This window comes from Glycine soja, chromosome 4, assembly GCF_004193775.1.
Source record: "Glycine soja cultivar W05 chromosome 4, ASM419377v2, whole genome shotgun sequence".
Classification (NCBI taxonomy): Eukaryota; Viridiplantae; Streptophyta; class Magnoliopsida; order Fabales; family Fabaceae; genus Glycine; species Glycine soja.
This window is the reverse complement of record NC_041005.1, coordinates 6837210-6909298: the sequence shown is the minus strand read 5'-3', so window position 1 is coordinate 6909298 and position 72089 is coordinate 6837210. Positions and strand designations below refer to the sequence as shown.

Below are 72089 nucleotides of genomic sequence, written 5' to 3'. Positions count from 1 at the left end.
AAAAAAAATATAATAATTGAAAGCTTAAAATTAATTTTGAATAACGTAATTGTTCCATATTTCTTTTTTTAGAAAGTTCTATACTGCTTTGATTTTAACTTGTTTTTCTCTAATTAAAAGTAATTTTATTTTCCCAACCAATCATTCTAAATTTGAGTTAAATCAAAATTGACTATACTCGCCATGATTTCACCATAATATATTGTATTTGTTGTGATTATGTTTGGTCAAATTAACAGATATGCTAGAGAAAAAAGTAAATTATTTATGTTATTTTATAATTTATATATATATATATATATATATATATTAAAATGAAAAAATAAATAAAATTATACCAAAAATTAAATAGAAAAAAATATAAAAATATATTATACAAACAAATTAAAAAATTATACATTAATTATTATAAACTCTTTAACATAAAGATCGACTCCTCATTAATTTTTACAAACCAAAATGTTTTTCTAATCTATAGTTTGTTTACAAACAAAATTTTGATTTCGTTGATAAGTAATAAATTCATATTTGATAACAGCATGATAAAATCTCCAAATTCATCTTACCTAAATTTTCTTTAATTGAAAAATAAAATAGTACTATTTATTCATGAGATGTCTGAAAGTACAAACTAACAATTCAGATAGTCCAAAATAATATGTGTGGTATTAGATGCTCCTGTAACGCGTGATTATAGACAACTGACACCCGTACAAATTGAATTTTAACTCAATTTTAAATTTTATTACTTTTAGTGTAAAAAATTTACACTATCAACTAATTTAAAATCACCTTAAATACTTCCTTCGATCTGGTTTATAAGATCAAATTATTAGTCTTAAAAAAGTGATTAATTCAGATGATAACTATAAATATATCTTATATTTTTAATCATTTTCTTCAAAAATAACCATTTTCATTAATATTGTTTTCTCTTTTTCTTATAAATTCTAATTGTTTATAATTAAAACTAGGAGTACTTTAGTTTGAATTTTATTAAAATAATTAATCCAATGGATTAAGTCTTATAAAAAATGAAACACCCCTTAAATCTTGATCTTAAAAGTAAGACAAGAAAAATATAAAATTTAAAGTTACTACTAAGAAAATCAATAATTAATCATATTATAATAATCTAAATTATAATAATATAAAATATTTTTTACGCTTTCAGTAATTAAATTCTTAAATTTTTAGATTTCAAATCTTTAAACCTAAAGTCTCCAATACTTAATACTAGTACCACGTTTCGTTAATAGACAATTTTTCAGATGACAATTCTTTGAGAACTCTTTAAGAATATTTTACACTAGTTTTCGTCCTTGAATATTAAAAAAAAAAAAATCTTTGATGAGTATCACAATTCTTTGATAGCTAGTATTAAATATTTTATATATTTTTTTAATAATAAGAATATTTTTCATTATATAAATTATATTATCATTAAAATTGATCATAAATAAATAGTTTTGACATCTAAATTATTGGTTTATAGGGTGCTTGGGTTTGCAGCTTGATGCCCAACCCAAAGTGACCAACATTTAGGTGGTTATTTTGATATGATTTAAAAATAAGTTATATTAGTGTATATATTATTTAATTATATAATATTATGTGACTTATTTTATCAAATCAGATTATTAAGTTTAATTTTTTTATTTTATACAATTAAAATCTAAAGATCTTTTTACAAATATAATATTTTTATTTTTTTATTTAATATTTATTGAAAGGACACTTTAATCCTTAATTAATTTTTAATCTTTCTAATTCTAAACCTAACTTTTCATGTATTCTATCAATCTTTGTCACCATCATCATCATCTATGTGTGCACTGACTTCATAAGGCCATGCCAACAAGTAGAATAGGATTCTTCGATCTATTCTTCATAATCTTAATCCCAAACCTTCCTTCCTTCTGTTTTCTCACTACCTCCCACCGTAAAGACCACTGCTCTTTTGCTTGTTTGCCTTGCGAAGTCACTACTTAGATAGGTGATTATGTTGGGAAAGATTGATAAAACGCACCAAAGACTAGGTTTAGAATTAGAAAGATTAGAAATTAATTAGAGATTAAAGTGTATTTTTTTAAAAAATTAAATTAAAAATAAAAATATCAAATTTGTAAAACAGTTCTTAGGTTTTAATTGTAAAAAATAAAAAAATAAAAATTAAATTATAATTTATGTAATTGAGTTTCTATAGTTTGTAAACCATTATAAATTACTATTTTTCTCGTGATTTCAAGCCCCACCACAAACCAATTTTAAAGATTCAATTACAAAATTTTTACAATACGAATGATCCAATTATAATTTTTATTTAGAGACTTAATTATTGACTACAATCATGAATATATTAGTATAATTTATCTACAATTTTATTAAAAAAAATAAAATAAAAATCAAGGAAAGTCTAATCTACCCCTAACAAGTGGTGTTAAAAAAAACTATTTTTTTCTTTTTTTAGGTTTTTAAACATTCTTCGGAAATTTTTAGTTTAATGTTGATATATTAGCTCTAAAACTAATAAATCTAGGTATAGTGTTAAGTGTTTAATGTTCTTTTTAGAAGTTGTTACAAACGAGGAACAATCGCATTGCATTAACTTTTAGGAAATGAACCTATACATGCTATTATTTTCTATTGAGAATCATAAAAGAAGTTAGACAAAAAGATTAAACAAAAAGGCGGAAGAAGAAGAAATAAGACAAAGTAAATATATGGCCATGATAATTAATGCAAATACATACATTTTAAAATCTAACATGTAAGAATAAATTATCCGTTAAATGAAATCTGTGTTGACATTTTATGGACTTGAGGCCGAATAACTTTTAAGGGTTTCTTTAATTTTAATAAAGGATTAAAAAAATTATATGTATTGTAATTTTATTAAAAATTATACATTTATTACATTAAGTGAAACATGATTTTAACAATCCTTAGAAAATGTATCACATTTATTCAATTCAATCTCCCTAAAAAAAACAAAAAAATAAGAACACAAAATTTTAAATATATCATATTTTAATAATTTATTTAAAGTAAAAATTACAATAATCACCTCTAAGATTTCATAAATTTACAAAATTTCTCCTATTATTTGTAACATTTACGGTAACCTCCTTATAAGAGGGTTTAGAGTAATATTACAGTAATAATTTTTTTTAGGAAATATGTCAAACCATTTTAAACAGTTAGTATAGTTACTATTTTCCTTCATTTACAAATATTTTATTAAAGTGTTTTAAAATTAATAATTTAATACTTGACACATATCTGTGTTTAAAAAATATATTTAAAATAAAACTTTTGGAACATTAGAGTTAAATAAATACTGGACATACATAAAACTTCAGTTCATAAAATTAGAACCCTCCTAAACTTAAATTTTATCCTAATTGATACTTATAAACTTTATTTTATTTGCAAGTAGCACCATAAATTTTAACTTATTCTAATTCTAATTAATCCTTAAATTTTACTATTTTTCTTTAATTAGACATCTTGCACTTAATTTCTTTTTTTTTTCCTGAAGAACTTAATTTCATTCTAATTCATCTGTAGAATTCACTTTTTTTACAATTTTTTTATATCAAATTAGTGTTAAATTATTTATATTAAATGTCAATCATTTATTTATTTTTTATCTTATTCTTTTGTTACAATTCACTCTATCATGTACTAAAGAAGGTCCTTATTTGATTTTTTTAATTATAAATTTTACTGTGATTTAATGTTTGCAAATGTTATTGATAAAAGTAAAACTAATAAATAATTGGGATATAAAATAAATAAATTATTGAATTTTCTTTTTTGTTAGTAATTTTACCCGAATTCAATATAATAGACTATTTACAAAAGAATAAATTCTAAAAATAATTAAAATTTTATGTACAAAAGAGATAAAATTTAAGGATGAACTGAAAAAATAAATAATTAAGGTATTAATTTACAAAGAGAATATAGTTTAAGGATCAATTAGAACTAAACTAAAATTTAAGGTATCTATTTCTATAAGAGATAAAGTTTAAAGTGGTAAAATACTCTCCCATAAAATTATAATATATTCAATAATGTCAATATAAAAATCGTTTTTACACATTTTCTTATGTATTCCCTCACACGTACATGTAAACTTTTTTGTTTCATTCTCTTTTTATCTAAGGATATAGACATTGTGTTTTTGTAATCAAGAATCCCTTTCTATCCTTATGGTGAAACTCTGAATCCTTTCATGCACTATGACAAAGTTTATAACATTAAACCATGCATTATGCCGCATGATTAGATTAAAAACTAAAAAAAAAGGAAGATAATACCAAACCAAATGACTACAGGCCAGGCGGTTTAAATAGAGGAACAGGATTGAAAATGCCCTCTACGTCTATGGGTAATTCAAGGACACGGCTAAGGGCTGCTGGAGTTGATGTCTTGCCCTTCCAAGTGTTAAACCATGGACCTCCTCCAACTTCTAGTGCTGCCATGTTACTTGAAACGTCCAATATGATCTGTGCCATTTACCAAATATTATTCATCAGAATGTTCCATTAAACACTAAATCTGAAAAACAATTAATTTATACGTGTGAATAAGAGTGACACCTTCCCCTTGCTGCCATCATATCTTCGTTCCCACATTTGTAATTTTAGATTTCCAAAGCATGTATCTTTACATGCAGGGGCAAAGCCAGCTTCTGCTGTTGGAGCACGCAATGTTGTACCTGGATCCTCTGTTGTTGCTTCTAATTCAACCTGCCAAAATAATAGGATATTTAGTGTGTGTTTGGTTTAAGCCATTTTTGTGTTCCAATCCACGTTAAATGCAATTTCACTGAGAGGAAGTTTTGGCGTTCAACGGGCTGAACGCCTATACAAACACAGCCTTAGTCTGTCATTAGCCAAATAAGGCCCATCTGACTACTTTGTTTCTCTTGGATTGAGAAGCTCAATTCAAGTTTCTCAAAGCAATCCCCACTGCCTAATTTATCGTATAATCATTAACATGTTCAGCTCATTCAACCTGGATCTCATTAAACAGAAATGAGATGCAAAACTTTAATAACAACTACAACTAGTGTGGCCTGTGTAGTGTGTAACAATTCCCTTAACCACTGGAAAAAGTAAAGTGCAATTAGAAAGTTATAATTACCACATATTTGCCATTGTCTGCTGACATAAACCAATAACCCCAAGTAGTAACTTCCCAGTTAACAACACCATTCCATGGCACAAATTCATAAAAATTTCCACCATAATGAATTCCAATCTGCAGAAGTTTGCAACATGGGAAATATTTTAAAATTAAGAAAAAATAATTATAAAATAATAAAATAGAAAACTAAAAAGATTAATTGTACATAGTGACCAAAAGAAGATAGTAAATAGAACAAATATAAAAAGGAATAAACCTCAGATTAGTCACTAAGATTGTAAGTAGTGGTCACTTTAGTCCCTTACCTTTTTAAATCCTTATTTACCTGACTTTGCAAAAACTCATTCACTTTAGTCCTTAATATCAATGAAAAATGAAGTAGAAAAGGATTAAGGTGAATAATATTTTGCTTAGTTAGAGACTAAATAAGGATTTAGAAAAGTCGGGACTAAAGTGATCAATGTTTACAATCTCAAGTTCTCAACAACTAATCTTGAGGTTTAGTTAAAAAAAAAAACACAAAAGAAGAACATAAACGCACTTTACCATGAATTGAAATGCAAAAAAAAATATAAAAAAAATCACTATCTACCATTATACTAGTAATTAGAAAATTTTGAAATAAATATTGAAATAATTAAATCACTTCACTAGAAATATCATGACTCATAGACTGCAGGCAGAGGACAAAAGAACTTAGTGTTTTCATCCTCACACAAGAGTTTGTTATAAAGAATATTTAACATGAGCGCAGAATTTTATTTTGACAAAAAGGACAACAATCAAATATTAAATAAAGTCAGTGAAATAAAATTATGAAATGAGTCAAATTGATAGCCAAATGCTGTATAAGTTACCAATGCAGCATTTTCAAAGGTCTCGGTTATTCCAGGAATTTGCCTCAATCCGCCAGCTGCTGTAAGAGCAATTTCTCCACTAGCACCTTCAAAAACATTACATTGAACCTGTACAAGACATCAACTATTTGAGATCATAAAAATATACAAACATTAATCCAAATATTGGTGAGAATAATTGCATAAAAGCATATTAACCTACAATACCAGCTGTAAAATTTCAAGTACACTAATGGAAACCAAGATCCAAGTGGGTTGGTTAGGAAGGATCCATTGATGGACTGGAGGCAGTTATTATTTGGAGTGAATGCGACAGAAAATAACTTATCCTGTATTAGTAACTAAGTATTAGTTCTATCTATATTAGAAACTGCATGATGACAGTTATTCATCGAAAATAACTGATGGCAATTTTGTATTAGGATTATATTTGAGAAAACAGATTGTGTAATTAGGCAAGTCTGATGTTATTTGCAGTTTTTGGACAGAGAATACTCCTTTAGGAGACTTCTATATCTAGGACAACAATTGTATTGCTGTATTGTGTGTGATTTCTATGTTCAGAATTATATTTTATCAGTCTTATCAATTGGTGTTCTATCATTCATATATGATCATGAATCACGATAAAGCTACTACTTTTTGAAAATTATATTTTGTCAAGTAATACTTCATGATGCACAAGTAACAAAAGGACTCCATCTACTACAGTTTTCAGGCCCTTGATGATTAAGGACTACTGTTCTTGCATCTAGTGCTTGTTAAGTAAATAGACAATTGATTATTCTAAAAAAGAAAAAATAAATAAAATGAAGAAACAAATCATTCTAACCATAATTTTCGAAAGACAATAAGGTTTGTAATCGCTTACATACAACCAGCTATAGCTGAAGTTTTGTAGCAAGCCATGGAATTGATGTACTTATGAACACTAAAGATATACTTTGATGATGAAAAAAAATTACCCAAAACCATTTTCTTGGGAATCCTCCACCCCAGTTCTTTTCTGAATAAGATGGAGCATTATCAAACTCAATCCTCTCGCCATCCCACTCTATCCAACCTGATATCCAATATTTATATGAGGAAAATGAATGAGGATATAAAAATCATATCACAAACAAGAGTGATTATTTTTTGGAGAGCAAATGCACTTCACATACTGATTATCAAACAGGATCCTAAAAGCCAGTCTTAAAACAAAACAATAACCTTTTAAATGTGAATAGCATCACTCTCTCTGTCTTCTTTTCCCGACTCACATTGTGGCTCTAGAAACAACCAAATGCTTTCAGCATTACAATCTTCTTCATGTTTCACATTTTTTAAATGACTCAATGTCGGTCCCTTTGCAAATCACATTAGCAGTTTACTGACACGATAGATTCGCATCAAAAGCTCAAACGAAATTATCATGTTTCAGTTCAGACATAACATAACAAGCAGGACACTAGACCACAAAATAAATAAAAGATCGAATAGCCAATAGCTGAACAAGTAGAAAATACCTGTTGACAGTCCACCAGCCATGCATATTTGCCAATGTGGTTCAAAAACAGGAAAAGCTGCAAGCCACCCAGCAGTAGACTTCTGCGTAGAACCAACATCACCCCAACCATATACAGGACGTGTACTATACTCCCAACGAGCTGTCTTTACCGTCTCTACATAATTTGACCTATATTTAAAATTTGTGTCAAGTACAAATACAATCAAAGAATGCAATACTTAAAAAGCAATCTAACCCCCACCTTCCATCATCGCGAATAAAACCTTGATGCCAAAGGGGGGTGACTTGAAAACCTTCCAGCACTCTATCATTAAATTCCTAAGCAAAACGACCAAATACAAAGCATAATAAGTGGAATAGAGAACAAGACCTGTTGCTTGAAGCCAACTATGACAGAATATAAACCATTTACTAGGGTAGCTTAAAATTGTTGAAAATTAAAGAAAGAAAAATCACCATTGCAGTTTGCAAGACAGTGAAGGACTACCAACAAGAAAAACAAAGGTCCAAGAAAGAAACAAAACTGATGCCAATGAAAAATAATCACCCAAAGTCTTAGAATTTTGAGTTTAGGCCTAATCAACCTCGATAGGCGGTGATGAGGCGAGAGTTGTCTTTCATACCTTCACTTACATACACTATTATGGTTATATCACTAGTCAATCAACACACCCCACCGATAACTGGACACATCTCTTAACAGGAAGTTTAGAGGATTGGACATCTATGGGTGGTTCAATAACAATGACCCGATAGGCCCATCTGCAATCCCTAGGATAGACTTTAATACCATTTTAGATTTGAGTTTACATCTAGCTCAACACCCACAAAAGCTAATTCACAAGGTGAAGGTTGTCCCCTACTTTTATAAAATATTATAACCACATCAATAGTCAATGAGGGATCAATCTCCAACACAAAGCTCAGCAAACATAAAATAGAAACAGTTAACTTATCGGTTGAACAGATTAGGAAGAAAACTTAACACGGAATAGTCATGTCATGTGTCTAGAAAAATATTCAATTTAAGATGGAATATAAACCTGAGGAGGGACTTCCTTTTTTGGAGGCTTAGAATTTTGGTTGGACACGAAAGTGTTCCCCAAAATCAGTTCATGCCTACCTAAGCATTGTTGAAATCCACAGAATACCTACCATGAGTCATTCTAAAAAATAATAAAGAAAGTTGAAAGAGCATAGCAGAGTGGAAAGGAAATGCGTACTTCCCCAGAAGAATTGTGATTGGGGAGAGTATTGGCAAATATATTTGTCATCGGCACCGAGAATTTGGGCCCCGACACCGGTAAACCTGGGCCCGTATTGGGCCAGTTCGAGCGGCGTCAGTGGCTTACGAAAGGAGGGACTCTCGACGGAATACATGAAGCAAAAGCTCTGCCTCCGTTCGGGAATGGAGACTTTGAAGTACCAACCCTCGAAGAATTTGCGAGTAGTCCCATCGAAATGGTACCTATTCGTTGATCCAATTAAATTAATAAAAATAGGAATGTTGGAATTGAGCAATTGAAGAATGAGAATAAAAGTACCCGCTATGAGGGGTTCGTAGGTCTCGATTGGGAGGAGTGGGGGAGTAAGTAGGTTTGACAGAAGACAGAGTTTGTTCCTTTTCCTCATTTTGAATGGGAACGGTATCTGAGACAGAATTGCGAGCTAGGTGGAGCGTTGAAGTTGATGATGAGGGAAAGTGAAGATTGAGAGAAGGAAGACGAGGAGTAGGAGGAAGAAGAGGGAGTGTTGGAGAGAAAAGACGAGCCTCCCAGAGCTTGGCTTCCATGGCAATGGCAATGGCAATGTAGGAAGCAGAAACCGGTGCGACTTACTAGTAGTAGTATTATCTGGCTCAACTTACTCGTGGCGCTCAACACATCACTGTGTCTGTATAGCATGCACATGCTTTACTTAGACTTATTCATTTTTATATTATTTAAATTTAAAAATAAATAATTAAATTTATCTCTTAAAAAATATGAAATGTCGATGATAAAAAAAAAGATGAAAATTTTGAAGTTAAACTCTAAATGTACAAAAAAATGTGACTCAGTCAATCAAAACAGGTTCAGGTGGCTAACCATAGCTACAAAATTCTTACTATCCCTACCCCTCGTGATAGTAATAACAGCTAAGAGACTTAACCCTTCCTTCCAAAGCCACTACTAAATCATTGTGAGAACAAATCAACTTGTCAAACAAGTCCTCTGGAAAATGATCCATTATGATCTCCAAATTTGGCATAACATATCAACGTCAAATTCTCATCTTAACTATTTTTCTTTTGCAAATATCTTATATACTCTATCTTATCGTTATTATACACTTGGCTTGCAAAATTTTACATAATTATAATAATTGATTAAAGTTTTGAATAACTTCACGGAATATCATACCTACAATTATGGCTATATTAGTAGAATTTATTTACAATTTTAATAAATGAAATAAAAATTTAAAATAGGAATCAAGGAAAGCTAATTAGTCTGCCTAATAGGTGGTGTTAAAAAAAATGTTTTAAAAAATAATTATTTCCTTTATTTTGGTTATTAAACATTCTCTGAAAGTTTTGACTTTAATATTATAATGTTTGAAACAAAACTAATAAATCTAGGTGTAGTTATAGGTGTATAATGTTCTTTTTAGAAGTTCCTACAACTAAGCAACAATCATTTTGCATTAAATTTTATGAAATTAACTTATATATGCCATTGTTTTCAATTGAGAATCATAAAAGAAGTCAGACAAAAAGCCAAAGAAGAAAAAGACAAAGTTAACAATGGCTCATAACTTCTTTTACTTAATATTAATGTTCCTTTTATTTGTTGCATCCTCCTATGCAATCTAAGGTGCAGAACTAGATGCAATTTGCAAGCAAACTAAAAATCCTACATTTTGTTTTAATGTTCTCAATTTAAGGGTGGAGCAGCGGCAAACCTTGCTGATTTTGTCTAATATGTTCTTGATGTAGCACATGTTAATAATCACCACAACCAAACTAATCAAGAGATTGTTTCTAAAAAATCCTAATGACATTGAGGCAAGAAATCATTACACATTATATTTGAACCGAATTCATTAGGGTGCTCTTGATGCAATTAAGTCCACTAAAGAGATACTAAAATCGAAAGAATTTTATGTCTTAAATATGATTGCATGTGAAATTTAGACACACATTAATTTATATATTGACGGAGAGTCCGTATCTGATACTCCTTATAATGATGCTTTCAACATATGCTAATACTATCTCTCAGGTTGTTGATATTATTGTCATTATATTTAATAATTTGTATAAATAATTATAAGAAAAATATAAAAACTTATTTAAAGATATAAAAATAACTTACAATTTTTTATTTATTTATTTTGATAATCTTAATAAAGTTATCATATCTTAACAAAGTAACTCAAAATTAGTTAAGATGGAAATCATTATAGTTATCATATTCAATTGTGTGGTTATTCAAAACTTTAATAATTATTTATAATTTTTCAAACTAAGTGTATTTTAGAGCATTTTAATAAGTATAATTTAAGTTATTTATTTTGAGTTTTTTATTTCTTATTAACTTGTCTTCATAATGTCACATCAGTAAAGTAATTCATGCATATTTTAATCTGATGATATAATACCGTTAAATAGTCCACCCGTAATTGTTTTGATTTACGTTTTTGACGATGTTCTTCGTCTACCACAAGCAACAACAACTTGATTGTTTTCCAAAGAAATTGACAGGGCATGCACTGCAAATGGTTAAAAACTTTTAACCAATGCATTAAATTTGGTTGAACTTCCAACCATTGCAATAAATTATCAACCAGTAAATTTTGTCAGGACTCCAGCAATTAGCAGAACCAGTCACAAGGGAAGTTATCACCCCAAATAGGATGGCATATATCAAATCGGGGAAGAACTGAGCAAAGAAGCATTTCATTTCAGCTAGAGGGTGTAAATGGAAACCATATATCGAGGACCTGAAACTTGGCAAGCCGAAGGTTTTACTGTTTTTCATTATTTCATGGTTTAATTAGTTCGTGTAGTTTTTTCTTAGTTTCTGAATATATATGAATACGAAATATGGTTTAATTCTTCACGAACATGTAGGACAGTACGTACCTGACGTTCGCATATGGGCATGATTATATGATATCTCTTAATTTACGAATATGATCACGAGTTCCAAGAAATTAAGAAACAATATTGGTGCCAATGAAAAAGAAAGAATCACCTAAAGCACGGCAAACATAAAGCAGAAACAGAGAACGGTGAAGCACGTACATATAAAATTTAACACGGAATTGTCATGTCTAGAAAAGAATATATAAAAAAATATGCATGATCCTTCCAAAACCAAAAGATTGTATTTGTCATATAAGATAAGACTCATAAAGGTGACCCACGTGACCCTTAAGTGTTAGATTAAAATATGGCGTCAGATTCATTTATATTAATTGTTTATGATGCATATTTATAGATCTCCTAAGGGTTTATCCCCTGATATTTTCCAACATATAAGATTGAAAGATGGAGTAAAAACCTGAGGAGGAACCTCCTTGTTTGGAGGTTTAGAATTTTGGTTGGGCTCGAACGTGTTCCCCAACATTAGTTCATGCCTGCCTAAAGAATTGTTGAAATCGACGATGAGTAATTTAAAAAAATTAAAAAATAATAAAGAAAGTTGAAGAGCATAGCAGAGTGGAAAGGAAATGCTTACTTCCCCAGAAAAAATGTGATTGGGGAGAGTGTTGGCAAACGTATTTGTCATCAGCACCGAGAATTTGGGCCCCGACACCAGTAAACCTGGGCCCGTATTGGGCCAGTTCGAGCTGCGTCAATGGTTTACGAAACAGGGGACTCTCGACGGTATACATAAAGCAAAAGCTCTGCTTCCGTTCGGGAATGGAGACTTTGAAGTACCAACCCTCGAAGAATTTGCGAGTAGTCCCATCAAAATGGTACCTATTCGTTGATCCAATTAAATTAATGAACGATAGGAAAATTGAATTTGATTAGTTGAAAGATGAAAGTTAAATACCCGCTGTGAGGGGTTCGAAGGCCTCGATTGGGAGGAGTGGAGGAGTAAGTAGGTTTGACAGAAGGTAGGGTTTGTTCCTTTTCCTTATGAATGGGAACGGTTTCTGAGACTGAATTGTGAGCTACGAGGCGAGTAGTTGTTGATGGAAAAGCAAGTTTGAGTGAAGAAAAACGAGGAGGAAGAAGGAGAGGGTTCCAGTTCCAGAGCTTGGCTTCCATGGCAATGCCAATGTGGAAGCAGAGAAGACGTACAACTTTAGTTATTTCCCTCAAACTCAAAAAGACATGCGTAACTGTTTTGGCTAACTCCCAACAACTGCCACGTTGTCTAACATGCACATTAATGCTCTCTAGAAATAACAGCTTGATAAAATCATTATCTGCCAAAAAAATGCTATATTACTTTAGATACAAATTTCACTACTATATCTTTTCTCATCCCAACCCCCCTTATTATATGCGTCTATATAATCTATAAACTCTAATCGCAATCCAACAATCCAGATTGATTATTTTGAACTTATTTAGGAAATATCATAGGTAACTGGTGATTAAATAGTACATAGTCCTATCAAGGTTTTCAGGATTGTCAAGATCAAGATAGCAGGGTAACAATGTATGATAAGAGGGAGCACTATAGTGCATACAAAAATTGAGAGGAAACAAAATGTTTTATCAGAGCACTAGCAGTGAACGAGCATTACTTCTCCAATCAAAGGTTAACGATGGTAGGCTTGTAGTCAATCACAACTATTTTCTCCATGCAGGGAAGGAGCAAATTTGCATATTCAACATGGGCAGGATGAGCTACATACTCTGCAAGGCCCTCTGTACTCTCAAATGTTGATTCAAACACAGTGACGGACCCACATTGGTATGGGGTGTGCACTTACATCCCCTCATTTTTTAAAATTCACTAAATTTGTAAATAAAATCTTATATTTTTATATTTTATTTTATTTATATTTATATAATTGAACCGATTTTATTTTTTATAATTTGCACACACTGATTTAGGGTCTTGGATCCGCCACTGTTCAAACACATGAGTGAAGCCTTGATGCATGTTTTCAGCACTTACATCTTTGCCCTACAATATATAATTCATATATAGGCATTAGATATATTGCTTTGAAATGTTTCAATCAAGCCAGTAGCCACTAGAATGGGTTCAAGTGCAAATGTGTTGAAAGTAAGATGCTATGCAATAGTTGAATGACATTTCACAATCACCTATATAAGTTCCATCTTTTCTAACATGACAGCAGATAAATCTAACAACAATCCAATACTCTATTCCGTTAGGCCTGACCTGAGACATTAACATTGTAAATTTCCCAAACACTCTTAGTCTTGGCCATGAGAAACTTAAGACTCCAAATAAGGGATCTTTCAGAACCTAAGGCTAGTTGCCATGTACAACAATTAATAGGACAATTTCCAGGTTCGAGATTAGGGAAGCTAATACCATCCTCACAAAATCATAAAATAGTCACTTATGTTTTAAAAACTCTCTTAAAATGACAAAAATAAGCTATTTTGTCTCATAAAATAGTCACATATTGTGTCTCACTAATATCATACTCGCTTGTATAAATAACAAATAACAAAAGAACTTAATAATGCAGAAAAGGCAAAGAAAAAATGGAGGTTGTTCTGAAACCCTGCAATTTCAGCTATGGATTTTCTTGATAATCTAAGAAAAAATGGACCACTATACGTAACATTTATGAAGACTACAAACACAATATCCATTGGATCAAAATGTAGACATAAATAAATTGGAAACCAACCCAATTAATGTTTCACTCACACTGCTCATCAGTAATTAGTACTTATTCATCAGCTAACCTGGGCAACCCATTTCAATGAACATATTAAAAAATTCAATTTTGTGGTCAACGGGTTTAGCTTTTTCCTGATCAAAGTGGGTTGTTGAGTTGCATTGCAAGTGTGAGAAAGAAAAGAAAGAGATAAAATAAGGTACCAATGGAATGACCTCATAGGTGGAATGAGATTGACTAGATTGGCATAGGGGCAATGTCGTCCTTGAACTTTCCAAGGACTACGTGTTTCACTACTCCTTTTGCTTCCTCAATATCTTCATTCACAACAACCTCATCTCCTTTCTCACCGTGTATTATAGGCATCTCAACAAAATGAAAAATAGAAAATTTATTCAAAATATCAAAGTTTTTTTTGGCTTTTTCCACCAAACCATTTAAAAAACTTTTTTGGTGTGATCTATTTCTAAATTATAAATCTAAATTCCCATCTTGTATGAGACTTTTTTTCTAGTTATTAATTTCTACTATATTTAAAAAAGTCAATAACCAAAAATAACATTATATCACAATATATTTTATCATAAATCTAAAATATAATTTATATATTAAAATTATTTATTATAAATTTTAATATAATATGATAGTTTATATATTCAAAAAAAATATTTATTATAAATGTTAATTATTTAAAACAAACATTTATTTGTATATTACACAACTAAAATACTACCCAATTCTTATAAAAGTGAATAGTATATATAAAATTTTGTGATTAAACAATGAGATCAGTTTTATTTTCATTGTTAATGTATCTATTTTTATTTATAAAAGTTAACACAATTATGTTAATGTATGTATCATTTATTTATAAATTTTACATCAATAATGATTTCAAAAAACTATAATCTAAATATTGGAAAGAGTATTTGGTACAAAAAATTAATTAAAAAATGTTGGAGTATAACAACAAAAAAAACTCATTAAAAATTTAGTGATAACATGCATTCTAAAACTCATTTAAAATTTACACTCATTCTAAACATACTATTTATTAACCAATGAGTTATATATCGGTTGATTGATTGAGCATGAGTGGATTATTATAAATTATCTATTATTTTTTTTCAATTCCTAAAGATAATGATGATACGTTCTTACGTCGGACATATGCAAACGATATCTGACAAGCTAATGATATCTCACATGCTGTTAACATTATTATCATCATATCTAATATTTTTTATAAATAATTATGAAAAAAGTGTAAGAACTTATTTAAAGATATAAAATAACTTATAATTTATTTTTATTAATTTTGATAATCTCAATGAAGTTATCATATCTTACGAAGTAACTTAAAATTAGTTAAGATGAGAATAATTGCAGATATCATATTCAATTGTGAAGTTATTCAAAATTTTAATAATTATTATAATCATGTATAATTTTGCAAGTTAAGTGTATCTTAGAGCATTTTCAATAGATACAATTTAAGCTATTTATTTTAAATTCTTTATTTCCAATTCATTGATCTCCACATTAATGCCACATCATAGTAAACAATTGTTTTGATTTGTGTTTTTGACGATGTTCTTCAATCTCGATCCCACAACTTCTATTTGTAAAAGAAAGAAGTAACAATAACTTATTTGTTTTTTCAAAGAAATTGACACCAGACCGCACTATAAATGGTTAAAAAATTTCAATGAATGCATTAAATTTGGTTGAACTTCCAACTGATGCAATAAATTATCGATCAACCAGTAAATTTTGGCTGGACTCCGGCAATTAACGGCACCAGTCACAAGGGAAGTTAACACCCAAATGTTTAGTTCGTGTAGTTTTTTCTAGTTTCTGAATATATATGAACATGACATGGTTTAATTAATTCTTCACGAACATGTATGACAGTGCGTACCTGATGTTCGCAAATGGGCATTATAAGATAGTATCTCTTGATTTACGAATATGGTCATGCATTAGTTCCAAGTAAGAAACAATATCGATGCCAATTAAAAAGAAAGAATCACCCAAAGCTCGAGCAGAAACAGAGAACGGTCGAGCACTTACATATAAAATTTAACACGGAATTTTCATGTCTAGAATAATATAAATGAATATGCATGATCCTCCCAAAACCAACACGTTAAAACTAGTCTATAAGATTGAAAGATTCTATTTGCACGTTAACAACTAGTGTATAAGATTAAAAAATATTTTTTTTATAAATGTTAATTATTTAAAATAAACATTTATTCTGTATATTACACAACTAAAATACTACTCAATTCTTATAAAAGTGAATATTATGTATGAAATTTTGTGACTAAACCATACGATCAATTTTATTTTCATTTGTTACTATATCTACTTTTTATTTATAAAAGTTAACACACTTATCGTATATTGTTAATGTATTTATTCATAAATTTTACATCAATAATGATTTCAAAAAATTATAATCAAAATGGAAAGAGTATTTGACAAAAAAAATATAATTAAAAAATGTTGGAGTATAACAAAAAAAACTCATTTAAAATTTGATGATAACATTACTTAATTTGTGTATTCTAAAACTCATTTAAAATTTATACTAATTCTAAATATAACATTCATTAATATAGGTTTTAGCTCAATTAGTTGCGTAAAGTGGATAAGTTGTTATAAATTATTTAATATTTATTTTTTATTTTTGGGTTAGAAAATATCACATATTCCCTCTATTCCAAGATAATAATCGTTTTACCCTTAAAAAAAATAATTAAATGAAAGAGATAATTTTTACAACATTAACTCTTATATCATCACTAATTCATTTGTAAATTTTATTATCTATTATTAATGTTATAAAAAATATAAGTAAAAAAATAATTAATGTTATATTAAAAAACTAAAATGATAATTATTTTAGAAAAAAAATTCTCTTACATGATAATTATAATAAAACAGAAGGAATATAATATCTATCATCAAAATAAGATTGACAGTCAAAATTAGTTTCCTCCTATTCTCACTCTCTTAGGCATACACAAGAACTCATGTTTCCTATTGGGGATTTGCATTTTTTTAAAATGATTATTATAAAAGTTAACAAAATTCATCGTATATAAACTTGTGATTGTGATTGGATACTTTATTCTTTAGATACAAATTTCACTTCTCTAAACCCCGATCCCCCCTTATATGCCTCTGTATTATCTATAAACGTGCAGTGATGTACCCCAATTTCCTAATTGCAAGCCAACAATCCAGATTGATCGTTTTGAACTTATTTAGGTAAAACTATAAGTAACTGACTCTTGATTTTTAAACATTGGAGTGATTCAATAGTACATAGTCCTATATCAATAAGGTTTTTAGAATTGTCAAAATCAAGACAAGAGAGAATAACCCTCAATATATGACGGGGGAGGAGCATCGTAGTGTATACAGAAATTGCTTAGACAGAAAACAAAGTTTATTTTTATAAGAACACTAGCAGTGAACGAGGCTTTACTTCTCCAATCAAAGCTTAACAACGGTAGGCTTATAGTCAATCACAATGACTTTCTCCAAGCAGGAAAGGAACAAATTTGCATATTCAACATGGGCAGGATGAGCTACATACTCTGCAACGCCTTCTGGACTCTCAAAGGTTGATTCAAAGACATGAGTGAAGCCTTGATGCAGGTTTTCAGCACTTACATCCTTGCCCCTACAATACATTTTTCATATATGGGCATTAGATATTTGCTTTGAAATCTTTTTTAATCAAGCCACTAGAAGGGGTTCATGTGCAAATGCTTGGAGAGTAAGATGCAATGCAATAGTTGAATAACATTTCTCAATCACCTATACATGTTCCATCTTTCTTAACATGATAGTATGTAATTTTAACAACAATCCAAATCTTCTATTCCTTTAGGCCTTATCTGAGCCATTAAAATTGTAAATTTTTGCCAAACACTCTTTATGGTGTCTTTGGATTAGATATTACCTCAATTTTTCCATAATCAATTCCAATTCTATGTTGAAAGCCAAAGCAAGCAACAAATAGTTGCTTCCACTTTTTCAATTTTCCACCATGATTTTGGGGCCAGAATCAATTTTGTTAGCTATCCAAACACACTATTAGTCTTGGCAATGGCAAACTTAAGCCTCCAAATAAGGGATCTTTTAAATCCAGGAGGCATGCCAGATCTAACTCTAACACCTAAGACTAGTCACCATATCCAACAATAGATAGGACAATTTCCAGGTTGGAGATCATGGAAGCTAATACCATCATCACAAATTCACAAAATAATCACTTATTTTTTAAAAAACTCTCTTAAGAAGACAAAAATAAAATAAGATGAACCAAACGTGTATGATCTAACTAATATCATACTCAGCTTGTATAAATAACAAAAAGACCCTATAATGCAGAAAAGGCAAAGATCTTGTCTTGAAATGAAAACCCTGCAATTTCACCCCTATGGACTTTTTTAATAATCTCAGCAAAAATCAACCAGAAACATTTCTGAACACCACAAGCATATCCAGTGGATCAAAATGTAGCCATAAAAGAAAAAATTGAAACCTAATCCAATTAATATTCCACATCCACTCACTCTGCTCACCAGCACTTAGTACTCATTCATCAGCTAACCTGGGCAAACCCATTTTAATGAACTTGTTAAAAATTCAATTTTTTTTGTCATTGGGTTTAGTTTTTGCAGCCCCTGTTTTTAATTTGTGAAGAAGTTGATATTGTTTGCCCAGATCTATTGCAAGTGTGAGAAAGAAAAGAAAGACATGAAGAAGATACCAATGGAATGACTTCATGGGTGGGATGAGATTGACCAGATTGGCATAGTCCTTGATGAGCTCTTCAATCCGCTCTGGAGTGACGTCGTCCTTGAACTTAGCTAGGAGCACGTGCTTCACTACTCCCTTTGCTTCCTCCATCTCTTCTTCCACAACCACCTTATGTCTCTTCTCATCGTGTATTGTATTATAGACCTCTGAGAACAAAATTAAAAATACAAAATTTATTGAAAATATCAATCAAACTTTGTTCCGAGGTCCAATATTATTACTAGTGCACCCAACATTTTTTAAAAATACCAGAAATGCCCCTTCTTCTATCTTCTTTAAAAAGTTGGGTGCACAGTGATTGTGATTTTTGGTGTGGAGCTTTTTTTTCTTGTGTTTTTCTCTTTCGTGCGATATTTTCTTGCGATAGTTGAGCTTCGGTAAAGGTGAAGGAGCTGGTGTTCATTGTTGTGGTGATTTGTTTGACGTCGACGACAAATGAGGTACGCATTTCTGCATCTCTGCTGGGTGTTCGTGAGTGGGCTGATCCATAGAGCATACGGATCAAGTTGATCCGTAAGACTGATACAGATCAAGTTGATCCGTTAAGCCTTACGAATCAACTTGATCCGTAAGGTTTATACAGATTTTGAATTTCGTCCTGTCGGAAGAGAAAAACCACCACGATAATGCCGCCAATAATGCTCACAAAGAACGGAAGAAGAAGAGGCAGTTCAAGAAAGAAGGAGATTCAACTCGCAAAAGAAGAAGAAAAGCTTAGTGCACAACTTTTTTTAAAAATAAGCAGGAATATTTTTGACTTTTCCCATTAAGTGTTGGGTGCACCAGCAATAATGCTAGGTGCACCTAGCATCAGCCTCAAACTTTTTGGATTTTAGATTAACAATGCCCTTACTATATTGGTTAAAAAAATAAAATAAAAAATATTCATTATATAAATCATAAGAAAGTATAAAAAATTATAAATTTTAGTTTTTAATAAAAATATTTCTATTCTAAGTTTTTTAATCAATGTTAATGTTTGTAAAACACTGATTAGCATGTGTTTGTAGGTTAAATTACTCAACAAATACCTGTGGTGATATCAAGATTTTAATTAAATCCATTATAAACTAACACCGTTATAACTCCGTTAACTCACTTGACATGGCAAAAAGGAAATTTTAATCATAGTGACGGTGACACCAGAAATGGAGACTCGGAGGCATGCAAAATCGAATAGGGAGCACTTTGTTCTTTTTTTTTTCTCTTAGAATCCTAGAAACATGACATAGCCCTGCTGTAAAATAAGCATGTCTTAATTTACATTAATTAATGACGATGATAGTACGGCTAAAATATGAAGCAAATGATAATTTATAATCATGGCACCTTATTCATAATGTTCAGAGTCCTATTCACATGTATGCGCCTTAATCGACGATAGTGAAGGAAATTCTTGTGCTGACATTTTGGCCAAAATGAGACAACTTTCTTTTGCATGAACACCCTCCTGATAAACTAGTATATGGGCACCCTTTCCCCTAGATTAGATTGCAGTTTGTTTCTTTTTCTTTCTTTCGTTGTTTCTTTTCATTACTCTACCAAAAAAAAACGAGAATTTATACGAAAACAACTTCAGAAATACCCCTTTATTGAATTATTCCCTCACTATCTCTCTAAAATATCAATGAAGTTTACATAACATGGAACATGCAAAATTAGTTTTCCTTGTATTCTCTCACATGATATACTTTTACACATACACACAAACTCTCGGTTTTCAATCTGAATAAATCAATATAATTTTACTTCACTTGATTTCTTTAGTCTTAGAGATTCTTATTAAGAATCAGTTTGTTTAAATTTATTTGTTGAAATAAACATTTATTTTAATAAAACAAATAATTTTATATTTTTTTAGTATATTTGTCTAAATTATTTTTGTTTAAAAAATAAATTTTTACTTATTTTAAGCAACAAATTTTATCTACTTTTTGAAAAAATACTTTTATAAAAAGATTTTATTTTAAAATTATTTTTTTAAGTTTAAATAAACTCACTCTAAAACGAAAAAATTATTAAAAGAAGTCTCATTATAACCCCAAAAAAGTCATATTTTGCTCTTGCCCTCAACTATAGAGAGAACAAGGAAATTTAACTAAGTTAGTTAAATAGGATCATGAATGTAATTTTTTTGATATTAGACTTCAATTCCTACTAATCAAAACATGTTATAGACAAAAGAGAAAAAATGGACACATAAATATACCATTTATTTGATAGTTACATACAAGTGTTTCTAATATTTTAGTAGCAAAAAATTATAACATACTTTATATGTTATATTCTTATAATGTTAAAGAGATATGGATTTAGGCCTTTTCAGGAAAGAGATATTTTATTTAAAATAATTTTATATCTTTTTGTTTTTATATTTAAAGATAAAAAAACTATCTCATATCTTTTTATCTTAAAAAGCTTCCTAATACAAGATACAATTAATTCTCAAACAATCACATAACTAATTATAATAACTAATCACATGATGAGGTGTAACAATGTAATCTTATTCTTATTTTATGAACAAGTTTCACGTTATCAAATAATACTCTTTGTTTATATTAATTATATTATTGTGCTAACAAATAATATAATAATATTTTATTAAAATATTTATTTGACTAAATTAAATCTCTAATTTAATTATTAAATAAATTATTTTCTTTTGCAACGATTGAAACACTCCTTTGTAGGTTCAATAATAGATCGATAGTAAATTAATCATAATTGATTAATTTACTAATCAAGGTAGACATTTAATAATATTCTTTAACGTTCAAATAACATAAAATAATATTTTTTGCCTTTAAGAATGTAATATTTTCTTCTATTACAGTTCAAGGTTAACTCTAGAATATAATATTATTATCAAATTCTAACAAGTGCACATTGTATTTAATCAATGAATGACTTAAAAAACTCTTTGCTTTTTTCATTCAATTGTCTTATCTAAAATTGATGAATTCCTTCTTAATTAATAATTAATTCTACAAGTATTTAATCATATACAATATTCACTCAACTAGTATCCTAAGGTATTAGGTATTTGAAATTAAAATATGATAAATAATCTCAAGTGAAAGCAAACTATTATATCTCTCCTTGAGAACTTCATATTATCAATTAAGATGATATTAATCATTAAGAATTCTCACTTTGAGTCAATTCAATGATGACATTCACATGTACATCATCTATGTATTTTAATAAATGAAATTTATTAATATTTATTTAATATAGACCATTAAATATATATTAATTTATCCAGATTATTGATGTTCTATTCATAGTAATCATAAGATCAAAAACAATTTAGATTAAAATTATAAAAAACTTATTTCTCATTATCATAATCTCTATCATAATAACAAATTTCTAATTTTAATCAAGTACTTGTCAAATTAATAATTTAATAAAACAATAAATATAATAATAAAATAAAGAATAATTTTTTACTAAAATTAATAACAATGTATTAGATCTTTGACATACATATTTATCCCAACACTATTTCCATTAATGGCTCCCGAATGATTTACTATGGGTTAGGGACCGTGTTTGGCCTGCTTTCTCTGGTGAAAAAAAATAATAGTGTATATTGTTCTACACAAATTACTTTGAATTATATACTGTAAATTTAATAGGCCATTGTACTGATATATGCACTCGGTGGAGTTATATACAATGATTACCATTTACCACATCCGAGGAAGATATAAAAAAAGAAAACGTCATTCAGTTGCACAAAATCACAAGTTCCAAATGCAGTGAAAATTGTTAAATATTTTGGCATTCAAAATTCCTCTCATAATTTTACAGAAGAGAGATTGCTTAATTGTAACAACAGATAAGGGTAGTACCAGGGGCCAAATGACACATTCCTGCCCCTGCCCTGCCACAAACTCTACAAAATCCAAAACGTGCCACATATTGGAGTGGCACAACTCAGAAACTGTATAACTATTATAATGTACAAATTGTTAAGAGGGGAGAAAATGAACCATTAATTAATGGACTTTGTCACAATTGACAACTACGCCATCACGTGCCGGAGTGGCAGTGTGTCACCTTAAATGGAGTATCTGAGTAGGCACTGGAGCAGGAAAAGATAAATAACAAAGCATTAGCAGGCACCACCAATTCTTTATAATCTTCCCTTAAATGCAGAATGCTGAAATGAATTTTAAATCAAAACACCTAGGGAGATGGGAAAGTTTGAATTTAACACAAGAAATGCATGAATGTACTATTCTGGATTTGTTCGACATATGACCACAAACTCAAAACATAAGTTTCAATCACAGACAGATAGAATTCAAGCGATTTCGGCTGCAAAATATAAATATCTAGAACATATCTCTTAATATCATTACTGTATCTATCTTGCATAGTCTTTGGTTGGAAAGCAATATTAGAGGGAAGGACAAGAAGGAACTTTCAAAATATTTTTTCTTGTTTGGTTCAAACATTTAGAGAGATGGGGAGTGGAATGGAGATGGCCAAAATTTCTCCTCCCTCAATTTTGGCTTCCACACCAAATTGGAAGATTTGGAATGGGGGGAGAGAAAATTTTACACTAATTGACTAAATTATATTTTAACTTCATGACTCTGTCTATTTAAAGGATGTAATAGTAAATTATGTTCCCTCTCCTTCTTTCCATTAAAATCCATTTGTTAAAATATCTTGGATGATTTCTTAGGAGTAGTTTTCATTAAATTACTTGTTTAGTCAGTCTTTCTTTTGGGTGTGTTGCTCCTGTATCTTCGACCTTTGTCATTGCCTCACAGCACCATCTCCATTAATGCCCAGCCTCAAACAGTCCATCACCCATGTTTGCCACCTTCCCATAACTATTGGACTCCCTCAATCAGGCTGTGGTTTGTTAATGTTTGACGAACAGATCAAACAGATTCTCTCTCCCCATTAGGTTTGATGTGTTTGGACTCTTTGACGATCTGGGTAGTGGTTATCTGATAGGGACTTGGGTATTTAGGGGATGCCTAAGTCTCACATCAAGTAGTATTGAATGTTCGGGACGATACTTTGACAGGGACTCAGATATTTATGGGATGCTTAAGTCCCCAAGGGCTTGAGTACTTAACTACTTATTAAATTGGTATCAAAACTAGTTGTAGAAAGGGAGTGCAGTCTCAGCATCATTTTAAGTGGTGCTTAAGTCCCACATCAAGTAGTCTGGGATGCTTGATTGAGTACTTTAAGTGATTTGATTCTCCCCTCTGGATAGCTAGTTATGTTAGATAGCAAATCTTCCAATCACTGAAATTTTAACATTGTTCCAAACATCCATAAAGTAAAACTTGAAATATAAACTGCAGGACAGTAGTTTATTTTAAAAAAAATCAAAATGGAATAAAGAAGTATTAGAGAATAAAGATTCCACTTACAATTAGGATGACAATTTACTGCTCTCCACTTCTTCATCTGAGGACTTCACACAAGTGGAAGATGAACAATGGCATCTAGGTTGTTCTTTACAATCCACTTCTGAGGATAGAACGAATAAGATGATTCAAGATCAATATGCCAGACCATAACTCTCGAGCAGTTGTCCATTAAGCCCTCCATTTGACTTTCATCTTCAACCACCTGCTCAATCAATGTGCTAACCTGCATATAGAAAAGCAAATTCATAAATGATCAAGGCATGATTTCAGGTTGTATGGCACTCTATTGATGTTACCTAATCTGATTAGATATGTTTTCACAGCATGGGTTAGATACAGAAAATAATGTTACATAACAGATAAAATCATTAAAAAAAGATATATTAATTTACTAACCCACAAACTTTCCTTGACCGAATCAAGTTGTCTGATAGGTTCAAGAGTGGGGCGGTGCCACCTCTTTGGATCCCAGAGTATTGTACTATTGAAGGCAAAACCCGGCATTTCAGCATGAAATCTTTTAGATTTCCCATTTGATTCATCTGTATGCCATCCAATTACTTGACTTCCATTACAAATGGGCCCTTGCAAGACAATGCTACTTTTATCCCCTAATAATCTTGCTACAGTCCATGTTCCAAATCGCCTGAGAATCAAAATGACGATATCTCACAAGTCACAACTAACAAATGAAAGAATAATTGAAAACGCAAAAATATTGTAGGAAAGACGAATGTGCCAGAACATTCTGCATAACCCAATTTGATTGAAGAGTAGGAGATGATTAACAGAAACATTGTCACACTGCTCATTAGTGTTCACTTTTCAACAGATAAACACACCCAAATACAAATACATACACATTATATTCTTAACTTTTTAAGGTGTGTTAGAATTTGAAATAAACAATCATCTATTAAACAATAATTCTCTATTTTGTATGATAAGGTTTGTATTTGTAAGGCGTCAAAGTGTAGTTTGCCATAATAATCACACCCATGCCTTTGGCCACTGCTAATTCATCATATGATTCTACACCAAAAGAGGTGAGGGGCCAGGGGTTTCCTATCATTATTGAATTCTATCAAAATAAAGGCAAGTGATAGATAGAATTTGAGTACTAAGGTTGTATTAAAAGAAGGGAAAGACTCTCATTCTGACATAACTTTGCACAACACAGAAGACCTTCGCAAATACAATGTATGTATCTATGTATGTAGTCTCTTTCTCAGAAATTGAATAAAAATTAAAATATGACACCAAGTCAATCAACAACACTTATAATGACCCTCCCCATACCCCTCCTTCAATAGGTTAGGCAGGCAAAATTAGAACCATGTCTCTTATCCTTAAAGAAGTGACAATCAGAAATTCATAGCAAGTTAAATACAGGTATAATTGCTGTATCTTATCCATATTGCCTCAATAAATTACATATCACAAACATTTGACTATAAATTGCATCCGAGTCGCTAGAGTGAAAGAGAAGGCAAAGCAGACAGGTGCTAACAAAATTAATATCTTGGAAACTAGAAAGACCTTATTTCTCTCATTTGCTGAAAGAGTTCCACTGAGTAGATGTTATCATCATCTGCAAAGTAAACAATTCCTTCAAGACGATGAGTTTCAATGTGTGCCATTGCAACATTTCTTTGAAGAATGCTCCTATGGCTTGGGTTGGTTAGATTTGTTTTACAAATGAGATGCCTGTACATAATCCCACTACTCCATAAGATGTCAGCAGTTTCTTCAGATTGGGAAGTCATCTCAACAACAATCCACAACAAGGGAGGTGGGACCAATTTTAATGTCTGCGACAAGCGATGCAAATAATATGCTTGAAATAGATGATTGTGTGTTGGGGTTACAATTATGAGAAGCTTCTGAGACTCCAAATATGGATTTTCACTGATTTGGCTGTTGGAGACATTATATGCCACTCCATCTATTAGTTCCTGTTCTTTCACAGTTGAATACAAAGTAGCATTAAAATTCACAGCCTCGTTGATTGATGGGGTCACATTTAAATTTACATTTTCAAATGGCTGGAAATTTGCCACTGCAGATATCACCTCAAAGGAGAAGGCTTGTTGTTTTGGCATGAGATTTGCGGACATGTGTGTCGATGCAAGTGGGATGAGTCCAATAGAAACACCAACCACGAAGCAAATGAAAAAATGAAAAAGCATCTTCCTCCAAAGCTGCCCCCGTGGCTTTGATCTCTCCAAAGCCCTGAAAGACCTTGGGGAGAAAACACCAAACACAAGTGCACGGTAGTCCAATCCAACCGATGGTGAGAAGTTCTGAGGACTCGATGAGGACTTCGACAAGGGAGAAGCTACTGAACACACTTCTCCATTTGCTACAGTTCCAGCTCTAGGCACGGGAGACAAGGTTCTTCTAACAGATGCCATTAACAGAAACCCAAACCAATGTTTAGTATCCCCAAATGAGCACTGTGAATACAGTTATGGCAGGAACGTATCCAAATTCCAAAACAATCATAAACTTCTTGTCTTTCAAAGTCAAAAACAACAATTGTCATGACCTATTGGCATTTGCCAAGAGCTTCCAGATGATCATGTTACAGAGCCAAAGGTGCGAAATAAAGCTGGCATAATAAAACAATGTAAGCAAAGCATATCAGGTCAAAGTACATAAACAATGTAAATTGCAAGCAATCCTTCCACAAGAATATATCAAGAGTAAGCCCTCTCAAATCCCTCAAAATCCGCAAAGCACATTTCATCACGCATATAAAAAATACTTTGAAGTGTCTATAAAACCAACCAAAATGAGTTATTAATCAATAATGAAGAACCAGTAGAAACAGTGAAAATGCACATACCAAATATCAAGGTGTCTTGCTCAAGATAGCATTTTTAGCAACTTAACAATTGACACTGGAAGTTTGGAACAAGTTGAGTTACCCAAATGACAGCGAAGCAGAATGAAGCGGCATGATTGTTCCAACTTTCCAAACAAGTGGGGCATTAAAAAGGTAGAACTATGGCAAAGTTGAGCTTTGAGTGATACCCTTCTGACGCAACTAGTTCTAGGGTCGAGGGTGAGTCAAACTAACTGTGATTTCAGGAATCTGTGCTGGTCTTAGATCTAAAAGGAAGGAACTTCAAACAAGAAAAGAAAATAAATCCAGAAAAAAAAAAACAAAACAAAAAAGGAAAAAAAAAGAAAAACATAAAGACAGGGACAGTGATATGTTTCTTAAAAAAATTTAAAAGAAAATTTAATACCGCTTTTGTCATGTGATTGACGATGTCAATGGGCGGGACATCAAAGGAAAAACAATAAAAAAAAAATAAAAAAGACAAATCTATATAAAAATTGCTATCAAGAATTACGATTAGGGTAATCCTATGAATGATGAGTCCAATATAAAACGAAGTTTTGTTTATAATTAAACTAAGTTTTCTTTGTTGATAGAAAGTATATAAATTTTGTTATAAATCTTTACTAAAATTAGTGGTCTTTCCTAACCTTGAAAGAGTTCTATTTTCGCATAATCTAAACTTTCATTAAAATAAAAAATGGGTCTCAAGCCTAGGTTTAAAAAAAAGGTATTGTATTAAACTTTTAGTAACTGACGTAAAATTTGTCTATATGTCAAACATAAGTGTTGTTGTATGTTTAATGTGCAACAAAGGATTAAAATAACCACATTAATTTCATTAAATTGTTATAATTGTTTGAACAATAAATACAAAATGTTTTTAAGATAATGGAGTAAATGTTAGGAGAAGAACTTATAAAGAGTGTATTTGTCTTAAAAAAAAAAAGGTCTCAAGCATAGATAAAAGAAAAGGACTAATAAAAGTTATTGAAAAAAAAATAGTTTGTCACTTTAATTCTTAACTAAGATATGATGTTTGATTTTTGGTTTAATATAAAGTCAGAATTAAAGGTATTACTTTATCCTAAAATGCACATACCCAATAAGATGAAAATAATTAGTTGTTAAATAGAAGTTCGTCTCAAATGTTTGTTAGTTAAAAAAATTATATTAAACTTTTAGTAATCGACAAAAATTTGTCAATATATCAAACATGATAATTTTATTAAGGTTAAATTATAATTTACGTCTCTTTATAATTTTATGGATTTTGGTAAGAGCTAAACTTATGATTTTTGATTGAAAAAAGAAGATAATAAATTACTAAAATACTTATTTTATTTAATTAATTTTATAAATATTATTTTGTATGTATCATTATTCAAGAGTTATTAATTTTTTTTAATTATAAAAATTTATAAATTAAAAAATATTTAATATATAAATATTTTTAATTTTTTATATCATTTTATATATTTTATTTTAAATAGTTTACATATTTTTATTTTTATTTTAACAATTTATAATTAAATTTTACAAACTAATATATAAATCATTTACCTAAATTATTTTGTAAATTGATTTTAATATACAAATTATTTTTACTCTAATTATATAAATAAATGTAATTACATCAATTAATATGTAAAATATACAAATGATGTAAATTTATTTTAATGTGTAAATTACTTTATTCTAATTATATAATCTAATAAAATTTTAATATTTAATTTTTTAGGAAACTTACATGTTAATATTTTTTTTAACTATAAAAAAATATTTAGTAATATTTTTTTAATACCAATTATATAAATCAAGAAAATTACATAAATTAATATGTAAATTATTTTATATAATTTTTAATAATTGTATAAATTTATTTTTATATATAAATAATAAAAAATTTATTTTTATTATAAAAATTAATAAATTTTTAATTTTTAATTGTTTAGATTATTTAAATATTATTTTAAATTTACTTAATTTGTATAAATTACACAACATATTTTTTAATAATCTATATATTAGTTTATGTATTTTTTTTAAAAATTGTAATAAAATAAGAACAAATTTTTATACAATAATTTATTAATTTATAAAAAAATAAAATTTATAATAAAATAAATATATGTAAAATTAAATATTAAATATTTTATTTTAATTTATAAATTTTTTCAATTAAAAAATAATAACTCTTAACTAATGATACATATAAAATAGTATTTATAAAATTAATTAACAAAAATTATATTAAAGGTTTATTGCTCATTCTGAAAAATAGGAAAAAATTATGGATTTAAAATTATAGGATGACCAAAATTAATTTAATATTTTATTAAATTGTTATAATATTTAAGATAATGGAGTAAATTTTTTCAATGTTTTTAAGATAATGAAATAACTGTTAGAAAAATATCTCATCGAGATTGTATTTGTCTTTAGAGTAAATAAGTAATAATGTCTTCTTGTCTTTTAATTACGCATAAAAATTATTGTTTTTTTAATTTAATTTAAAATGTGTCATGATTTAAATTTAGTAAAATTTAATTATTAAAAAATATGGACAACACATTCTTTAACAATTAATGAAGGTCAAATTTAGTAAAAGACATTAATTCTTCGTGACAAATTACTATTTAGTTTATGTTAAGAGACACTCAAATTAAAAATATAATTATGTCTCAAAAAATCATCTTAATGTTTATAAATAAAATTCATTTAACAAACTAAAATTTAAGAGTTAATATAGTCTTATGACCTTTTTACTTTAATATTAATCAGACATTAAAAGAGTTTATTGATGTTTATGTTTTTATTTAATAACTTTAGTTTTTATTTTATTGATACATATCTTACATTGCATGTATATTTGATTTGACCAAACTCAAACCATTAGTAGGTCAACTGGATCTTCTTGTCTTTGAGATGGCAGTGGAGTTTGTTGGTCCAATCGCGAGAGAGAAAGTAAAGATACCAACAAAGACAATTTTTTTGGGAATAAACCAACAAAGACATTTTAATACTCAAATTAATACTTACATGATACGTATGCATGTGGTATATTTATAAGGTTCAGGTGAATTATCTTCCTAGATCTAGGTGAGTCACCGCTTGAATATACATAGGTTATGTTTGATTTTTTGTTGGGAAACTTAGCTTGAAAAGTAAATTTAGTTTAGTGACATATTTGGTTATTCACAAAAATAAGTTTGTACATGAAACATTTGCATAAAAATTTAATTTTATACAAATAAGACTTACTTGGATTATTTTTATAAATTCAATTTACAAACTTAAATTGAATCCTAACTTAAATTTACAGATTTTAATTCAAATATGTACGTATTCATGAAATTATCATACAAGATGCAAGAATCTCCAACTATGAAATACTTTTGTGTCCTTGACATGCATGACCCAAGCAAACATATATCCTTTGCATCTATATCAATAATAAAAAATATATATCTATCTTTCGTATACAAAATTTGTAGACTGATTTACTCTTTATTTACTTTTGAAAATTACATTTCAATCACAACAGTTATTATAGAAATAAAAAACAACTCCTCAATTGTGACAATACACGAATTACCTGTTTTCAACTAGTTATGTATAGCTCCTTAAAAAAAAATAGTTACGTGTAAAGAGCAATGCAAGATGTAGGTCAAATGGCTTAATGAGCCTTTGATGGTCCCAAACAACTCTTTTGTTTAGCATATAAGAATTTGGGCGTGATAATCAAATTCTATTGTAGTCAAGTTTAATGATTTAGACTTGGAACAATATTGATGGAATGAAATAATGTAAGAAAATATAATAAAAAGACATTAGTTAAAATTTTCAAAATATGTTCTAATGTACGATTAAATAGAATTAAAACTTAAAGAATATATTTTTTTTTATCTCATTTAATGTGTTTTTTTAATTTAGAAAATGGGGAATATAATTTTAATTTAATGTTTTTCAATCTAATGTATTTGTTTATCTCATTAATGTATTTATGTTTTTAATTTAGTCATTTTATTTAATGTGTTTATTTTTCAATTTTTATCAATTTGATATTTATTAATTTCTTTATTAATATATTCACTTTTCATGTAATGAAATGGAGATTATTAATTTTTTCATCACAAAATATCTAAATTGATATGATAGAATAATTCAAACTTATTTAAGCTTATTCTGTTTCTTTTTTCTATCACTGAGCATTCATCATATTAACAAAACGATTATAAAAATTATTTTTTACAGTATAATAATTATTTTCTTAGTTAATGTTATCCTTGGGTTAAATGATCACGATTGTTGTAAAGTGCTATATTTATATTTGTGATAAATTAGCGAACAATTTGTATAATGTAGACTATAGAGTATGATAGGAATATTAAAAAAAAACATAAGAATTTGGTTAAAATTTGATGTTTTGTTCTTAATTTTGTCTTTTGCAATTTTTTGTGTTAATTATGTGATGACTTTTGTCTTTACTTTTTAGTTGGTTACTTTTCCTCCCTCATCAATTATTTGAGGATATATTTTATTTTTTTTACAAAAATTATTTGGGGATATTTAGAAGGCCAGAGCTAGAAAGCGTGGAAACGCAAAGCCATTATATGACCACGTTGAAAATAATACACTCTTTTTTTACTGGAAAAAGAATAATATGACCACGTTAAAAATAATATACTTTGAAACTAGATAGTGTGTGGCTACTACGAAAGAGTGTGTGACTATAACGTTACATGTCATCACATTTACTCAATCAATTATAATAGTAGAATTATAGTAAATAAGTGTCGGAGTGAATAATCAAAGTTTTCATTTAATAATTGAGATATTATTTTATGTATAAATGAGTATGAATACAATATATTTTTATTTAGCGCAAATTATTAATTTAAGCCTCCCTTTAAAGATGTTTTTAATTAAGTAAAACTTTATTTTCAAATACTCTAGAGCTCAATGATTTTGGGAGTGTAAGTATGATATGAGAGAACAAAGTAATGTTCTTCTGCGTTAAAACTCATAAATTATGATAATATTAATAATTTGATACTTGAATTCTTTAATCAAGATAAATAGTTTTATTAGTCATTTAGGTATGGAGTTGCAATTAAAGATACTAATGTTTGAAGCTTTTTCATATCGTGCTTCAAGTCTTTTAACCTCGTGTCATTTTAAATGTCATAAGTATTTTCGTTAATTATAACATCATGTAAGTTTTACTACTCAACCTATCAACCAAGCTAAATCCTCCATCACAACTTCAATTCTTATTTGTGCTTACTATTATGAAATCACCACTTTTGGAAGTAAAAATTGTATAGTTTAACGATGTAGTTGTGATAGAAAAAAAATGAAAAAGAAAAGAAAACAATATTAATCAATCTTTGTGACAATTCTTCTTTTATTGTTCAGTAAACTCAAATCCTTACCAATGTTTGCTAAAATTGTAATTGCAATAACTATTTTAGTCTCTTTAGCTAGTTGTATGATGTTTGCTAAAATAACAATTCTGAAACGGTGAGCACAAACGGAGATTCAAGATGTGGCAGAAGGTTTGGGTTGAGTTGGTGGTTTTAGTGGTGGCACTTGTAGTTGTAGCGTCGACTAGTCAATATTCGTTGCATAAGTTGTAAGTCAATCCTAATAGTGTCGGATTAGCGTCTCAAGGTATTTTTATTATATGTTTTGATTTCTTATTTTCATTTTTTTAAAATTTTTTTTCATTTTGAAAAGATTAGAATTTTGAAAAAATGTTTGATTTGATTTCTTGTTTTAAGAAATAAAAATACTGAAAAATGTGTTTTTAAAATGAGGTTTTTAATTTTAACTCAAAATGATAATTTTATTATTTTCAGTTTTTGGTTTGTTTGAAAGAATATTTTCACTAGAAATCCAACCAAATACATTTTTATTACCATTTTCTATTTCCAATAAAAATGAAAACAAAAAATAACCGAACCAAACCTCCTATTAGATTCTTCTTGCTTTGAAGTGTCAAACTAGAGACATGCACAAAATCCATGATAGTGCTTATTTAAGGCCCACTTGTGTTTTAGAGTAAGTGCTAAAACATGAATTCCTTACCGTGTTACAATTTATGATTTAAATTATGATTTTTTTGTTATATGTAAAAATTAAAGATAATATTAAGGGATTTATTTAAATTATGATATAAGATTATTTTTAAGTGTTAATAATTTTTAAAAAATCATTTGAATTTGATTTATTGATAAAGATAAAATATGATAGATTGAAAGAAATGAATAATTAAGAAGATCAATTATATAAATGAAGATAAAAAGATAATGTTTTAAAATAGTTGATAGATAATTTTTTTGGTGCGGTGTATGGAATGAATCTCCAAACCATAGAAAGAAAGAACATTGATACTATTTAGTTGGAAAAACCGAGGCTGAAAGTTTATTCTGATTTATAACATAAAGAGAAAATTAATGACAATAATTAAGAACAAATATTGAAATTTAATTTAGAGTAAAAGTAAAGTAGGGTAAGTTAAAGAAGGATAGTTTATAATGATTAAGAGATAAGTTTTTTAGCTAGTTGCATAAATTAGGTATGAAATGCATCTCCAAAGAAAGAAAAAAAAAAGAATATAGATAAAATTTATTTGAGAGTGTAAAAATGAGAACTTCACTCTCCAAATTGTATATTTTAATTTATAGATATTATTTATCTAACAATTCAATTTAAAAAATGCTGTACAAAAACACTTCAATTTAAAAGATAAATTAAATAATTCGAATCATTGTTGAGTAAAATAATGATCAAATATTACACAGGCATGCATGACAAAGTATGTATATACTTTTGATGTAGAAAGTACGTATATACTAAAATTCCAACAGTTAATTTCTCAATGATTTATATTACATACTTTACTTTTATCTATTTTAGAATATGCAGCTTTAAGAGGAGATTATTTTTATTTTTATTTTTTTACAAGTATTATTTTTAATCTAAATTAATTTCATAAATATTTTATATCGAAAATTCTAAGCCCTCGTTGTTCTCTTTTTGGTTACCTTGTTAACATGGAATTGAAAGTCTGCGTCTCGGGAGAAGCCGGCTTATATCTTCCCACTGTGAACAACACAAATACAGAATACTCCCACTCTCCCACTCTTCAGATCCGTGCTTGTGGCTAAATCGCCATGGCCATGACGATTAGGGTTTTCCTCATCCTTCTACTCTTTCTCTCATCTACTCATCTCAGTTACTCGCTTTACGAAGATCAAGTTGGCCTCATGGATTGGTGAGTTCAATTACTCTTATTTATTCACACGGTCAAAGGTTTTTCCATCACTGAATGCTCCCTTAACACGTGCGGTTATTCGATTTTTTTTCGTTCCATTCCTCCAACTCAATTCGTTTTAATTCGGTTTCATCTAATTTATAATTTGAAACTTGTTGATGTTGTTACTACTTGCAGCTTAATCTAAAGTTCAATTGCTTTATTGAACGATTATCCATTTGAGTAGAACCATGTTTAGACAGGAAATTTTCTGATTCTAAGGCCTGATTTGCGTATTATGTGGTTTAAATGTTAGTAACTACTGAATATGTTTGGATACTAATTGTAGGCATCAACAGTACATTGGGAAAGTAAAGCACGCTTTGTTCCATACTCAAAAGTCTGGACGCAAGCGTGTTTTAGTATCCACCGAAGAGAATGTTGTAGCTTCACTCGACCTTCGTCGTGGAGAGATTTGTAAGTCTGATTTGTTTAACTTCCCTTGCGGACTCCATTAAGTTAGTTGTTATGAATGTAATGTTCTCTATGAAGCTCCAATAAAGTACGATCAACGTTGTACTTAATAAAGTTGAACTGGTTTAAAAGTAAATCAAGTCTTCTCCAGCAATACCCTTTGCTTGCTTAGCTATTTGTTTTCTTTGTTTAGAATCAGAAAATGCTGAACTGTGTTTTGTTGCTTGCAGTTTGGAGGCATGTTCTTGGGACCAATGATGTTGTTGATGGACTTGACATTGCCCTGGGAAAATGTATTATGCTTAACCTTTGACTGTGCAAAACAATACTACATGCTATCTATTCTTTACTGTATTACAAAGAAGTTTTACTGTACTTTTACAGTTGATCCTTTGCCATTATTTTTTCTTTTTGTACTCAGTTCAATTTATTCAAAACTTTTATGCCCCTTGAAAATATATATATGTTTGGATATCAACTGGATGCTCATATATTACCTCATAAAATGCATAGTCAAAAGCCAATCCTGTTGTTGAATTTTCTATTGTAATTCTCAACCGTGGTGGTAGCACATAAAGATCTTGGAATTGGAGATCTAGATCCCAGGCTCGTCAACAACATGCTTGCATGACTCTAATTGTGGGAAGACATCAAAGTTTAAACTGCTTTCTCACAAAAAAGATAAAAGTTTTTAGTTCCATTTCCTCCCCAATTTTAAGTGTCTAATATCCAAATCTCCTTTGGTTATATGCATCTTTGAAGGCAATAAAGTTCTTTGTATTTATTGTCCCTTTTGAGTAATGATGTAAAATCAATTGAAGGATGTCTGATGTTTGCATGACTACACAACATTATCACAGACTTACAATGATTTCTTAGCTTCAAGTTTCATTAATTAATATTTGCTTGTCAGCTTATTGTTACTTTGTTAGAGTAAATTGTTTTCTGTATTGAGATTTTTTTAAATGTTTAGCTTACATTGGTGATCAAATTCATTAAGTTTTCTTTTAAATGCTTCAGATGTCATAACTCTTTCCTCGGATGGAAGTATATTGAGAGCATGGAACCTTCCTGATGGACAGATGGTTTGGGAGTCTTTCCTTCAGGGATCAGTGGCATCAAAGTCAATATTATACATTCCAGTGAGTGAATAGCTTTTTGTTGTTGATTTTCTAAATACTATATATATATATTTGTAGATTTATCTGAAATATGATGTGTTTTTCTTATTGGGTAAAGTAAGAAAGTTTGAAAATTGTAAAAGGCGAAAAAAAATAGTATTTGATAAAGGGTATAACATCCTATAGAGTGATGAAAAGGACTCATATAGAGTGAAACATAAGTATTACATTTAGACTTCTAATAGGCACAACATTTTCAACCAAGTAATTGGGCACAAGTGATTAATGTGCTGAAGTTAAGGTTGAATTGTTCAGATAGTACCCGAGTTCGATTCTTGACAGAAACAATTCTTGGCCAGACTTTACTTACCTCCCGGTCGAACTCCAAATTAGTCAGGGTCTTTTTCCCTTGATGAACTGGAGGGTTAAGACAAAAAAAAAAAAATTTAGACTTCTACCTTGGACATAATTAGAGAAATCCTCCTTGAAATATAAATTGAGTTAAATGCCTATGCCAATTTGGTGACCTAGCTTGATACTTGTAGATTCAAGCCTCCCTTTCTAGCTAAGTGCATGGTGCTAATGCAAACACATTTCCACAGTATTTTTCCTTCCTCTGCATATGAACACTGGTTTTTGAGAGAACACTAGAACAGGATGGTGTTGTTTGCAATACACGATTCCAGGTAGGTGACACCAGTACCCACCTAGTGGGAAAATACTGTTATTGTTATTGCATGTGTGGAAGCCCCAAAACTAAGTTACTTTCATTCAACAGAGTCTGAAAGTTTGAAGTAATTTGGCCAATCAAATTATTTGGACTCATGTCCCTTATCCAGTGAAGTTTCCTCATGTACCTAATGAGCACCTTCAGTATTTTTTGTGATCAGTAACATGAACCTGCATTAGGCTTCCCTTTTGCTGTCACAAACCTGTTGCTTTATTTAACTGTAGCTGAACCTAAGAGTCTATGAGTGTTTTCCATACATGTTCAATTAAGTGCTGTTTTTAATTGTGCAGAAAAACCTGAAAGCCGACAAGGATGATTTGATCCTTGTTTTTGGTAAAGGTTGTCTCCATGCTGTTTCCAGCATAGATGGTGAAGTTCTCTGGAAGAAAGATTTTGTGGGTGAAAGGTATGACAGATTTAGAGTTTAATTAGCAAAATGTTCTTTTTAAAGCTTGATTTTCCATTAACATTGTTATCTTCATATTTTCAGCATTGAGGTTAACCATATTATTCAGTCTACCGACGAGATATATGTAGCTGGTTTTGTTGGTTCTTCAAAGTTTTATGTGTATGGATTGAATGCTAAGAATGGAGAATTGCTAAAGAATGATCATAAAGCACTTCCTTGTGATACTTTTGGGGAATTATTATCAGTCTCAGGTGATAAGTTTGTTGTGTTGGATAAAACGAGGTCTAAGATACTAACAATAAACATCAAGAATGGAGAGATTAGTTACAAACAGAAGCCTATTTCAGACCTCATCGAGGATTCATCTGGACAGGCAGTATTATTACCATCAAGGCTTCCAGAGTTGTTTGCATTACGTATCAATTCCCATGTTCTTTTAATTAAAGTGACAAATGAAGGTGAGTTGGTGCTGGTTGACCAAATTAATAATGCAGCAGCTGTTAGCGATGCTTTGTCAATTCCAGAGGGTCAACATGCTTTTGCATTTGTTCAACATGAAGACAGTAAAATTCACCTATTTGTAAAGGATGTTAATGATTGGAATGGTGATTTGCTCAAGGAAAGAGTAGTAATAGACCATCAAAGAGGGAACGTTGATAAGATTTTTATAAACAATTATGTGAGGACAGATAGATCTTACGGTTTTAGAGCATTGATGGTAATGGAGGATCATTCACTCTTATTAGTACAACAAGGAGAAATTGTCTGGAGTAGAGAGGATGGTCTTGCATCAGTTGTAGATGTAACCGCATCTGAACTACCTGTGGAAAAGGAAGGTGTATCTGTGGCAAAAGTGGAACAGAACCTCTTTGAATGGCTTAAGGTATGCCTTTGATAATTTTAATCAGGATATCATCCTGCATAATTTCTCACGCACACATTGGTTTACACTGGTGTAACCATGCAAGACTTAGCACTCTTACATCATTTAATAACATTGTATATATTGTGTTTTTTTACTGATCCAACATTGAAATATAATTGTATATTACCTTATTTGTGTCAAATCTAAAAAATAATTAAGCAACAGCAAGAATATGATCAAATGGTTCTTATTTTATATATTTCAAAAGCATACATTAACATTTACTGTGATGTATATCAATGGTGTATCAAGTAATTTTGGATTATTCTAAGACATGTAGATATAATCTATATAATAAGAACTTTCAATCCAATAGCAAGTTTTGAATCTTAATATAGATTTGTCCAATTAAAAGTTATTGAATGATGCAAGTGACTTTGACTTACACTAGTGTAAAGTGATCTCTAATTTTGTGTGTGTACTATTTTTTTTTAAAATTAGAACAGCCAGCAGCAAGCCCATGCTTTGCATGGGAAAAAGCCCTCAACCCATAAAATCAAAAATTCAAAATTGCACTTCACTCGCACAGAGACAACCAAATTGCCTTCTGGAGGGGGAAAAATAACAGAATGCTGAGATGTGCAACTTGCGTAGATAGTTTTATTATATCTGTAGATTAGGGATTGAGGTTTTTATGTGGATATCATTAACTACTTTTCTAACGGTAGATTTTTTATGCAATGATTTATTATTGAAAGGGACATGTGCTGAAGCTCAAAGGAACTTTAATGATTGCAAGTGCTGAGGATGTAGTAGCTATTCAAGCGCTGAGGTTAAGGAGTTCCGAGAAAAGCAAAATGACTCGTGATCATAATGGTTTTCGTAAGTTGCTTATAGTACTTACAAGGGCAGGAAAGGTTTTTGCTTTGCACACTGGAGATGGGCGTGTAGTTTGGTCTATTCTACTTCATACTCTGCGTAAAACAGAAGTGTGTGAACATCCGATTGGGCTTAACATTTATCAGTGGCAGGTTCCACATCATCATGCATTGGATGAGAATCCTTCTATCCTTGTAGTTGGGCGATGTGGACCAAGTTTGGCTGCACCATCTGTTCTTTCTTTTATTGATGCATACACAGGGAAGGAACTCAATTCTTTGAGTCTTGCTCATACTGTTGCTCAAGTTATTCCACTGCCTTATACTGATTCAACTGAACAGCGTCTGCATCTAATTATAGACATAAACCGATATGCATACCTATACCCAAGAACTTCTGAAGCTATTGGCATTCTGCAACGTGAATTTTCAAATGTGTACTGGTACTCAGTTGATGCTGATAATGGTGTTATCAGAGGTCATGCCTTGAAGAGCAATTGCATTCACAAAGTAGTGGATGAATACTGCTTTGACTTCAGGAATTTATGGTCTATTGTATTCCCATCTGAATCAGAAAAGATTATTGCAACAGTAACAAGAAAATCAAATGAGGTATGGTGCCTTTGGCATTGAGTTTTTATTAATTAAAAGAGCATTTTTTTTATAAAATAAAATTGATTGTTATATTGTACTTTGTCTATAGTTACCTTTTCATGTTTTCATAAAATATAAATCTTCTGTCAGATATATAAACTTGCATTATTTAAAATCCTTATTGCTTCTAATAAATAGGAGTTTAGAAGTTGCCTTTTACTTATGGTGGGTTTTATTACTAATCAATAGCATTAAAGAGTGGGTTTAAATTTGGAAGGATTTTACAAATGAATTTTTTTATCTACCAATAATCATGTAGAGTAATGTTTTCCATCTAGGTTGTTCATACTCAAGCAAAAGTTATGACTGACCACGATGTCATGTATAAGTATGTATCGAAGAATGTACTTTTTGTCGCAAATGCAGCACCAAAAGCCAGTGGGGAAATTGGAACAGCCACCCCAGAGGAGGCATCGTTGGTCATCTATATCATTGATACTGTGACTGGTCGCATATTGCATCGCATGACACACCATGGTTGCCAGGGTCCTGTTCATGCTGTAAGTTTTTGAACCACATTCTCATTTAAAAGGTGAAAGCTAAAATTTTTGAATTTCTTACATGATTATTTCTTCTATAGGTATTTAGTGAAAACTGGGTTGTCTACCACTATTTTAATCTCAGAGCACACAGATATGAGATGTCAGTTGTTGAGGTCTATGATCAGTCTCGAGCGGTATGTCTTTTAACTTGCGTATCTTCATTTAATGAGCCCCCCTCTCTTGTTTTGGCATATGTTATTATCATTCTTTTGGGTACTAATCTATGCTCATTCTGATGTGATATCCTTGAATGTAATTCACAGGATAACAAAGATGTCTGGAAGTTTGTTCTTGGGAAGCATAATCTTACATCACCCATCTCTGCTTATTATCGAGCAGAAGTTGTTACAAAATCACAGTCATACTTTTTTACCCATTCTGTGAAAGCAATAGAGGTGACTTCGACGGCCAAGGGTATAACCTCTAAGCAGCTTCTTATTGGAACAATTGGTGATCAGGTTGGAATTAATTACACTACTGAGTTTTTCAACTTGAGATTAACAGAGACAATCTGCTTTTTTTTTTCCTTGTATCAAAAAAATCTTACATTTAGGGAGTCAACTGGGAACCTTTTTCCAGGTTCTGGCACTTGATAAACGCTTTTTGGATCCCCGGCGCACACTTAATCCCTCACAAGCTGAAAAAGAAGAAGGAATTATTCCTCTTACCGATTCATTGCCCATCATTTCTCAGGTATTTAGTCTCTTAAATTTCTTCTTGTTCAATACCCCCACACACCAAAAAAAATATCCTTGTTCTTTTTCTATATGTATGAAATAAAGAAAAAACTTAACAAATGTTGCAATCATTGCATATGATAATTCTCAATGTATGTACGGTGTTAGCGTGTTTTTCTTAATCTGTCTAGAATTATTTCCTTTTTCATAGTAAATATTAAATTACTTTTTTGGTGAGGGGGATAGAGTACATTGAAAAGAGGATAGGGGTTGGGGACCTATTTTGGATGACAAAAAACTGAAGGGCTATGCTCTTTATCCTTAGGATAGTTCAGAGGCTAAGCACATAACGTTCACCCATTTCCATGCATGAATAAAGTGTGCAGTCATTTCTGGTATGGTTATAAACTTATAGGTCCTCCCCCTTTTCCTCCTTGGACTTATCTGCAATGCAAACAAAGATTGTTTGCAATACACAAGTTGCTTGTGGAAGAGCCCAGCTTGACTTTAATCCCTTCTTTTACTTGCTGTGGTCATCATTTGTATATTTCCCTCAATTGGCAAGAAGGGTGGTAGGTCTACTTAAGAAAATACATATTAGCGAGTTTTGTATTTATCAATAACTTCAACCCCATGCTTCTCCTTGAGCTTAATGTACTCCTTAACATGAATTTCATATTCGTTCTGCTTGAATTTCTGCAGTCCTACATTACACATTCCCTTAAAGTGGAAGGTCTCCGAGGCATTGTAACTGTGCCTGCCAAGCTGGAGTCTACATCCCTCGTCTTTGCCTATGGAGTAGATCTATTTTTTACTCAGATTGCTCCTTCTAGGACTTACGATTCACTAACTGAAGATTTCAGCTATGCTCTACTTCTTCTTACAATTGTTGCACTTGTCGCTGCAATATTTGTCACTTGGGTATTATCCCAGAGGAAAGATCTACAAGAGAAATGGAGATGATCTGTCCTCCATTTTTGCCTTGCAATCTCTAGTTTTCAAGTTTTAAGTAGGTTTATCTGTTTTCTTTGTTAGTTATTAGTTCGAATTTTGAAATCTTGTAGCTTGAATTGCAAAAGTAATGTAAAATTCCATTACATTCTATTGTTTGAGGTTGAATGGAGGATCTTTTAATTTTAATGATGTAAATTGAGGAGTATGAAAGATAATCATAAACTTCCGAGGCCGGTGGCATTGTGAAATAAGTATGGTAGGCTTATGTTGATGAAATATTTTGCTCCTATTCTAAGTGCAATGTTTCATTTTCAACTACGAGGTCGCAAAAACATTATTGATCTCCTATCCAATCATTTTCCTTTTCTAATTAGTTACAACCAGTTCATTAATTTTAATTGCTTTGATATTTTAATATACGAGCGTACGGTTGTTACTGTCAATATTTTGGTCGTTAGTATTTGAAGCCTTTTGTGTTAGGGCGAGAGGTTAGGTTTGTCATGAATGTTTTATCATTGTTGTTAAGGTAAAATATTAGTAAATGCTTCTTTTATGCCGGAGCCATTACTTTGATACATTGAAACTGCAGTAGTTTAATTGTTTAGTTCAGCGTTGCTCCAGGTATTCAATGTATCGAAATAATGGATTGAGATCCTCTACAGTTTTTAAAAGAACTACATATTGATCTCATTCATTAAAATTTTCTTATTTTTAATAAAATTAATTTGTAAATATTGTTCAATAAATCTAAATTAAAATATAATTTATATATAAAAGATATTCAAACAAGTATGCGTAGGTTAAAATACTATTTATTATAAAAGTTAATAATTTTAATTATATAGCAATATATGATAAGATTATATCACTATTTCATTTCAATTAAATTGTTTTACAACATCATTATGTTGGAGCACTTCAAACATTTTAATGGGTTATAGGATGAAAAGAGAAAGTAAAAGAAAGGAAGGAAGAAAACAGTGGGTGATTGTAAAGAAATACTATAGATTAATGGATTTTTTACGTATACAGTCTATCGTATGTTCGTATCATCTTTGAGAGACTCACTACTATTTAAGATAGTAATTTAAAGATGAGCGTGCGTCTTAACTCTTAACAGTTCGTTCACTTTGGCTTTCAGCATGCTCCACGCCATTATTCCTGTATCAATGCTTTGAATCTTATCATCTCAATCTTGAACTTAACGTTCGTTAATAACAATATTTTATTTTCAGATAAAAAATAAAAAGTATATTTTTGTCATAATTATAAAATTCTTAAGCATATTATATGATAAATTGATGTCATATGTACCAAACTAATAATTGACGTAGGTTTTTTTTTTCTTTTTACATAAATTGACGTAGGTTTTTTATTTTAAAAAGAGGTTACCAATTTTTGTTTATAATTTTAATTATATGTCCTACCTATATACTTTATTATTGAATATTAATTCATCGAAACTGACCATAGCAGAAAGCCAGAAACTCACTAAATGCGTATCTAATCTGTACTGTTGAGATTTAATTGAAAAGAAATGGATGTATAAACTTCTTAATACCCTCTTCCTAACATTCTTTTAATCCAGTCATATTTGGGTGTTGAAAAAGAAGGATACTAGAGAGTGTGAGATTAACGTTCCTCTTGTTATATTATTTGTATGACAAAGTCCTACAACATTATTTTTCATCTCTTTTTTTAATGGTATTTTTCATCTCCAGCTCTTTATTATATCAATTATTTCATTTCACATTTAGCCTATTCTCTTCCCCCTCAATTATTAAAAAAATAATTATATATAAAAATGTAACTTTAAAAAGATTAATGCGTAAAAATCGAAGATTGATTGAATGGTTAAAAAAAATAAAAAAAAAATGAGAGAGAAAAACTTCAAATCTTCCACAATTTTGTATATAAGATTGATTGGATGGTTAAAATAAAAAAAAAAAATGAGAGAGAAAGATTTCAAATCTTCTACAACTTTATTAAAAAAAATTGAAAGATTGTTGCCACCACAAGATTCAATCCTATGCCCTACTACTCAAATAAAAGAGAATTAACCAATAATCCATATTGCTTTGTTAGTAAAAGTATGATAAATTATATAACATATATAATATATAAATTTATCATATTCTTATTATAATTTTATTATTTCATACTTGTTATTACTACTTGCTAATAAATAATTTTGATTTAGAATCTCATGAATAAATTTGAACTTAAAAATGAATTTATAAAATTATATTAATTTGTGATGTAAATTTTGTTTTTGGCTTTTCTTAAGATTAGATATGGAATTTTAATTTCTTTTTAACAAAGACCAAATTATGTTAATCAATACTCATTGGTTCCATGGTTAATCATTGATTAAGTGTCTTGCAGGATCACATCAATTTTTGATTTGATTATTAATATTTTTAATTAATATTTGTTGATAAAAAAAATAATCCATAAATTGGATGAGACTAGGTGAGGAGGTGAGGAGGGGAAGTGACTCACTGACGTTTGACCCGTTCCATTGTTTTTCACGAAGGAGACAGAAATAATAGAGCTACTACACGTCGTACAACAAAACACACAAACCCAAAAAGAAGCCAGTAGCACACACCTCTCTCTCTCTTCCCTTCAACAATGAGAACCCATCAACAACCAAAACTCAAAACCCAACTATTCTCATGCGCCTTCTTCCGCCACTGCGCCCAAACCCTCCTCAGCCCCACCGCCACCACCCCTCCTCCCTTCCAATGCGAATCCTCCACCTCCTCCTCCTCCGCCACTTCCCAAAGCTTCACCCAGTGGAGATTCTCTCCTCCAACCCCCAACACCACCACCAATAACAATAACAACAACCTCATCCAAACAAACACTAATCCTCCTTCTCCACCTCCACCACCTCAAATCCACAACCTCCAAGAACTCTTCCACATTTCAGAATTCCAACTATCAACCGACCCCACCTCAGCCCTCAACCTTCTAGAACGTTCTCTTGTCCCCAATCCTCCCCAAGAGCAACCGCCGTGCCCTCCCAACCTCATGCGCGCCCTCACCGCCAACCTCGCCCAGGCCAAGCCCGCCACCAAGATCCTCTTCGCCCTCTGCCTCTCCGACGCCAACCGCCGCGTCGCCGTCGAGGCCGGCGCCGTCTCCGCCGTCGTGGAGGCCGCCCCCGACCTCGACGGCGCCCCCGCCGAGCGCGCCCTCGCTGCCCTCGAGCTCATGTGCACGCTCCCCGAAGGCGCCGAGGAGCTCCGCGCCCACGCCCTCGCCGTCCCCGTCATGGTCACCATGATGGCCAAGACCGCCGCAAGGGGCAAGGAGTACGCCATCGGAGCCCTCGCCGTCGTCTACGGCGCCGCCGGCGCCGAGAACCACTACACCGCGCCTCCCGAAGAGGTGGCGCGTGCGGTGGAACTCGCCCTGCAGGGCGAGTGCAGCGCCAGGGGGAGGAGGAAAGGGACGCAGCTGCTGAAGACGCTGCAACAACTCTCTCAGGCTGAGATTGAAGCTTCTGAGACTCACGCTCACGACGGCAATTGAAGATTTTAAATTGCAGCCACAGTTCTTTGTGTTTTTTAATATCACGAGAAATAATAGATAAAATGTAACGTTTTTTTGCCATAATTGCAGTTGCATTACCTCTGATCGGAATTGGGAACTACTGTTGTTTAAAACCTTTGTAAAACAAAGTAACACTGTTCTTTTCTCAAATTTTTTGGACTGTACAGTAATTTGAATTATTCTTGTTATGCTTGCTTTCTGTTACAGTATTATCAAACTTAATGTATATTGTTTTTTCTTCGGGCTGGCCAGTTTAGTGATATTATTAGGTAAATGTTAACTAGTGCTCTTGTAATATAGGTTAAGAAATTAAAAAAAGAAATTTTTTTATTGGGATGTATAAACTTGTTTTGAGTATGATTTTTTTTATACTCTCTCGTGAACTATACAATAAATATTTTTTTTCTTCTACTTCTTTAATATCTTAAAAACACTAATTATTAAAAGGCTTATTATTACTTGTTCTCTGTGTCGTTGTCCTGAGAGGATCAATCAGCACCTGCTGCATAGGTATCGTGGTTGGTTGTTATTTGGGACTATCAACGTCGTTCGTGTTGGAAACAGTTTATGTTGTTGGTGATTGAATAGGTACTGTGTTTGTTCTTTATCCACATTATGGGAATAAAAGAGTTCAAATGGTTTGATGGAGGGGAGGTGTAATTATTATTTCAAATCTTGATGTCATTTGTAGGTTCGGGTTATGGAGTCCAGTATTATGTATAAAAAAATTCTGTTAGATTAATTAATTTTACCAAGTTGTGAATGTTTTTTTTTTCCGGACAAAATATTTCCTTCTAACTGGTAACTTCAAACATTAGTGTGTATGTGTTTTGGATGGAATTTGAAAAAAATGATTTTGAATGAAATTAATTTTGAAAAATTAATTTTTAAATGATGTGATTTATGTTTGAGTGTTTTATTATAAAATTAATTTAAGAGTAAATATCTTAATTAAAATTTAAATTTAATGTAGAAGTTACTTAAAGTTACTTTAATTTAAGATTAATTTTAAAAAAAATTCAATATAAAATTAAATATATAAAAATATATCTAAAGTTAATTTTAAATCCAAAATTGATTCCCACCAAATCAAACACACGGGAGCTGGTCAAGGAGGAGGTTGCCTTTTTAATATTTACCGACTGTTTGACACGCGCGGAATTAATTTTTTATAAAGTATAACATTTTACACATGTGAACACTTAATTACTTCAAAACATTTTATTAATATTTTTCTTTTTTTCTATCTCTTATCTTATTACTTTATGTAAAAAAAGAAAGTCTCTATATCCAGTGTCATGTAAAAATGGGGTATTCACCCGTCATTTTTTTTCAACATTTTATACTTGCATTCAATAATGTAGGGTGACATTTTTGAGTAATTTTGGCAACGGTTAAACTCAAAATCACATGCCAACAAACGTTAAATGAAAACGTGAAAAAAATCTCACAGCATTAAAATTAGAAAAAGAAACATACAATCCAAACTTTTTCACAAGTAGGAATGTTAATTAAAATTTTATTTTCTCATAATTAATCTTTAAATTTAGGTAATTGCATACTTTTTCCTCCACAATATTTAGGTAATAGTAGGGATTCAATTTTTGCTGAGGACTTTGTTAGTGAATAATGTATAAGTATTTCTATAATTATTCATTAAACCTTGAAGTATCTTTATCTTGATTTTGTTAAGCTTCTGAAATCCAATTTACTAAATTTTCAACTCAGTCAAAAAAGAAGAAGGAAATTCTACATTCTTTCTCCACAAAGTTAATCATTAATTGACAATGAACTTAGATTACATTGTTTTCTACTTTTCGAGCAGAAACAAGCTTTCCCGGAAGTTGAAAGTGTACAGCTGCTATATTTATATTGATTTGGTTCTTGCATTGGCTCCATAACAATTTTCGCATTGAAGGCACAAATACTTATATTTTCTGCATAAAAGTGGAGAGGGGAAGGAGCTAACTGAGCTGGAGGATGAAGAAGTTGTGAATATACCACAAGCCAAACTCACCCAATTCCATTTTGAGCCAGACTTATCTTTTGGACTGAAAGCCTAATTCGGTAATTCCAAAACCGAAATTGAATAAGTTCTTTGCTTTTTTAGAAAATAACTTGAATAAGTTGGAACATTCAAAACTACGTGCATGTTAAAATATTAACTACCCGTGTGTCTGGTTTAACATTCAGATCCACGTCTACAAGCAAATTCACGTCAAAAAGTATAAAACGATGCAGGAGCTAGTATTGATGAATGCTTCAAAAATGACGCGCAAGATGCGTCAATTAAAACCAACGGAAACCAAACACATGCTAATTAAGAAGAGACTTAAAAATCTAATTTGAATTCTTACATTGAAGATGCTCAAAGTTACTTCAAAAGAGGCACGCATCAAATATTATTACTCACGCCCAACTAAGCTTGTTGTAATTTCAGACAACTCTTATGTTGAATATATATGTTTTTTTTATTGACTGCTTTTAGCTAGAATAGAAACATTCATATATTACTTCATTTTATATTTAATTTTAACAAACATCAATTTTATAAAATTAATTTAATCAAAATCAATTTTATAAATGCTCACTAGATACACACTAAAACCCAAGAGAACCGGCTTCTTTAGTTCATATTAATATTTTATGTTTCTTAATAATAATCACGTAAATTTTTCATATCAATTATTATCTCTTTAGATATAATTTTTTTTGGCAAACTTTAATACACAAAAGTTTGTTGAGTTGAGGAGATAGATTCCAGAGAAGCATGCATCTGGATTGAGGGCAATGTTGAGTAATGTCCAATGCTGAGTTGTGCTACAATTTTTGAAGATATTGAGCTGGAACAAATTAAGGGAATAAGCAATGTAAAGAGTAGTTTATATATAATAAATATCCTGAAATTGAGCGTGTCAGGTTCACGTGGGGTGGGGTTAAGTTTCAGAAATTGCTGAAAATGTGTGTCTGTTTCTGTAGGAAATATGTCAGACTTGGGAGAGAATAATAGTGGAACAGAGTGATGGCTCCATTTCCTGAACCCTTTACACATGGTAGCATAATTGGTGGAAAAATATTTCTTGTGGGGCTAGTTAATTTAAACTCATGTGAATTGCTTTTGCCAAAATAAGAAAATCAGTTCGATCTCTAAACAGGGAAAAAAATAAACAAATGAAGTTACATGTATTAAATTTACTTGTTAGTTTTTTTAAAAAATAATTAAGATTTTTTTTATAGTGTATATAGGACCAACGTTGTGGATGACAAATTATATATCCTAATATTTAAGGCAACTTCATAGCAGTTAATCTCCATGTTGGGTGGTAGAGCCATACACTCTCAGTTCGCGTATTTTTAGAGTAATTCATTCTTATTAATATATTATCGATCAAGCAATGCGTCACAACTATGAACTATCCTTTTGCATTCAGTCAAGAACTACTATATGAATTTAAATAAATATTTTACTTAAGTATTTATTTATAAAATTCATCATAACGTTTGTATAAAAAAGGTATTGAAAGAATTTATAAAAATGATATATGATTTTCTAATTAATTCTATGAATAAAATTTATGAAAAAATTATTAAAAAACTTATTTTACTACATTTCACAGTGGAATTTATGAATTAGATCTCTTTTTCTTATGAAAGTTTATTAATTTTTGTCATTTAAACTATTTACCCATACACACTAAAAAAACTTTTATTAAGATTATGTCTTTTTTATAAATTCAAATAAGCTTTTCTAAACACCCTTTTAGTATATATCTTATAATCATGATTTCATGGGCTCACCAATAACTAGATTATTTGATGAACAATAATTATCAAGTTTTTCTTATTTGATGAAATTAATTACAACGTCATAATTTTTTTTATTGTAAATAAGGTTTATATAACAAAATATTGAGCCTTCAATTATTCTTAATGGATTTGCTAATAGGATTTTTCTGTCTTCCGGTCTTGTCTCTAATGATAAGGCGTCTTGCAACTAATATACTCTTCTTACTCAAGTTTAATTATAAACAAATATTGACCATTAAATTCTTCTTAATGATACTGTTAATAGTGTTTCTTCGTCTTTCTTAGCTTATAATGATAAGCTACACTTGCATCCAATATACTCTTCTTACTCGGGTTCTTATATCTTTTCCACACACTTAATTAAGGTAATATTCTACCATTTATGTTACTTTAACTTTTGTTTCTAATGCATTTATTCTTAATTTTATCTAATCTAATGTGTTCACTCATCTAACACAACATATCAATCTTACTGTATTGAGTTTTCGTTTTTTGTTATTACTTATAAGTTATAACTATAGAAAGATCTATTGCGATCCTAGCTACCTTCTGTTCTCACACTAGTCATGACTCCTTTATACATTTCCTTCATTGCTTGAGTATAGACAATGCACACTGGGACTCCATCAATCATTCACTTTTCCAAATCAATAAAAAAAATTGTATATTATATATAAGTATTTTTTATTTCCTGTTTATCACTTCATTAATCATCACAGGAAGTATATATATTGCTTCTATAACCGACATCTTTGACAAAACTAATAATGCTTTTAGAAATATTAATCTTTTGTCTTAAAAGTATCCCCCTAATTACCCTATCTCGTAGCTTCATATATAATACGATTCATGAGCTTAATCCCCACAAAATTTGTATAATTATACATATATAAGGCTTAATTATATTTTTTAATTCTTTAAAATTAAAGAGTCTATTTTTTTAGTCTTTCAAATATGAATTTACATTTTTTAGTCATTTAAATTAAAAAAACATTATTTTTAATATTTCCGTCAGAATTTAAGAGATTAAAAAATATAAAATTTTATTTAAAGAATTTAAAAATACAGATTTTAATTTAAGAGACTATAAATATAATATGAGCCTTATTTATAATAGGAATTTTTTTTGGTAGATTTATAAATAGGGATTAAAGTGACCTTCCTCCCCTTATTCAACGTTTTATTAGACCTCATAATTCGTTAAACAACTAATATCCTTTTCTCCTAAATCCTTCCATATCTCAATGAGTAGAGTACTTGATCCTACTACTATTTCGTCATTATCGATCATTTTCTATGTTTCTTTCACCACATACTTTTCACCATACGCTACCAAATTCTAGATAAAAAAAAGGTATTATTCCTCCTATTCTATCAAGTGTTTATCCTATCATAATGATCAATATAGTAAAAATTAAATTTGTGTTCGTCATTGAATAGTTTTTTAAAGCAATTGTCCATCTTTTCCTGGATATATATATATATATATATATATATATATATATATATATATATCCCATAGTCAAGATTTTAACTTTTTCATCGATCTTAATACATTAATTTCGCTCCCTTTAACAAGTCGATCTGAACATATTTCTTTAGGGCAATAAAAGTGGCATAATCCATGAAAACTCTACTCTAGATCGCTTTAATTTCCACCTCTTTCGTCTCTTCCATGAGGAACTCATTTTGCCCCAATATTCAACATTTTTACAACATTTGCTTTTGATCTTATATTTTCAACAGTTAAATTATACTTTTAATGACATGAACCAATACTTAACTATACTTTCAACAATTACAAAGCATGCTCAATAAAATAAGTTATTAGGTGATTTTGGATCACCTATTCATGATCTCGATTAATATCTATGTTATACATATTTAAATTTTGTAGTTTAAAGAAAAATAATTAATAATACTTAAATACGTATCATGCAAATTGGTCGGAATTATAGATCAAGTGGTGATCCGAGACCAATTATAATAATTTCTTGCTCAATATACTTCTTATTCATTCATGTTTACCGTCTCAATCAATGATGAGTCATACATTGAAAACGTTTTGATGAGATTGTTAATTTGATCAATTTACAACGCATAAAACTGGGTTTTTAGCAATTTTTTTGGTTGGCACAAAATTATTTAACTAATAATTTAGGTAAAATGAATTTCATTTTAGGATTTTGAAACACAAAGTAAAACAGTAACAGCTAAGCGTATTTTCGGTTTAATCTTGACACATCTTTTTTTACATATAGGCAATCAAATGTTACTAAGGGGAGTACAAAAGGTACACTCCAACCCTTATACATTGGGAACAAACATATAGATGTACTATAAGAGAAAAAATGTTATACTCTAACACTCACTATAAAATCATTTTTATCATCCAATCATAACTCCTTATATATGATAAATTTGTTAAATCTTAAATAATTTAATGTCTACATATTGATATTGTAAAACAGTTTTATATCATCATTCAATTATTATTTGAATTATTTTAAGATAATTATTTTAAAGTTTAACAAACTTAAATTAATTGTTTACTTGCACCTTTAATTTGTCATTTTTTAGGTGTTACCGTCCTTGTGTAAACAAAAAGAAAATAGATAAAATAATAATATTCTATTTGATTATATGGTTTGTAGTTTTCGATTAACAATATAATACAAAGTTCTTCCAACATATGGATTTGATTGAAAAACAAATAATTAATTTTATAGATTTCTTCCATCTTAATTTAAGAACTATACTAGTACTCTCTATCTTTAAAAGATTAATTTCTCTAAGAAAATCTATAAAAGATTAATATGCATTATAATTTAGCCTACTTTAATGTAAATGAACATCTTAAAGTCAAAATTTCCACCTTTATGACTCAAAACATTGTCAATATATAATTTTTTATTTAAAATAACAGTAAAATTTAGTACTTTAAAATATAAGTATCGTTTCAAAGTCATTAATATAAACATACTACAAAAAAATGATTTAGCAACTGCACAAATCGGTTGCTAAATCGATAAATTTGGTCGCAAAAATGTTAGCAACCGAAATGGCGACCGAATTCTCTGTGTTGCAAAAACCCTAGTCACTAAGTCCTTAATCACCGAATTCTTATTCGGTTGTTAGGTATTTGATTGTTATTTTGTTTGGGACCAATTCAGCACACTAAATTGTTAGTCTCTAATTTAGTTGCTAATAAATAGTAAAATTTAAATATAAAATAAATTAATATAATATTCGGTTGCTATTTTTTGTGGCTAAGTTTATCATAAAATGTATTAAAAATATAAGTCCATCGCTTTTTAATAATTAATTTTAGAATTTATATACAATTCGGTTGCTAATTCGATTGCTATTTAATATTTAATTTTTAAATACAAAATTAATTGAAAATACAATTTGGTCACAGATTCAATTGCTAAACAAAAATATGATGTACTTTTTATTTTTTTATTTGTTATATTTTGACCTGCTTAATAATTATCGATTATAAATATAATCGTTAATTAAATTGTATAATCAAACTTATAAATAAAAGTGGACATTCATAATGTGTAAATATAGCTAATAACAAAGTTTTGATTTAAAGATTGATAGAGTGTAAATTCAAAGTTTTCAATGTTTAATAAAATGCAATGTCAAAGTTTAATAAAGTTAAAATTCATAACATGACATAATCAAATTAAAATAAACAATAATCAGGAGTCGATGGTCATTTGACATGTCATGAGGACGATCAACCTAAGCATCGTCAACATAGTGCTTAGTTTCAAATGTTGTGGTAGTCGATGGACTAGGAGCTAGCATGATAGACTGAATATGTAAGTGTTGTAATATACGCTGCATTTGCTCATTTTGTTGACGAAGTTGTTCAAATTTGTTGTTGCATCTCCTAACTTTGGTGGTCATGATTCTAAATCATTGCAACATTGATCTTTTCCTCAAGTGTCCTCTCCTTATCTGCCTCTGACAAAAGCTCAACATTCAATTTAGTAATTGTCTCATGCATTTTCTCTATTTGGTCTTCCACAGGAGCAATATAAGTAGATGGAGCTCATTTTGAGCAACTAAACCTTTTGCTCAAAGTACCTAGCCGTATACGTTCCCCTTGTAATTTGGATTTCCAATAACATTCAAATATATTTTATTATCATTAATAAAAATAACAATGTTAGGGGAATCCTGTGTAGATACGTCTTTCTCTATCGAATGTTGTAAGATTTTCTCTCAATGATATTGATATTTCTCCTGCAATATAAAGTGAGATATAAAGATAAATTATTAAATGTGTAGACAAATAAGGATTAATATTCAAGAAAATCATCACTAATATAAGAAAAAATTGACTTTAATCTACTATAGCTGGCTTTAAAGTTCATACAAGTCAATCACAAACATTTAACACTAGCTAAAGAAAAACAAATAAAAATGTGTAAATAATTTCAAAAGATATTAATCAAAGGTAAGAGTTCATTTAATATAAGTTTTATGCGAAAATAATTCAAAATTCAAACTTTATTCTTTTTTAATTTATTATATTTTTATAATCTTGTATATTATCTTTTAAAATATAATATATAAGATTAAATTATATTTTTGCATAAATTAGAATATGTACACTTATATAAGCTTTATTTTTATTTTATATATTATATTTACATAATCTTATGTATTTTTTTATCACATTATTCAAATCTTATTTTATACAATAAAGATATAATATAAATTTTATCTTTAATGTATATTTTTTATATAAATTATAATTTCATAAAATGACAATATTTTATTTTATTTTAAAATATTTATATATATGATTTAATGATAGTATTTTTATACCTATATTAAAATAATTTCCTTATTTATTATAATAGTATTTTTTATTTTATATTTAACTTTATTTAATGAGGTATGTAATTTTTTTAAAGAATTAAATTATATAGTAAAGATACATAATTAAATTAAATGATAATATTTTTTATTTTTTAAAATATTTATGTATGCGATTTATTGCCAATATTTTTTATCTATATTACAATAAATAACATGGATATCTTAATATATATAAAAAATATTGTCACTAAATCAAAAACATTATTTTAAAAGATAAATATAATATATAAATAAAAATAAAACTTATATAAATATACATATTCTAATTTATGTGAAAAATAGAATTTAATCTTATATATTATATTTTAAAAGATAATATATAAGATTATAAAAATATAATAAATTAAAAAAGAACAAAATTTGAATTTTAAACTATTTTCACATAAAACTTATATTAATACTATATTTTACACTAAATATTTAAATGAACATTTAGGTGTAGTGGTAAAGGAGTATGTTTCTCACTCTAAAGACCATGATTCTTGTCCTTCTTCATGTATTTTTAAAATTTTATTTCTTTTAAAAAATGTTGGTCAACTTTGTAGTCTAGTCTACGTAGTTAAAATAAACAATTAAGATAGTGAATTTTGAAATATAGGAGACTCAAATAATGAATTAAAAAATAGGATGATCAACTTGGTAAAATAGGCAAAATTGAGGGATGAATTTTGCAACTAAGTTGTAAATTAAAATCAATTTGGGATTTTAGTGAATGAATAAGTTACACATTGCATCTTATTGGGTCTTGCTTACACAATTTGGTATTTATTTATTATTAATTTTTAAATAATTATATAAAATAAACAATTACTTTGTACAAAACACAAATTAAAAGACTAATGATAAGCATGATTTATTTATCATAATCAAATAATGTAAATATTGGTTTTGTTAATTTTATTAAAAATTATCATAGTATAATAAAAAAATATTATATATTTATTATGATTTAAAAAAATTATAAATATTGGTTTGTTAATTTAAAATATTACTAATATATTAATTTCAATATTTTTCAAGTATAAAATGTATTTAAGTATATTATATATTTATTATGATTTATAATAAATTAAAATTTTAGTTTCTTAATTTTTTGAACAAAAAATCATTTGATCACTAATTTCAAAATATTATTTTGTCTTGTAGCAACCGAAACATATTTGGTCGCTATTATGATCGCATAGCGACTGAATCATATTCGATCACTATTATCATAACAATAGTCGAATTGTATTTCGTTGCTATCTTCAAGTTCACTTCGGTCCCTAATTCGGTTGCAACAGTACTTAGTATTTATAGATATAGCAACCAAAGAGTTCAACGACCCATATTTTAGTTGCTGTCACAAGTTAGCCACCATGATTAGATTTGGTTGTAATTAGAGACAAAAGCTGGTCGGTCGCTACCTCGGTTGCTCTGATAGCTGCTGAAAGTTTTCAGTCTCTAATTTTGATTGTTAAATTACATTTTTCTAGTAATGACATTCAAAATATCATTTCATCTTAATTGATGTTCAGTTTTTTTAACACAATGTTTAAAATTAGCCGGCAGTGTTAAAAGTTCATTCATAGTACCTAATAACAATACTAATAATAATAAATTAACTTGTTACATTAATTACAATAAGTTAAAGTATAATGTGTGTGCAACTTTTTTAAAAAGGGAAAAGACTATATAATTTAAATATATGTTTAAGAACAAAAGTGTAATTTACTTGAAAAATTGTTATCAAACAACTTATCTGTAAAGTATTAGGGTAAAGGTAGATAACCAATTTTATGAAAGGAGAGGATAACAATAAAACTTAACGTGAGTAAACCTTTTTAAGTATTCTACATTTTTATGGTTTCTGAAAATATCGGTTATGACAATAAAACTATATATAGGTCGTCCCTTCACAATCAAAAAATTAATAAATTGTTGATTTGAGTGGAATTAAATTTAATCTCTTATATTAAGTAAAATATTGGGTTAAAAAGAAAAATTTCACTAAAAATGACTAACCTTCATAATAATAATGTTATGATGGAAAAAAAACTTGTCTAAATATTTTGATGCATATCTGATTAAGTTAATAAACGTGGCATTAGTAGAAGGATATATAATTTTTTGCATATATTTCAAGAAACTTGAATATGATGAAAGCTTTGTCTTTACTTATTGATAGAAATGCCTCCACCTAACTATCAAGCCATCCATTATCAATGGGGCACCGGCATTATCATATCATGCATCCACGTTAACCCCCACAATTGGCTCAAAACTGCTTCATCCTATTCCTAGCCATTCATGGCATGAGTACTCCACCTTCTAGAACACTACCTTGCTCTCAACATCAGATACTCACATCCAACAGATTAATGCAAAACAACTTCTTCCCTTGGGCGTGGCCATTATAATCTTTTATTGATTAATTGCTCCTAATTAGTAAGGGAATGCCAAATGCATACTTTGCATATTAGCTCAGATAATTAAGTATCTTCCTGACTCCTAAATTGTCACTGCTAATGCCTGTGTGGGGCTTCCGATCAAAATTGATAGATAAGAGTATAATGACATAGGTATAATAACTTTTTAGGTTATTTTTCTATAATTTATTTATTTATTTTATCATTTTCCATCACAATAGTCAATTTATTTTACATTTTCTCTCTTGTCCTACCTCCTTTTTACATTATAAGATTGTTATAAGAAACTTAGAAGGAGAGTATTACTACTGGATTGATAAAGTTGAACAACCTGGCTCTGGTGGATGCTCCTTATTGGGAAGGTGTCAGTGTACGTGGGGAACTCCTGTTAGCACGTGGCACCTCCTTTTATAATCACCCAGTAGAGATTCAATAGTTATACTCATTTCAAAAAACACACATATATAGCAAGGAAAACTGCTAATTGATTTTAACGTACGTTGATATAGAGCGTGATTATATATGAATAATTACTTAATATCAACAAATTTCAAACTTAAATCAACCCGTTCTCACAAGTACCTTTTTTTTCTTAAAGTGAAACCAAGACATTGATGCCGCACATTGTAAGGTTCGCTCACCTGCCAGCTCATGCTGGGGTAAAATTGCATTGGGGCTTTAGTTCCTGCCTCCATGGTCATGTTATATAGGGCTTTGTATATTGTTTCTGCTTCAAAATCTGAAGGGCATGCCAAGATTATAAGGAATTGGATGCACATGCAAGTTCTTTTCCTTAACCTAAAACTTGGGGCCATCTCGACCCAAACTAGGATGAGTATCCTCTATATTTCTCAAGAATTTTAGCCTGCACTGCCGACATTAATTAAAGTTTGTACTTTTTTTTAGGCGCATGCATGTTTTATGAGAGATAATTTTCTTTAAATTGAATAAAATTATTATAGGTCGTAAAATATTTTCTGCCACTATTTAATACAATTATATATTTGAAATTTAAACTCAAAACTACTACTATTAATTAAATAGTAACACTATTAGTTTACTATGGTGAACTTTTCTTTAGTATAAAAGTACATCCAAATTAAGATTGATAAAATGCCACAGTTGCATTAACTTTCACGAAGACGAGTTGCAGTTTCCTCACAAAACAACTAATGAAAGCAGTGGCTTCTACATCCAATAGAAATTAACATTTGGTATGCTTAAAATACTATATATATATTTCGGTATTTTATCAAGCCAAAAAGTTATATCCGGTAATTACAAAATACAAATTACAGCGAATACACAATATTCAAATTCAAAACACCATCCGTACAACATGTGTACTTTATTTTTTCACCTAACTGCTTAATTAGATGCCGAGTATGGTCCCAGAAAAGAAAAGTTGCAATAGAAGAAAAAAGGTTCCTAAGTTTAAGAATACGAGACTGAATAATTAATATATGAATGAAGCCATGGTTTCCAGGGTCCAAATGGGGGAATATAATGTGTACAGCGAGCATAGCCATGTTCCTCAAAGCATCTGTGAAAAAGCCCTATGCAAGCTTCTTCAATACTCTCTGCATCTCTCTCACAGAAGGGAAAATTTTCTGGGCAAATGAGCTCAAGTTAATGCTTTGATTCGAAAGTACATAGGTTGGTCCATCCGAAAAAGGAAAAGTATAGGTGGCAGTTTCTAATTCATTCTGATATAATCAACGGTTGAAATCATAAAAACAAACGAGCAAATAAATAAACGATTGAGATTTTAAGCACTGCACACCCAGTATTTTAAGCTTACCAATTCTTCTAAATCTCGTCGTGAATGATCCTAAATGAAACGTGAAAACCCAGTACTTTGTTAGTATCTCGAAGAGTCACTACTGTAATTTGATGTATACTTTTTTTTTATATCAAAAATAGTTTATAAACACCCCAAATCTATCTTTTTAATTTATAGACAAATATTAGTAAGTAATGGAAAATATAAAAGGATAATAAATGATACGATCGATTTAGTAAAAAAGAGTGGAGAAAACTGTGAAATAATTATGAGATGCTTTAGACTGAATGATTATTGATGTATGATTATTCATTTTCTTAGTCTATTTTCACTTATCTCAACCACTTGAGTGCACGCCTAAATGGCGTGGAAATGATTTATTTTGACAAAAAAAAAACACTTGATCCATGATCAAAAGAATGTATATATTTCCTTATTTTTGTGTGCAAATATTCCGAATAGAAAAAAAAAGTGTCAAACTTAATTATTACTGTTGATCTATGATTAAATGGTTGTATATTAAGACCCAATACTGGCACTTACTACTATTTGTTACTAGTAAGTAATAACTAGCAGAAATTCACCCCATGATCATGAAGTTTCCTGAATCATCAACATTAACCTGTACCCACAGGTAAAATTATCTTTAGAGAGTATGGTTTCAAAAGGAGCATATACCCCCCCCCCCCCCCCTCCCCCCCAATCTCACGATAGAATATTGATCAAAGATGTCTACATGCACCATGCAAAGTGGAAGAAATTGCAGATATATATAACTCGATATATAGCCATCTAGAAAATTAGCTGTGTATAGAAATTATTCCCGGGGTCCTTAGATGCCTCCTGTGATGGAGTCTATTATTTCACTGATTTCCAAGCACCCAATTCTGTATTAGTCTCCCCGCGCGCGCGCGCACACACACATATATATATAACTTCATGCATTTTATATGGCGTGACATGTTAATTGTTCTTCTTTGAGTATACAATACGAAAGCCTGCTTATCCAAAAAAATAAAATAATAATAACGAAGACACACCACTTTCACATTGTAGGTTAAAGAATAATGGCCTATTCTGGCTATCATATAATGCGTTCATACATGGCAAAGTGCAAGCCTCAGGTTCATACATACAGTCAACAAGTATTGGTACTGTATGAAATTTTCTTTTTATGTGCTTACCTAACTCTCTAGTGGTTGAATTCAACTATAGTGTTGGCGACCCATTAACTCCTAGATTAAAAGGGCGAACGTTAGTTGATGCATTCTTCAATATAGAGGGAACATTCTTGGGGTTGCAGCATGCATATCCTACAGTTTAATCAGGTTATATAATTATTGCGTTCAAACAACAAATGGATCCTCAAAATGTGTTCACTTGTAAATGGCCTAAACTGATATTGTATTGAATGGGAATCAGAAAAGGCTTATGAGTGTGGTGTAGACTCTAGAAGGACTATGCACTACTTGTACCAATTAGCAAAGGCAAGACATTGATGTTGTTATCTCATAAATAGGGGGGTTTACACATTTCATATTTCTGCATCAAAGGTCTTGTCAACAATGTAGCTAGGTAGAGTTTGCAGGTATTTACTTTCTTCAATAACATGATGCCTTTTATGGTACAAAGCTTTCTTTTGTCTGGGCTGAAAACATGATTTTTCCTCCTTCCTCTTTCTTAATTGTTAATTAATTTCCTCTGAGAAGCAACCAGATCTTGACATGGTTTACTGTTGACTGCTTCTGTGTACCGATTTCAGTTTGACACCTTACTATTAAAGAAGACACTGCTACTGCTACATACTACGTTAACGACAATTATTAATTAAGAGGTTGTTTGGTCGGAAAAAAAATATTATTTAAGAAGAACTTTTTTAAAAAATATCATGATCCCACACCTCTTTCTTTCTATTTTAATTTAATTTTTTTAATTTTCTTTCATTTTTTTCTCTTTCACACAACCAAACAATCCCTAAGTGGCCCGGGGCTTTTTGCTGGGTACTCAAACAACAAAAACTTATTATGCATGAAATTCTTGATTACATGCAACAAAGATCATCATCGTAGGCATGATGCATACTTATTTGCGATGGCGTGGAAGTTTGTTTAGGGTTGACATCAATTACCACAGGCAAACATGTTGACATAATGAAAATTTTCTCTTGGTTTCAATACTCAATCCTTGAATTTCTCTTTTTTAATTTTTTTAAAATTCCCTACTCATTTTTTATATTAAAAAACAATAAGTCGTACTTATTTTTCGTCACCGAAGCGTACTTATTTTTACTTAATATTTGCATTTCATTCCATTTTTTTTATAAAACAATTGGCCTCCGATTCTACCTGTAGAGAATCACATGGCGTGGACAAAAGGTTGTCACCGCTTTTTAAAAATTCTATGATCCTTTTTCTGTACGATAATCTTTTAGATTTATTTATTTACTTGTAATTATTGTAATTAGAGATTTTAACTTCCGCTATGACTTCGAGGTATTCTATAAGTTTTAATTATTTGAATTCATTGTGAGATTAATCCTTAATTCAAGACTTAATTATACTTTAAAGTTTATCATCTCTTTCTAACAATATATTATGTCATGCATAAGTTTATTTATAAGTTATCCCACTCACATATAATCTTTAAATTTATTTATTAAATTTTATATCTAACAAAATTTGTATAAGTTATCATGCTATTTAAGTATAGTGTTTGTGTAGTAAAAAAAAAGTAGTATTATTTGTTGTGTGTTTGTATGTGACCTAAATTTAACTAGCGCGCATATATAACCGGATAGTACTACCTACAATTTTGTATTGGCATCTTACCTTTTTTTATATCATTACTGGTATCTGACCTAAATTTGTATGTGACTCCATTTTAAATAATTTACTTGCAAATTCTTCTTTATTAATGTATAAACTATAAATCTTATGGAGCCAAAGATATGTACAGCTGTACTTATAACATTTTCCCTTTAAGATTCAAATGAGAGATATTTCTATACTTTTTAGTATAACATATCACTAGGCTTTGCCACCCTTTATAGCAAAAAAAAGTATAACATATCACACTTAATTAACTTGAGGCAAATATTTTGAGTAGAACATTAATATCACACTTGATCGGCAGAAAGAAAGAAAAAGACAAACGGCAGGCTATAAACCTGACTAGAAACTAATCTTCGTGAATTTAATTCCTTATTAGGACGAAAATTAAAGAAAGGATTAGATTCTTTTTCATCTTGGCTGATAAAAATAAAATCAAATAGGGTGGTGGGGGTTTAATAGGAGATAATTAAAGAAAAAGAGCCTATCTTTGCAGTGATTGCATGCATGCCGAATGGTCTGAAGCAGAAGGTTCATAAATCATAACCGCGTGTTAACTTGTGTCTGGCGGTTCTTACGTTACACCTCTAACCAGGCTAATAATCCAAATTTTTTGAGCTTACGAAAGACTATTATGATCTGTAATTAATTTCTGTAAACGCCAGATTGAAGTTTTCGATTTCCAGATGTGTGGGTAATTGGGGGAATTGGTTTATGTTTCCCTCCAAAAGCTAAAGCTAATAATAAAAGGGAAAAGGGCAAGCAAACCGCAAAAGCTCATCCATTCTTTGTCGATTGGGTATAAATATTTTCTTTTTTTTTATCAAGATTAATTGTTAGTTTTTTTAGCTATGGAGATTCAATTTATGACATTTTTTACGTTTTTTTAAGAAATCAACCAATCTTATATCTCTATTTTGGGTATAAATATTTTTCCCCTCCCTTCTTTTCATCTTATCTATTTCCAGTTTTTCATAGCATGATCATTGTTGGTCTCTTAATTTTGTTTTCGGAAACACGTTAGTCTCTTTTATTCTCATCTTGTTTCTTTTCGTTCTTGCAATTCTTTCTAGCTTAGATTCTACGACGTTAAACAGTACTAGCGTAGATCAGAATGAGGGAAACAGTATAGACATGTTCTGTGTGAACAAAATATTTTATAAATGAGTTAAAAATATATATTTTATAAATAGCATTTTTAATTATATAATTATATTTAAATGATTAAGTTTAAATGTTAGTTAATAGTCAATTTTTTTATTCATAGTTAATAGTCATTTAAACACCTTAAAAAGAATATATATATATATATATATATATATATATATATATATATATATATATATATATATATTAATGCTAACTCTTTAAATAAAATCCATTGATTAATATCTATTATTTTCTCTTTTTACAATAATCAAATATCTCATTAAAGTCTCTATATATTTCTCCCTCTCCCACGCACATTTTATATTTATATCTATATCTATCTATGGATAGATACATAAGTAGATATGAACTATAAATTTTAAATAAAACATTTCTTAAACTTATGTTTTTTAGTGAGAGAAGTAAAATTTTCATAATCTCTTCGTCTTGAGAGAATTGGTCTTGTGGTTTCCAACTAAATTGTATACGTGCTAGATTTCATAATCAAATCAATATAAAACGTTTTGTTTTGTTTCTTTCTCTTTTTTTCATTTTGATTTCTTCCTTGGGTCTTTCTCCTTCAACGGATCGTGGGATTCCTTTTTTCAGCTTCAAACTTAAATCATTCTTTTATTTATCTTTATCCACCAATGTGCAGCTGTCTAACATAATTGAATGTTCAATTATACATTTTTGTGCTCCTATGAACAACCATTTAATTGAATGTTCAATTACACAGTGAATATACATTTTGGTTTCTTCATGTGCAACAAAAATTAATAAGGGTATAAATGACAATTTACCACAGAACATGAGCTAATTAATCAGTCAATTAAAAATTTATTATACTAGACACCATTTCAAATTTTTTAATGTTTCTTTTTTTTTTTTCTCACAAGCATTCTCTTTTAAAGAATTTTATTCGAAACATAATTAGTCACTAAATGTGATCACTTCTTTTAATGAAAACATAAACTTTGACTTGTTATATTGTGAGAGATTAACATATTAACAAATATATATTTAATGTGATATACAAAAGAAATTTAACTAGAAAACAACAATTGTGCGTAATTAAACAATAACTAGAGATTAACATATTAACAAATATATATTTAATGTTATTATTAAATCATAGTAATATAATTAAAAAATTATAATTTTATAATAACTAGTACTTGGGTAATTTCTAATGGATCGATAATGTTTTACACTTTCAAATGATAATATATTAAAGTTAATCTTTAATAAATTTACATGAAATTAAAGAGTAATTTACTCTGGATATACGTATGTACCTAAGTACACACTCATGTTATATGATTTTTTTTTTCTTGTTTTGTTCTCGATAAAGGCAATGGTACACACAAAACAAAGGTCGATCCCATTTGCAAAACAAAGGTCATTAGTACTATAATTTGACAAAGGGAGAATAAAATGACTAGATTTTCCAACATTTCCTCCTAATTCCTGCCACTTCACACTGCAATGAAGCATACGAACTTCATAAAAAAGCACCCAAGAAATGGGAAGGGGGCAAAGCGAGGAATATAAAATGTCAACATCTAAATTTATGTTTTGTCGGAAGGAACTCACATCTAAGCCACAAACTATATCTTTCATCTTGGTTTTGTCACTTGTATGAATTGTAACCATAGTATTATAGTAAGTCTATACGGGGCTATTTTGAGACTTCCCCGTAAACTTTTATCAAACAAACTGATACTTTAAGGAGCTATCGCGATGCTTCCCCATAAATTTTACGACACCAACATGATAGACGAACAACATTTTTCTTGCTCACATTAATACTAATTACAACAGGTTCATTAAATAAATGCACGATGGCCTTCTGTGTCTGATTTTTGTATCACTCGGCTTTCGAAATGGCATCCGATCAAGCCCTCCCTGAGTCAACAAATTTCAGTTTCCAAGCCAAAAGTCTGTTTCTACGCTGAGAATGAAAGTCACTTTCCATTCTCAGGTTCCATTTAAGGACTTCACCTGCTGAAATATTTAAGACAGATGGAAAATAAGGTGTATCAAAGAAAAGCTGTAGCATAAATTTATAACATTATAATTAAATTCATGAGATTCTGAAAAGCTACCAGATTTATGGACTAATGAAGGGTTTCAATGTTTTGAATGTTCTTTCATTTTAGTTCCCTTCAAATTCTTCTGCTGCTTTGATCCATATGGAATGGGGAAGCGAGGCCTTTTTTTGGGAAAATTCTTCTCGAATTTCAGATCTTCTCCTCTGATCATATAGATATTCCCTGTTTCTGGTATGGTGAGATCTGCTGGATTCCTGTTCACCATACATGTGTTTCCAGAGATGATTTTATATGGCACAGGGGTTTCATGATTGCCATTAACTTCCAATTTGCGCTGCAGTGATGTTTCGGTTTCATTACGAGGCCAGCAAATTTGCTTACTAACTTTATTCTGCAGGGTAGAGTTGGAGCTCTTCATCTTCTCTTTCCTTCCAGACTTCATTGGATTTTGACCGTTGAAAGCAGTAGCCCTTATTAATTTCTTATCATGCGGGGTTGATGAAGATGCACCAAAGGTTGGAGAGCCAGCAAAACAGCCATGCTTATCTGGTAAGAAGCTTCTGCTGTAATAATCAGATGATGGTCTTTTCAGGGTACCAGGGGTCTTAGATGTACCAATCTCCAACTTAGTATTGCAATCACCCAGATAAGAGGGCCTCTTAAGCATCTGAGAACTGACACCCACATCAAAAGCTGTACGGGACTGCATGCCTGCATCCATAAGGCTGAGTAAATGCATGGCTGGTATTGTTTCATTAGAATACAAATCAAGAGATCCCCTCAAATTTTGATGAGGCTCCATTCCACTATGTTTGCAAGGAAATGAATATTCTCCATTCATCCTGTTGAAGGTTTCAGAACTTGAATTCCTACTAAGCTTTTCTAGTCCAGCAGCATTCAGATTCATGTAGTTTAGATCAATATCCCTCTTCATGTTTTGCTTATGAAATGAACCAGATTGGAGTGAAGTTATGTCCACACTACTACTAGGATGCTGAGAAGAAACAACCTTTTTGGGAAAATCATATCCTTGGGAATTTGAAGTCAAGGATGCCCAGATGCGAGAAGCTTCATCATCCTGATGTAGGATATTCTTGTGTAAGCTACATCCTCCAGGGGCTTGAAAAGTAGCATTAGGGGATCCACGCTCTTCAAAAGTCCCATTCAACCTGAAACTTCGAGCACTACCAAGCTGGCTAGAACCAATAGGTGAAAACTGGAATCCACTTGATGGCTTCTTTTGGGACTGGGAAACTTCAAGTCCAAAGGTGGATTGAGGTGGACAGATATTATTCATGCCCAAATTGTTTCCATCAAATGGAGAAAAATAATTAACTGGCTTTCTTTTGCTAGGCTTCACATTCTCTCCTCTTGTGACCATGTTTTTCTTATGTCTTCCCTGAGGTTTCTCCTTTTGGCTGTCTTTTAACAAGCTCATCTCCCCTTTTCTGTGTACAGTAGAACCACCTGTCATCTGTGCTTTCCTTCCAAGAGTAGGTTTTTCTAATGTGGAACTTCTATTTTCTACATCAGGAAGACATCTCTCATACTGATTCTTCGCCAAGAGTTCCACAATTTCCATGGGTATATCATCAAGTGTTCCCTGCTCAGACACCTCGACTGTTTGTTCACTGTATCTTTTCATAAAACCTAGTTGGTCCACAGCTTCAATAGTTTTTTGTACGGTTCTTGCACCATTAATTTCCTGCAAAAAGGGAAAAAAATTGATATTCTCAGAAATTCAAAATAGTCAACAGAAGAACCATATCAATTAAAATACTAAGATCTGATTAATCCTTACAAAATTAAGGGGAAAACATAATACCATTTACTGATAGAAATGAATCTCATCTTTATCCTTAGTGGTATACCTATTCATCTAATTATAAAAAAAAAAAAAAAACAATTATAAGGGGCTTTTTCTAGCTACTTACTTCACAATGAACTCCTTTTCCAGTTGGGTTCTTCGAAGGAATGTTTTGCCCTCCAAAAACATTAGTGTCACTGTCCTTCCAATTAAGCAGTGGTACTTTTGAAGTTCCATCTTCAAAAGGCATTGAGTAAGGTAGGTGATTTCCAATTTGATGGATAGATTTTTTGTTGTAAACTTGTGCATCCACCAAATAATTGTTTAGAGAAAGATGAAGTCCCTCTTCCAGTCCTCTTCCTTTTAGCACCCCTTGGGCTGAAGGAATTGGAATTGTTACAGGCATATTAGACCTGGCTTTTTCCCCTGAATATGCACAGGAATCTTGTACAAGCATGTTATTTTTGTGCCAGGATAAAGAATCCAGCTCCCTGTCAGTTTGCAGCATTTTCCCCTTTTCTTTGGACAAATTGAATTCATTTTCTATTCTTAGGGGGCGGATAGGAAAATTATCCATCCCTTTCCCTGTGAATGCACAGGGAGCTAATCTAGAAGAATTAGTTTTAGATGCATATACCTTGTCTGTAGTATCCACAGTGTCTTCATTTTCTCTTTGATGTCCTTGTGGTTGCTCAGGAATCAAGCAATTATCTACAACTTGAATCTTTTTGTATTTCTTCTTGCCAATGATATGGCTTCTTTCGGTTTCAGTTTTACTCCAGTGTCCCTTTGCAACATCTTGTAAACCTAATCCTGTGGGTACATCTTTAAAATTGGATCTAGTATCCAAAACAGTATCAGCTGTTTTTTCATTTCCCTCTGAGTTCAGAACTTCATTACACATGCTTGCAGGTCTCAGTACCTCATCCAGAGGAAACTTCCTTTTTCTACTTGGACCTGTGCTTGTCAAAGTCAAACAACTTTGAATATCCACCTTTCCTGGCACCATTGAGTGTGCCTGGGAAGCTGCAGAGGCATTGGAAGTACCAAGGGATACAGATTCTTGTATAGAAATTTGCTCAGTCTTCAATTCACCATTGTCACTTAATAAGTCAGCCATCAAGCGCACCTTCCGAGGCCTCCTACGAGACAAACCAGTGGACTTTTCTGAATGATGATCCTGAAAATCATTTTCAACTGTATTGTCCACACTTCCTGCAGGTGCAGCATTATTACAAGCAACTGGTTCAAGAGAAGGTCCAGTTGGGTGATCGTCTGTATTGTCCACCTCCATTACTGTTGTTCCTTTCCCCAAAACTGTGCAAGCTTTTATTAAATCTTTCTGGCATTGGTTATCTGCTGGTGTTCCACCATTACACATCTCAGCAGAATTCTTCTCCATGCATTTCAAATTGCTAGCAAGCTCAGGAAAAGAAACTTCATTACCTTCACCTGTGACAAGGAAAAAAAAACTAGTGTAAATTGCAGTCTCTGTAATCAAGAACATAATACAATAATATACAGAAAGCTGTCACTTATGAAATACAAAAGAATAGAAGTAGTGCGGCTTGACTTGACTGTATTACATCCTGTCAGTTGAACCTACCTTTCTTAGTAGTGTGCACTTCTGGTGCGAGGTCTGTATAGTTTTTAGGTGATGGAATACTAGTTACTTGGTGATTGAGATTATCCTCCAAGCCAAACTCAAGGTCTGGGGAACACACAGAAAATCAAACCACATACTGAAAAATAATAAAGATATATATACAACAGATATTTAAGTTACCAATTATTCTGCTAGGTACGACTCCACCTTTCTTGCCTTTCTCATTATTTGTTAAGTAATCATTGACACAGCTCAGGGTAGTATTAAGATCAATTTCTCTCATCTCAAGAGTGTCAAGCATTGGATCTTGCTGAATAACAGACTTAAGAGCTGCATTATTGCAATTGCTACCAGATATGCATCCAGTACTGCAACAATCAAAGTTTGTTTGGTCATCTCTCTGGATGTCCTTGGCAGCAATTTCTTGTGCAGAGTTCTGACAATGCCGACATCTATATTTTGGTACATCTAATGGCAGAAATGATGGTTGTTTGTCAGACTCATGTACTGTAAATGGCCAACAATTTTTCCAGTCCTTTTTGCGCATTTCAGACACATATCCACTGCACTAAGAATAAATTAATAGTGTTAAGAATCCTGAAAGGAAACCAAGAGATATAGCTTTTTGATTCTAAATTAAAAAGATAATACAATCTTCAGTTTCTTTTCTTTGGTAGAAGAAAGAGTGTGATATAATACAAAACTTGGATGCAGTTCCTTGCACGTTTTTTATGCTGCTCTCCAATCAGAATTGGAATTTACCTCGATAATTCACATAGTAAAGGTTTGCATTAATGATTAACATAGGTTACTGAGATAAAACTTTAATGTTGATTAGAGAACATACAAAAAACACCTACGGAATTACATCTGAGTTTTGGACTTTGATATATCCCAAAATTGACTGCAAAACTGAACACTTATTGACTTATTTCTGTAATATCAGGAACTTTCTATAGTTAGGCATCACCACCCATTTGATTCTTCATGAGACCTTATTGCCATGTATTAATTGATTCGCTTTCAACATTAAACTGCTAGTAGCTGTAATCAACTTTAAACTGCTACCAGTTGCAATCATCTATATAGCAGTACTATTGTACTATAGAGAACACAAATACATTAGGAATTTAGGATCTCATCTAATAAGAACAAGATGTAGTCAACTGTAGACATCAATTACAAGATACTATACAATAAGTGGAAGGCAGACATAAACTGTATAACACTCAAATATGCTTCCCTCTACTCCATTTCTTGACAAAATTAGTAGGATAGCAAGCATATGTAGCATCAAGGCCTACGTACCGTATCGAGAAATGTTCACATTTGCCTGCATCTCTCTTGCCAATAGAATCGGCAAGATCGATAGAGATTGAATCAATGTGAATATAAGACCCCATGAACTCAGTGACAGTATTAAAACCACCTTGCAAATGATTCTCCACAGCTATGCATGCACATCCTCACAGTACAAGCAACCAGCAAGAAGCACAAGATTAAATAGTGTTTCCTATCAACACAAATTAAACTCAAATTAAAACTTGAAACATATCTTAATCAAGCTTCCTATAAAATTAGGGTTTATGCAAATCAACAACAAATAAAAAGGAAATCAAGGGAAAAGTCCAAGATAAAGTAATATAGAGGAACAAGAACTGCATACACAGTGATCAATCACATAAAATAACAACCTCCAACAATACGAAAGTTCCTAAACCCTAGTTTTCTATCAATAAAACCAACCACAAAGATGCTCGAAGTCAACAATTGAACATTTGAAACGCAACAATACAAAAAAAGCCATCCCACGCGTACAATTATAACATCAATACAGGTAACAAGACCAAGCATCTCGCTAGGGCTTTTCAAAATCAAAAACGAAACTACTAACCTTGCAGCTAAAATACTATCTCAGTATACTAATTAACGTGAAGATAGAAAAAACGCACATCATAAACGCATGCAAGGAGCTGAAACCAGACAACGAAGCACAACAATCCGCGAAGCCTAAATTCTAGGGTTCACCGACCTACACAAATTCACCTCTTATCAAGTGATAAACGAAAATTAACGCAGCTCGATTTAACAAGCAACGAAAACGAGAGAGAGAAAAAATGGAAGGGAAAAAAAAGCGTGAAATGGCAGCAATAAAGCGAAACGCAGGAGAGAAAAAAAAAGAAAAGGAAAACGCAAAGCAAAAGCTGAAGTGGACACACCATAAACAGTACAGTGACCTTAATATCTAAAAAAACAAATCAAAACACGCTCAAGAGCATCCAAGAACCGGTCCCCGATCAACACGGAATCAATCACCGAGTTGAAAACCGAGGGCGAAAAGAGGAATAATAATAATCTGGAGACGAAGAAGGCCCACGCGAACTCACCTGCGGACCACCACACACGATCCCCTCCCACCTCCTCGCCGATTCGAAGCGGCTCCGCGAAGAATCCACATCCAAGGGTAGCGCATTCGAGGGAGAAGCCACGTGGCGCAGCTCCGAGCTCCGATTCCCTACCTCGCGAGCATAATTTGACTGCGAAGGACGCAGAAACCCTAGAGAGAGAGAGAGAGGGCTTTCGATTCCTTCGGATGAGAGAGAGAGACTGTGCGCGAGTAAGTAAGAGAGAGAGTGAGAGAATTTTTATCTTCTTGTCCTTGGAAGAAGGTGTGTTTGTTTTTGTGTATTAAAAATTAAAAAAAAAAAAAAAAAACCCGTAGGGAGTCATGTCTATGTAGGATCCATATGCATAGAAATTGTAGATGTTAGGAGAGAGAACATGAGAGCCAATGAAGAACCACCACTTGGCAAGAATGTGCGGCTCTTATGGCTAACCATTTATAATGGCCTTTGTGGACGGCGAGGAAACCCTAGACGGAAGGGTGAAAAAAAAAAAGTGGGTACAGTACTCGCGCGTATGCTTTACGCTCTTCCTTTTTCAGCGTTTTCATTTATTAATTTGTGCCTGTCGTGTCATCCAAGGTTAAAAAGTGCTGCTCATGCCCTTTGCACATTAAACGCTTCTCATTGGTGCGTGTTGTGCACGCTCCCTTTGGGAGAGTGGATTTAGGTGCGGACTGAGACGCTCTTTGAAACCCTAAGTTTTTGTTTTTTTTATTTGTTTTTTATTTAATAAATGACGGAGGGTTTTAAGTTTTTAACCCTAAACATTTTGCTGCAGACACCATCTCCACCCTGTTCCAAATTAAACCAGTAGTGGTGTTGGTAGATGTAACGTTAGACTTTTGGTTTTTTTATTAGTAAAAGAATGACATTATACACTTACGTATTCAGATATGAAGATATTTGAATTTTTGGCATTTACTAAATAGAATTTATAATGGGTACACGATATTGTCCATAAATCATAAATACATAGTGACACGTTTCAAATTCATTTATAAAAATTAAATAACTATGACATGAGATTTTTTTAATAAAATTAAATAAGATGATCTGTGCATATATAGATAATAAATAAGTGAATAATTACAAAAGGAGAAATTAATTTTATACCAATTGAGTTAAAAAAAAAATTAGTCTTCCACAAATTAATGAATTACAGTCTTAAATAATATTTACAGTTAATGGAACATATATATACACCTAGAAACCCAAAAACAAGGATTTATTTTTTTAATGATGAGCAATTATAGGATGTGTTTAAATGAAAAAAGAAAATAACCACAATTAATATGAATTTTGATTGTACCAATTATTTATGGTAAAGTTGTAAGAAACATCCTTAAAAAAAATTAGCTTGAACGTGAATATTTTGCCTTTATGGAACAAGAATAATTAATTAGCTAGTTAAGATGCGGGTAAGCTAGTTTTAATATCACTGACTGAAATTTTAGAAAAACTAAACAATTATTATTCCGACTAAATCACACACTAAAGAAATCCCCGTACTTTTGGTTAATTTTAGTTTAGTTTTGATTCTTGAAATGACATGTAGGAGAGTTAAAAATTATAGAAACTATCAATCTCAAAATCAAAAGTAACGTTTCCGAATTTCGGGCAATTCCATCTATATACGTCTCACTTTATTTCCGAGGTTTCATTAATATGGACTGAATGGAGAGAACAATATTTCCTACAGAAACGCCTAGAACGAAGCCTAGATTACCATTATTAAGTAAGCTCCTATTTTATGCAATAGGAAAA

General features: G+C 30.6%; 6 protein-coding genes across 9 annotated transcripts; 2 read left to right on the top strand and 4 right to left on the bottom strand.

Moving 5' to 3' along the window:
- Positions 1-4032: 4032 nt before the first annotated feature.
- On the bottom strand, positions 4033-12836 carry LOC114409109 (tocopherol cyclase, chloroplastic-like). Of its 2 annotated transcripts, none has more exons than XM_028372422.1 (10): positions 12570-12836; positions 12249-12493; positions 12072-12151; positions 7766-7842; positions 7523-7692; positions 6980-7077; positions 6015-6122; positions 5155-5271; positions 4608-4757; positions 4033-4514 (listed from the first exon to the last, which is right to left on the bottom strand). In XM_028372422.1, exons 1-10 carry the CDS (start codon positions 12785-12787, stop codon positions 4338-4340), a joined length of 1440 nt encoding a protein of 479 aa, XP_028228223.1. In that variant the 5' UTR covers positions 12788-12836; the 3' UTR covers positions 4033-4337. The 2 variants fall into 2 exon arrangements, with proteins under 2 accessions (XP_028228223.1, XP_028228222.1); XM_028372421.1 differs by lacking the exons at positions 12072-12151; positions 12249-12493; positions 12570-12836 and adding exons at positions 8568-8647; positions 8748-8992; positions 9069-9392 and having other exon boundaries at positions 4053-4514.
- Positions 12837-17632: 4796 nt separating this feature from the next.
- On the bottom strand, positions 17633-19325 carry LOC114409108 (stress-response A/B barrel domain-containing protein HS1-like). The gene is made up of 2 exons (XM_028372419.1): positions 19145-19325; positions 17633-18049 (listed from the first exon to the last, which is right to left on the bottom strand). The coding sequence occupies exons 1-2, from the start codon at positions 19282-19284 to the stop codon at positions 17860-17862; spliced, it is 330 nt and encodes a 109-aa protein (XP_028228220.1). The 5' UTR covers positions 19285-19325; the 3' UTR covers positions 17633-17859.
- A 3632-nt stretch (positions 19326-22957) lies between these two features.
- Positions 22958-27786, bottom strand: LOC114409107 (probable beta-1,4-xylosyltransferase IRX9H). 2 transcript variants are annotated; one of them, XM_028372417.1, is made up of 5 exons: positions 27451-27786; positions 26142-27213; positions 24999-25248; positions 24603-24825; positions 22958-23287 (listed from the first exon to the last, which is right to left on the bottom strand). In XM_028372417.1, the coding sequence occupies exons 2-4, from the start codon at positions 27014-27016 to the stop codon at positions 24649-24651; spliced, it is 1302 nt and encodes a 433-aa protein (XP_028228218.1). In that variant the 5' UTR covers positions 27017-27213; positions 27451-27786; the 3' UTR covers positions 22958-23287; positions 24603-24648. The 2 variants fall into 2 exon arrangements, with proteins under 2 accessions (XP_028228218.1, XP_028228219.1); XM_028372418.1 differs by having other exon boundaries at positions 27533-27786.
- A 6696-nt stretch (positions 27787-34482) lies between these two features.
- On the top strand, positions 34483-42330 carry LOC114409106 (ER membrane protein complex subunit 1-like). Its single transcript, XM_028372416.1, has 12 exons — positions 34483-34732; positions 35061-35188; positions 35416-35478; positions 36206-36327; positions 37327-37442; positions 37527-38328; positions 39069-39800; positions 40121-40342; positions 40423-40518; positions 40648-40842; positions 40964-41077; positions 41764-42330. Exons 1-12 carry the CDS (start codon positions 34632-34634, stop codon positions 42022-42024), a joined length of 2952 nt encoding a protein of 983 aa, XP_028228217.1. The 5' UTR covers positions 34483-34631; the 3' UTR covers positions 42025-42330.
- Positions 42331-44507: 2177 nt separating this feature from the next.
- LOC114409104 (U-box domain-containing protein 26-like) lies at positions 44508-45768 on the top strand. Its single transcript, XM_028372415.1, has one exon. The coding sequence runs from the start codon at positions 44650-44652 to the stop codon at positions 45553-45555; it is 906 nt and encodes a 301-aa protein (XP_028228216.1). The 5' UTR covers positions 44508-44649; the 3' UTR covers positions 45556-45768.
- Positions 45769-64002: 18234 nt separating this feature from the next.
- LOC114409103 (protein EMBRYONIC FLOWER 1-like) lies at positions 64003-70594 on the bottom strand. 2 transcript variants are annotated; one of them, XM_028372414.1, is made up of 7 exons: positions 70308-70594; positions 69229-69433; positions 68101-68483; positions 67921-68025; positions 66442-67766; positions 64562-66212; positions 64003-64457 (listed from the first exon to the last, which is right to left on the bottom strand). In XM_028372414.1, the coding sequence occupies exons 2-6, from the start codon at positions 69321-69323 to the stop codon at positions 64587-64589; spliced, it is 3534 nt and encodes a 1177-aa protein (XP_028228215.1). In that variant the 5' UTR covers positions 69324-69433; positions 70308-70594; the 3' UTR covers positions 64003-64457; positions 64562-64586. The 2 variants fall into 2 exon arrangements, with proteins under 2 accessions (XP_028228215.1, XP_028228214.1); XM_028372413.1 differs by having other exon boundaries at positions 64003-64460; positions 70308-70593.
- Between the last annotated feature and the right edge of the window lie 1495 nt (positions 70595-72089).

Coding starts and splice junctions, on each gene's coding strand:
- LOC114409108 (XM_028372419.1), bottom strand. CDS start 19,284: ATGGAGGAAGCAAAGGGAGTAGTGAAGCACGTGCTCCTAGCTAAGTTC. Junction 18,050..19,144: donor CCCATGAAGTCATTCCATTG/GTATCTTCTTCA, acceptor AATGTATTGTAG/GGGCAAGGATGTAAGTGCTG.
- LOC114409107 (XM_028372417.1), bottom strand. CDS start 27,016: ATGGCATCTGTTAGAAGAACCTTGTCTCCCGTGCCTAGAGCTGGAACT. Junction 25,249..26,141: donor CAGCAAATGAGAGAAATAAG/GTCTTTCTAGTT, acceptor TTTGATTCTCAG/GCGATTTGGAACATGGACTG. Junction 24,826..24,998: donor CGGTCAAGGAAAGTTTGTGG/GTTAGTAAATTA, acceptor TTCTATATGCAG/GTTAGCACATTGATTGAGCA.
- LOC114409109 (XM_028372421.1), bottom strand. CDS start 9,316: ATGGAAGCCAAGCTCTGGGAGGCTCGTCTTTTCTCTCCAACACTCCCT. Junction 8,993..9,068: donor CTACGAACCCCTCATAGCGG/GTACTTTTATTC, acceptor ATCAACGAATAG/GTACCATTTCGATGGGACTA. Junction 6,123..6,979: donor TCCCAAGAAAATGGTTTTGG/GTAATTTTTTTT, acceptor TGTCTTGTACAG/GTTCAATGTAATGTTTTTGA.
- LOC114409104 (XM_028372415.1), top strand. CDS start 44,650: ATGAGAACCCATCAACAACCAAAACTCAAAACCCAACTATTCTCATGC.
- LOC114409106 (XM_028372416.1), top strand. CDS start 34,632: ATGGCCATGACGATTAGGGTTTTCCTCATCCTTCTACTCTTTCTCTCA. Junction 39,801..40,120: donor TAACAAGAAAATCAAATGAG/GTATGGTGCCTT, acceptor TTTTCCATCTAG/GTTGTTCATACTCAAGCAAA. Junction 40,843..40,963: donor TTGGAACAATTGGTGATCAG/GTTGGAATTAAT, acceptor ACCTTTTTCCAG/GTTCTGGCACTTGATAAACG.
- LOC114409103 (XM_028372414.1), bottom strand. CDS start 69,323: ATGGGGTCTTATATTCACATTGATTCAATCTCTATCGATCTTGCCGAT. Junction 68,484..69,228: donor TGTGAACATTTCTCGATACG/GTACGTAGGCCT, acceptor TTCTTAGTGCAG/TGGATATGTGTCTGAAATGC. Junction 68,026..68,100: donor CGTACCTAGCAGAATAATTG/GTAACTTAAATA, acceptor TGTGTTCCCCAG/ACCTTGAGTTTGGCTTGGAG.